The sequence below is a fragment of the Cibotium barometz genome, chromosome 24 (genome assembly GCF_041138505.1).
Source record: "Cibotium barometz isolate CiBa-2024 chromosome 24, ASM4113850v1, whole genome shotgun sequence".
Taxonomy (NCBI): domain Eukaryota; kingdom Viridiplantae; phylum Streptophyta; class Polypodiopsida; order Cyatheales; family Cibotiaceae; genus Cibotium; species Cibotium barometz.
Window position 1 is genome coordinate 13,763,097 of NC_141069.1, and position 72,089 is coordinate 13,835,185.

Genomic DNA, 72,089 nt, shown 5'->3' on the forward strand with positions numbered 1-72,089 from the left:
CTAAGTCATCCAAGGTTGGGAGAGCTTGGCCCCATCGAAGAAAGAACCATATGGGTTGGTCATATTGGATTTGAGGCAGCTGCATTAATTGAAGGTGAATCGACATCGTTAGTTTTGTGTAGAGCATGGCCCCATCGAAGAAAGTACCATATGGGTTGGCCATATTGGATTTGGTAGGTGCATTAATTCAAGGTGAATCGACATCGTTAGATTTGTGTAGAGCATGACCGCCGCTATTGATCATGCATGCATCTTGCTTGTGAAAAAATATATTCATAGTTAACATTTCTATAGATTTAAGAATTTAGAATTAGTTTGCATGAATTAAATATTATCTCTTGTATATACATTTCTTATCCTGAAGACTGTGTTGGGTAGCATAGGGCATCAAGTATCATCCCTTTCCCTGAAGAGGTAAGTCATCTGATAATGCATTTATTCTCATAAGTTTTTAATGAGGGGTTAAAAGTGTGACCATAGTTTCTCCCTTTATTTAAATGGTTTGAAATGTTTAGGGTGTACAAAATATAAACTTGAGTGAATTTTTTTAGTTGAACTTAATATAAATTTGAGTGTATTCTTAATTTTAAAATTATAAATGAATCTTCTATAGGCAATAATTTCATAAATTTATGTGTAAATATTTATTCTATATATCGTATTTATAAATATAATATTTTTTTACATACTCAAATGAAATGGATTTAAGAGTTTTTTATTACTTCAATTTAATGAAAGTGATACACATTTAAGAATATTGTTTAAATTCTGATATATTTTTTAATAACATAATGGATAGCAAGGATTGTGTTGTCAAGTGTTCTTTGGAAGTGGAGGATAAAGGTGTTCGTATAATTTCTTTGAAGTCTCAATGTGGTGGAATGAGGCATCATAGGAGGAATTCAATATATGCTTAGTTAACGCATGTGCTTTGAGGCATCCTTTTTAAATAAAACTTTTTAATGCTACAAGGATGAGAGACGCCAAACTACTTGAGAGAGAACTGACCTTAGGAGAATAATTGCATGCATTTCTCAATAAATATTTCTCATTTACCCTTAAGGCCTTGGCTCTATAATGTTTCTTTCTCATTTACAAGGGCTTAGCTCTCTATAATGTTTCTTTCTCAATTACAAGGGCCTAGCTCTCTATAATGCTTCTTTCTCATTTACAAGGGCCTAGCTCTATATAATGTTTCTTTCTTTCTCATTTACGAGGGCCGAGAGCTCTATAATGTGTTGATGGTATGGGAGTCATACTAGGAATTTTTGGGACATTGTATCAAGGTGTTAGCATTATCAAAACTTCTCTTTTATTACACATGCCAACCTACATACTCGCCATGTGCATGCCATGAGCAGGTCTGCTCTTCCGATTCAAACCAAACCTTCAGAGGTGCATCTACACAACTATGTCTCACAATAACCCAAACTCTCACTTATGTAGTGATAACTACACCATAAATAGGTAACTCGCCACCACCATTAAGCTTGTTTCATCAATCCCCCAAAAACCCTAGCCAGGTAGTTTCAACTTGTTCATCCCCAATCTTGAGCCCCCCCTAACCCTCTAGAATTAGTTAAGACAATTTGTGCAACATGTGTTCAAATTACATGGGAATTCCTTAATAACTTGTGAGTAATAGAGATGCCAAATTTACGGGTTCATGTTAGAGGACATTGTTTGAGCTTGTGGGGACCAAATTGACTCCTTTTATCGCCTATCACCCAAAAATGGATGGGCAAATAGATAGAGTTAATAAGTGAGTGGACATGTATTGAGACACTATTGCCATGATACTCAACATGCGTGGGATGATTGGTTGCCTTTTGGCACAATTTTCTTATAAAATAGTACAAATCATTTGAGAATTGGAGTGTCATCTTTTAAGGCCATCTATGGATAGCGAGTGTACTAATGGCGATCAATAAAGAAGACGTTACAAATCAAAATGACTTACAAGTTGATGCTACTGGCAACTACATTATGCATGATGTGTTCCAAGTCTCTCAATTGAAAGCATATGTTCCATTAGATGATCTCGATCGTTGATGTCTAAGAGATCTAAGTCATCCAAGTTTGGCCCCATTGAAGAAAGAATCATATGGGTTGGTCATATTGGACTTGAGGCAGCTGCATTAATTGAAAGTGAATAGACATCGTTGGCTTTGTGTAGAGCATGACCGTTGAAGGGAAAGGGATCATCGCTATTGATCATGCATGCATCTTGTTTGTGAAAAATATATTCATAGTTAACATTTCTATAGATTTATAAATTTAGAATTAGTTTGCATGAATTAAATATTGTCTCTTGTATGTATTGAAGATGGTGTTGGGTAGCATGGGGCATCAAGTATCATCCCTTTCCCTCAAGAGGTAAGTCATCTGATCATGCATTTATCCTTATAAGTTTTTAATGAGGGATTAAAAGTGTGACCATAGTTTTTTCCTTTATTTAAATGGTTTGAAATGTTTAGGGTGTACAAAATATAAACTTGAGTGAATTTTTTTTTAGTTGAACTTACTATAAATTTAAGTGTATTCTTATTTTAAAATTATAAATGAATCTTCTATAGGAAATAATTTCATAAATTTATGTGTAAATATTAATTCTATATATCGTATTTATAAATATAATGTTTTTTTACATACACAAATGAAATGGTTTTAAGAGTTTTTTATTATTTCAATTTAATGATAGTGATATACATTAAAGAATATTATTTAAATTATAATATTATTTTCGAATAACATAATGGATAGCAAGGATTGTGTTGCAAGTGTTCTTTGGAAGTGGAGGATAAAGATGTTCATATAATTTCTTTGAAGTCTCAATGTGGTGGAATGAGGCATCATAGGAGGAATTCAATATATGCTTAGTTAACGCATGTGCTTTGAGGTGTCCTTTTTAAATAAAAATTTCTTATGCTACAAGGATAAGAGATGCCAAACTTTCTTGAGAGAGAACTGACCTTAAGAGAATAATTGCATGTATTTCTCAATAAATATTTATCATTTATCCTTAAGGCCCTGGCTCTATAATGTTTCTTTCTCATTTACAAGGGCCTAGCTCTATATAATGTTTGTTTCTTTCTCATTTACGAGGGCCGAGCTCTATAATGTGTTGATGGATGGGAGTCGTACTAGGAATTTTTGGGACATTGTATCAAGTTGTTAATAAGGATTAATCAAAACTTCTCTTTTATTTGACATGCCAACCTACATACTCGCCATGTGCATGGCATGAGCAGGTCTGCTCTCCCGGTTCAAACCAAACCTTTAGTGGCACATCTACACAACTATGTCTCACAATAACCCAAAATCTCACTTATGTAGTGATAACTACACTGTGAAATCCCTGTTCCCACCGAGCAACGGATTCGGGGTACTAGCAGCGGAAGTAGCACTTCTCACGCGGGACAGGGGTCCCACACTTGGGGCCTCACCCACGGATATCCGGATAAGAGACTAATCCGTCGGTTGTTCCAAAATCGAACCCGGAAAGACTTCCTTTACCAGAAAGCACAGGCGATTCCACCAGGATAACTTTTTACTCTAACGTAGTCAAGATCATTTCTGATCAAACTGATCCAATTGCATCTATAAGATATTTGGTCGGATCAAGAAAGAAACTTGCACTTGGATCATTGGGATCAACGCTTTTTTCCCCATTCAAGAGGCACAGCCGTTGATTCCTATCCATAGAACAATTACTGTCCGGGATTTACTTTATCTATCATAATAACAAAAGTTGAGTCTCGATTTATGGATCCATCAGTCCAGCCTAACCCCATCCGATCCCATGGGTTAGCCAATTGCCCAACCACTGTAGTGATGGGATCCAATTTGGAATTTGGTTAGGTTTTGTCCCGGGTACCAAGGAAAAGAGTTCCAAGGCCCCCTAGCCGGAAGTTCATGCAAACATAAAACTAGCCACACCACTTACACACCCAATATGAAATTGCCTTTTTCTTAGCATCAGCTAACTTTAAAACAATCCTTTAATGAAACCATAGTACCACTGATCACAATCTTCCAATTTATCCGGTTGATTCATTCTCACAATAAACCAAACTCTCACTTATGTAGTGATAACTACACCATAAATAGCTAACTCGCCACCACCATTAATAAGCTTGTTTCATAAATCCCCCCAAAACCCTAGCTAGGTAATTTCAACTTGTTCATCCCCACAATCTTGAGCCCTCCCTCCTAACCCTCTAGGATTAGTTAATCTCATTCCTTCCATAAGACAATCTATGCAACATGTGTTCAAATTACATGGAATGCCTTAATAACTTGTGAGAGTGATAGAGATGCCAAATCTACGGGTTCATGTTAGAGGACACTGTTTGACCTTGTGGGGACCAAATTGACTCCTAGCATCGCCTCTATCACCCAAAAATGGATGGGCAAATAGAGAGAGTTAATAAGTGAGTGGACATGTATTGAGACACTATTGCCCATGACACTCAACATGCATGGGATGATTGGTTGCCTTTTGGCACAATTTTCTTATAAAATAGTACAAATCATTTGAGAATTGGAGTGTCATCTTTTAAGGCCATCTATGGATAGCGAAGAGTGTACCAATGGTGATCAACAAAGAAGAGGTTACAAATCGAAATGCAAAGAATGAGGCTCAAATGATGAAAACACTTCTCAGCGAATGATCGAGATCATCTAATGGAACATATGCTTTCAATTGAGAGACCTAGAACACATCATGCATACATGTAGTTGCCGGTAGCATCAACTTGTAAGTCACTTGCCCCACTCTTCTCGACCATAATATCTATGAGCCAATTTGGTGTTGGTATTACCCTTGATAGATGCATATCTTGATTCGGGAATGTATAAAAGCACCCAATCCCCTTCTTTGAGCTCCACAAATCTCTTGTGGTAATGCTTCATACTCCTTTAAGCAAGCTTGAAATTGTCCTTGGATTGTTGTAGAAGTGTTTTCATCATTTGAGCCTCATTCTTTGCGTTTCGATTTGTAACCTCTTCTTTGTTGATCGCCATTGGTACACTCGCTATCCATAGATGGCCTTAAAAGATGACACTCCAATTCTCAAATGATTTGTACTATTTTATAAGAAAATTGTGCCAAAAGGCAACCAATCATCCCATGCATGTTGAGTGTCATGGGCAATAGTGTCTCAATACATGTCCACTCACTTATTAACTCTCTCTATTTGCCTATCCATTTTTGGGTGATAGAGGCGATGCTAGGAGTCAATTTGGTCCCCACAAGGTCAAACAGTGTCCTCTAACATGAACCCGTAGATTTGGCATCTCTGTCACTCTCACAAGTTATTAAGGCATTCCATGTAATTTGAACACATGTTGCATAGATTGTCTTACGGAAGGAATGAGATTAACTAATCCTAGAGGGTTAGGGGGGAGGGCTCAAGATTGGGGATGAACAAGTTGAAATTACCTAGCTAGGGTTTTTGGGGGATTTATGAAACAAGCTTAATGGTGGTGGCGAGTTAGCTATTTATGGTGTAGTTATCACTACATAAGTGAGAGTTTGGGTTATTGTGAGACATAGTTGTGTAGATGCACCACTGAAGGTTTGGTTTGAACCGGGAGAGCAGACCTGCTCATGCCATGCACATGGCGAGCATATGCCCTGTTGTACCATCGTCCGTCCCTGTGTAGTGTACTTGCTGCAGTACAGCCACCCCTCTCACACCCCCTCATTTGTCTCTTTTTAGATAAGCCAAATTTTCCTCCATCCCCCTCTTGCTAGGAGGCAGTGTCCTTAACTCTTCTCCCCCCCGTGTGCATAGACTTACAGCAGCCCTCACCTTTTACAAAACGTGTTTGTCTTAAGGACATCTCACAATCCTCCCCATTTGCGTAGACTTTAATAAGAGATTTTTGCCTTAAGAAAGGGTTCATGCGCTATAGTCTTTTGCTCGTACGGTGAGCAAACGATCTCAGAATTAAGATCCGACTAAAGCGTTTCGACTGCAGCAGCAGCAACGAGCCCTACAAGTCGACGTCCAAGATGGCCCCATCCCAAAAACGTCAGAATATTACCTCGAGAGGAGCGCGTAACAACGAGATTAGGGAAGATGCTCCCGCCAACCCTCCCTTTTCAAGCTCCTCAAGGAAATGGTGGCCAGGTTAGCTTAGTTATATTTTAAAGAAGAGTTTTTTTAATATTAGCGCTAATAAACGTATATCTTTTCCTTTTAAAATAATGACATAAAATTGTATGAAGTTACGATTTGTGTGATGGTGTATTCAATAAAGTGCATTGAAATTGTTATTTTTAAAGAGTGCGAGTTTTTCTTGGCTTCAACGCTAACTCCGTTCCATGCTAATAAAGAAATGTTCATGTAATAGATAAATTTATGAGTTTTTATGGTATAAAAGTCAATGATTTATCCAAAACGGACACCGGATCACGCAAATTTTAGTCATTTTAGTTAAAAAGTGACGACCTTTAAACCTTAATAAATGCACGATCGGGCGTCCGATTGACGAACGATCTGAACCCCAACGACCAGGAGAACCTCCCAGGCAAAAAAAAAAATCGCCCCTCGGGGCGGTCCGGCACGCACATCGAGGCAGGCGTCTCAATTTTGGAAACCTCGTCCCAAAATTTGGACCATACACACTAGGACGCCCGTACGATGGCCGCACAAGAACCAAAGGACGGCCATCCACTGTGTGGTCCACACGTACCCCTATGTGGACACCCATGCTACCCCAGACCAGATAAGGTACATGCGTACCACTCCTTTCCCTGACACAACTGACACCGTACCTTTCCCCTAGACCCATGCAGGCCACTGATCCATAGCCTTTGCTGGTACACCGTCCTTTCGTCCTTGCTTTGCGTAGCGCCCGTACCCGTACCCCACAGCTATATAAACCCTCGGGGTGCTCCACAGGCAACACGCATTTCTGCGCAGCGTTGTCATGAACCATAGAGCTTGATTTCCACATGTACATAGGGGCCCATGGGCAAAAGGAGAAAGTGACTATAAATAGGGCTTGGGGTACTTTGGTAGGATCTTTTGACACTTTTACTAATTTTGGTCATCTTGTACCTTTGGGCTCCATCAATGGAGAATTGGCCTTCCATGGTCAAGTTCATGGCTAACATGAAAGCCATCCTCTTGGTGAGAGGTTAAACACACTTAGGCTATTTGTGCATCTTCTCTTGCTACATGCACTTATAGATTCTCTCTCTCTTGTATATTCATGTGATGAGCCATTTGATAACTAATCTTTGATTAATGGATACTAGATTCTTGCTTTGATGTGTTTGATTCAATATTTTACTCTAGATCTCCTTCTACAAGGATTCATAATGTGTTTCATGTATCCAACCTTAAGAGGTTTGTGGGCTCTCTTCCTCAAGAGATTGAAGAGTTACCACCAATGTGTTGAAATATACAAGTGAATAGGGTGTGTGTGGGAACAAGCTCTTGGATAGAGGCTGTAAAAGAGGAGATGTAATTGTGAAAGAACCTGTGAAAAGGTGAGAAGAATCTACTAGGAGAGAATAATGGGTAGCATGAGGGAATTTAGGAGTGTGGAGTTATTCTGGGAGATAATCAGGGAAAAGAGAAGAGGTGGAGAGAATCAGGCAAAAGGTGGAGATATTCCGGGAGTGAATCATGGAGAAATCAATGGGATTTGATGCTTGATGTAAACTCTATAAATTGAGGCATAGCCCTAATGAGAATTTGCTGGTTTTTGAGTATCCATGCCTACATTAATCTATTTGCTAATTATTCACTAATTACGTCTTAATTATTTTTTAATCACTTTGTTAATCATGTTGATTCTAGTGTTTGATCCACCATAGCTCATCATTTTGCTCAAATTTCAACATGGTATCAGAGCCATGCCTAGAATCAATTAGATTTATGAGCCCATTAGTTAATTAATTAGGATTAGTAGATAATTAGCAAAAAATCAATTCATTTCTGCCCTTCACCCCCAGCCAGTGGAGGATCTCTAGCACCTTGCACACAAAGAATTGGGGCATAAGCTTCTAACACAAGCTAGCTAACCCATAGGACCTCCAACCCATCGAATCAGAAGCGCAAACCGCCCACGGAAGCTCCCGATTTTCGCTGATTAAAAAGCTACGTTTTTCTGAGATGATTTGGTGATTTCTACTTGCACAGATCAAAGGTCTCTAATTCCTCTTAGCCCAATGGGTAATCAAGCATGCTCTACAAGCTGGTGAAGACAGAATTGAGTTTCATCAAGTCTACATTGAGATCCAAGCTCTTCATCCAAATCTGCAGGTGACTTTGGTAAAACAGAGATTAAGCTTTCAATATTTGGTCAAATCTTGTGTTTCTTGGCTTAATCCTCTACTAGACTCATTGCTATTGATGCCTTTGAAAGCATTTGAGCTCATTTGAAGTGGAAGGCACCAGATCTGGACTCCCCACATACTCTATTTTCTTCACACAAACCAGAGCATTAATTTGCTAATCAATGATTAATCAGTGCTAATCACTGTATTTTGGTGCAATTGAGGGTTCAAATTAACCATTAGGTATCTGATACAGATCCCTATAACTTCATATTGCAAATCGGAGTTGGTTTGATACTCCAACCATCCCGTACAAATTGGTTACCCTTGATTTAATGTAATTTCTGGTAAAATTGTGCTGATAAATTTGTGAAAATCATCATTTTGCATTCAACCCTTGGTTAATACCTGTAAATCTCACTCAAATTCAAGATTATTCACAGCCAGAGTTGCATTTGGAATGTGCATGAGAATGAACGCTATACGCATTATGTATTGGGCACATTGCATCAGTGTAAAAATGGGAACAGACACTGCCCTTGTCCAGAATAAGGCAAGAGGTAAGACCTCCCGCATAAATTTGGGTTTGCATTACATAATGATACAAGATAAACATAAAAAACCCAAAGGAACTGTCAGCAAAACATTGAAACATGTTGCTCACATGGAGCAAAATGACCTGACAGACGAGCTCATGGCCCCAGCCATGAAAGAAGAAGAATATCTCTTCCCAAGAAGAGGATCCACACCAAGAAGATCTGAAGCAAGACATGGACACAAGAAGAGAAGCTGCCCCGAGAAGACTGAAAGAAGAGACGGACGCGTGGAGAGATGCTGCCACGACAAGAGAAGATGAAGACAAGAGAAGATGTGAGGCTCCAAAGAGTGAGGAGCCATGTGAAAATCTCTGAGAAAGAGAGAGAGAGAGAGAGAGACCCCACAACCCAATGTAACCTGCCCCAATAAAGTAAAACCACCTCTGAGCCACCAATGATGTAGGCCACGTGGTAGATGTATGTGTGAGCACTTTAGTCAAGGTCGCGGGCACTTATAGTAGCCTTGGACACATAGAGAGAGAGAGTGTCAAGGACTATGGAGTTTAGGGACTTGAGGCACTGGTCGCGGACTGTCAAGTAAGAAAGAAACTTGATATAGGGTCCAGGTGTGCTGCGATAACTTGAGGGGAGGAGTAGACACTGGTCGTGGACTACCAAGTAAGGGGAGGCAAACTTGGTATAGGGTCTAGGTGTACTAGGAGTATTCACTTGAGGGGAGGTGTTGAAATATACAAGTGAATAGGGTGTGTGTGGGAACAAGCTCTTGGATAGACACTGGTCGCGGACTGTCAAGTAAGAAAGAAACTTGATACAGGGTCCAGGTGTGCTGAGATAACTTGAGGGGAGGAGTAGACACTGGTCGTGGACTACCAAGTAAGGGGAGACAAACTTGGTATAGGGTCTGGGTGTACTAGGAGTATTCACTTGAGGGGAGGTGTTGAAATATACAAGTGAATAGGGTGTGTGTGGGAACAAGCTCTTGGATAGAGGCTGTAAAAGAGGAGATGTAATTGTGAAAGAACCTGTGAAAAGGTGAGAAGAATCTACTGGGAGAGAATAATGGGTAGCATGAGGGAATTTAGGAGTGTGGAGTTATTCTGGGAGATAATCAAGGAAAAGAGAAGAGGTGGAGAGAATCAGGCAAAAGGTGGAGATATTCTGGGAGTGAATCATGGAGAAATCAATGGGATTTGATGCTTGATGTAAACTCTATAAATTGAGGCATAGCCCTAATGAGAATTTGCTGGTTTTTGAGTATCCATGCCTACATTAATCTATTTGCTAATTATTCACTAATTACGTCTTAATTATTTCTTAATCACTTTGTTAATCATGTTGATTCTAGTGTTTGATCCACCATAGCTCATCATTTTGCTCAAATTTCAACACAATGGATGAAGAAGGAGAGATTATCTATGAGCCAGAGAGGATTGTGGACAAGAGGACAAGGGTTTTGAGGAACCAGAACATTGATGAATTCCTTGTGAAATGGAAGTGCTTGCCCATAGATGAGGCTACTTGGAAATCAATGGAGTATGTTCAACAACATGGTTTACTTGATGGAAGTATTCCTTGATCAAGTGGCATGATTATTATGTGAAGAATGGGCATATCATGAGGTTTTATATGTGCTGTAATTTCTGGACAGCTTTGGTTGGATCTATTGTTTAGGGTTACCAATCTACTCCAACACACTTGGAAGATCATTTGGTTCGATGACAAATATGTGGGACCCTTTTGGGTGCGGCTATGCATCATTTGCAGCTCATTTTTATGGAGGTTTCATGAAGAAATTCAAGGGAAGTTTCATCGACAACATGGCTACCATAACAGTCCTACATGCTATTTTTGGAGAAGGAGTTTGCCGGCTTCACTACATTTGGTTTCCCTATTCCAAATGTATTCCAAGCGCATTTTTGAAGACCTCTCTACTTCCCATGGGTTTACATTGAGTTTACGATTCAATTGTAAATATCTTGTATGATTTTGAGGACAAAAGGGGTGGTTTGTCATGAACCATAGAGCTTGATTTCCACATGTACATAGGGGCCCATGGGCAAAAGGAGAAAGTGACTATAAATAGGGCTTGGGGTACTTTGGTAGGATCTTTTGACACTTTTACTAATTTTGGCTATCTTGTACCTTTGGGCTCCATCAATGGAGAATCGGCCTTCCATGGTCAAGTTCATGGCTAACATGAAAGCCATCCTCTTGGTGAGAGGTTAAACACACTTAGGCTATTTGTGCATCTTCTCTTGTTACATGCACTTATAGATTCTCTCTCTCTTGTATATTCATGTGATGAGCCATTTGATAACTAATCTCATGATTAATGGATACTAGATTCTTGCTTTGATGTGTTTGATTCAATATTTTACTCTAGATCCATTTCAAGCGTATGCCCTATTGTACTGCCGTCGTCCCTATGTAGTGTACTTGCTGCAGTAGAGCCGCCCCTTGTAGCCACCCCTCTCAAACCCCCTCATTTGCCTCTTTTCAGATAAGCCAATTTTTCCTCCATCCCCCTCTTGCTAGGAGGCAGTGTCCTTAACTCTTCTCCTCCCCCCCTCCCCCCTCCCCCCGTGTGAATAGACTTACAGCAGCCCTCAGCTCTTCTCCCCCTTTTACAAAACGTTTTTGTCTTAAGGACATCTCACAATTCCCCCCCCATTTGCGTAGACTTTAATAAGAGGTTTTTGCCTTAAGAAAGGGTTCATGCACTATAGTCTTTTGCTCGTACGGTGAGCAAACGATCTCAGAATTGAGATTCGATTGAAGCGTTTCGACCGCAGCAGCAGCGAGCCCTACAAGTTGACGTCCAAGATGGCCCCATCCCAAAAACGTCATAATATTGCCTCGAGAGGAGCGCGCACAACAAGATTAGGGAAGATGCTCTCGATGAGGCTCCAACCCTCCCTTTTCAAGCTCCTCAAGGAAATGGTGGCTAGGTTAGCTTGGTTATATTTTAAAGAAGAGTTTTTTTTAATTAGTGCTAATAAATGTGTATCTTTTTCTTTTAAAATAATGACATAAAATTGTATGAAGTTATGAATTGTGTGATGTTGTATTCAATAAATTGCATTGAAATTGTTATCTTTAAGGAGTGCGAGTTTTTCTTGGCTTCAACGCTAACTCCATTCCGTGCTAATAAAGAAATGTTCATGTAATAGATAAATTTATGAGTTTTTATGGTATAAAAGTCAATGATTTTATTATTTGTCATTTTTACTTAGAATCTTTAAATTCTGAGCCCAAATTTAGAATCTGCGTGTGATTTTACTCTAATATAGGATTTTACAGCATCCAAAACGGACACCGAATCAAGCTTATATGCAAATTTCAATCATTTTAGTTAAAAAGCGATGACCTTTAAACCTTAATAAATGCACGACCGGGCGTCCGATTGACGAACGGTCTGAACCCCGACGACCAGGAGAACCTTCGGGCAAAAAAAAAAAAAATTGTCCCCCGAGACGGTCCTGCAAGCACATCGAAGCATGCGTCCCAAATTTAGGGATCTCGCCCCAAAATTTGGACCGTACACACTTACTAGGGCACCCGTACGATGGCTGCACAAGAACCAAAGGATGGTCATCCACTCTGTGGTCCACACGTACCCCTACGTGGACACCCATGCTGTCCCAGACCAGATAAGGTACGTGCGTACCACTCCTTTCCTTGACAACTGACACTGTACCTTTCCCCTAGACCCATGCAGGCCACTAATCCATAGCCTTTGCTGGTACACCATCCTTTCGTCCTTGCTTTGCGCAGCGCCCGTACCCATACCCCACAGCTATATAAACCCTCGGGGTGCTCCACAGGCAACACGCATTTCTGCGCAGTGTATGCCCTGTTGTACCGCCGTCCGTCTCTGTGTAGTGTACTTGCTGCAGTACAGCCGCCCCTTGCAGCCACTCCTCTCACACCCCCTCATTTGCCTCTTTTCAGATAAGCCAAATTTTCCTCCATCCCCCTCTTGCTAAGAGGCAGTGTCCTTAACTCTTCTCCCCCCCGGTGTGAATAGACTTACAGCAGCCCTCAGTCCTTCTTCCCCTTTTACAAAATGTTTTTGTCTTAAGGACATCTCACAATCTCCCCCATTTGCGTAGACTTTAATAAGAGGTTTTTGCCTTAAGAAAGGGTTCATGCGCTATAGTCTTTTTCTCGTACGATGAGCAAACAATCTCAGAATTGAGATCCGACTAAAGCGTTTTGACCACAGCAGAGCGAGCCCTACAAGTTGACGTCCAAGATGGCCCCATCCCGAAAACGTCAGAATATTGTCTCGAGAGGAGCGCACAACAACGAGATTAGGGAAGATGCTCCCGATGCGGCTCCAGTCCTCCCTTTTCAAGCTCCTCAAGGAAATGGTGACCCGGTTTGTGAGATCCCTGTTCCCACCGAGCAACGGATTCGGGGTACTAGCAGCGGAAGTAGCACTTCTCGCGCGGGACAGGGGTCCCACACTCGGGGCCTCGCCCACGGATATCCGGACAAGAGACTAATCCGTCGGTTTGTCCAAAACCGAAACCGGAAAAACTTCCTTTACCCGGAAAGTACGGGCGATTCCACCAGGATAACTCTTTACTCTAACGTAGTCAAGATCATTACTGATCAAACTGATCTGACTGCACCTTTAACGGTACTTGGTCAAATCAAGGAAGAACTTGCACTTGGATCATTGGGATCAACGCTTTTTTCCCCATCAAGAGGCACAGCCGTTGATTCCTATCCATAGAACAATTTCTATCCGGGATTTACTTCATCTATCGTAATAATAGAAATTAAATCTCGATTTACGGATCCATCAGTCCAGCCTAACCCCATCCGATCCCATGGGTTAGCCAACCGCCCAACCACTGTAGTGATGGGATCCAATTTGGAATTTGGTTAGGTTTTGTCCCGGGTACCAAGGAAAAGAGTTCCAAGGCCCCCTAGCCGGAAGTTCATGCAAACATAAAACTAGTCATACCACTTACACACCCAATATGAAATTGCCTTTTTCTTAGCATCAACTAACTTTAAAACAATCCTTTAATAAAACCATTATGTCACTGATGACAATCCTCAAAGTCTCTGGTTGAATCCTTATTTCCAGTCATTCTTTCATCGGTATACTTATGGCATCATTGGCAACCAAAACGCTCACCACCTGTTCTCTCAGGGGCCTTTTCCATGGTTCCTAGCTCATAGTAACCGGCAATATATTCATATAATAGAATGGAGTCTCCGTGGAAGATCAGTAAGATCAACCCACAGATCCATATAAAAGAGCCATGGACTCATCTGTTGAGGACCAGCAAGGTCAATCAACCAGATCCATGCCCGGTTTCAGAAAACAACTCTTACTCCTGATTCCAATATCTTCCACGACGCACGTGTGGGTATCTTCGGCGACCCAGAGCCCGAGCACCGTATGGTCAGCACCCTCTAGGATCCTTCGCAGGTGACCTAGCGCTTCACTCATAGGCCGCTTCCTTGGTCCCTCATCCACCGTACCGTAGCTCACCATTTAAATCGAGCCGAGGCTGGTCAAGACCTCGATCGACCTTGCTACGTGAGACGTCCTCCATTGACTCTCCGTCAGCAGTTGCAACTTTATCAGTTCAGTCTTCATGACCTTAATCCTCAAGACGGTCAAAATGCTTCTCCAGCATTCTTGACATAAAACAGTCATTTACAAACAGTCACAAATACAGTTTCTATAACGAATTCTTGTCTTTCCATATTATCCACTCTCGGACCACATTACTTATTCCACATTCCATTCAGTGTGTACTCGTTCTCATCCATTCACTCATATAGACTACATTATCTCACATACATCTTCATATTCATTATTCTACATACATATCCATGTTCGTACGTCCACATCATACATCCAATTTCACATTCATACATACGCATCTACATGCATACATCCACATCTACATTCATACATCCATACCTCCATTTCCACATCCACACATCCACATTCATATTCATACATCCACATTCACATGCATACATCCATTTTCACATCCTCATTCATACATCCACATTCACATACATACATCCACATCCGTATCTACATCCATACATTCACATCCACCTCTTCATTCACAATCACATCCATACATCCACATCTACATACATACATCCACATCTGTATCTACATCCATACATTCACATCCACCTCTTCATTCACAATCACATCCATACATCCACATCTACATACATACATCCACATCTACATACATACATCCATACATCCACATCTACATTCACATTCATACATATACATCTACATGTATACATCCACATCACATTCATACAACCATATTACATCCATTCTCGTCCTAACACATCCCATATACATCTTAACACATCCTAACTCATCTTAACACATTTTATCACATCTCATACACATCTTATCACATCTTTTTACATCTCATACACCTCTTATCACATCCTATCACTTTCCATACGCATCTTATCAAATCTTATCACATCTCATACACATCTTATCACATCTTTTTACATCTCATACACCTCTTATCACATCCTATCACTTTCCATACGCATCTTATCAATTCTTATCACATCTCATACACCTCTTATCACATCCTATCACTTTCCATACGCATCTTATCAATTCTTATCACATCTCATACACCTCTTATCACATCCTATCACTTTCCATACGCATCTTATCAATTCTTATCACATCTCATACACCTCTTATCACATCTTATCACATTTCATATCTTTTTTTTTTAAAAGAGAATTCTTATATTTGATATAAGATTTCTCTACACATTTATTTATACATAAATTCCATTTAAGGAGACTAACACTTTCGAAATTAAAATCAATCTTTTATGCATCTTCTTATGCATAATTTCAATTTGGTAGAGAATTACACTTTTAGAATAAAAGAATTTCTCTTATGCATCTAAGTTAAGCATAAAATCTATTTATGAGGAAAATCACACTTTTAGTATAAAAAGAATATCTCTTATGCATACCTATATGCATGAAATCCAATATGATAAAAGTAACACTTTTGATATAAAATTTTTTCCTTTATGCATACTTCTATGCATGAAAATTAAAAATGATAAAAGTAACACTTTTGATATAAAAAATTTTCCTTTATGCATACTTCTATGCATGAAAATTAAAAATGATAAAAGTAACACTTTTGATATAAAAATTTTCTTTTATGCATGAAAATTAGAAATGATAAAAGTAACACTTTTGATATAAAAAATTTTTCTTTTATGCATACTTCTATGCATGAAAATTAAAAATGATAAAAGTAACACTTTTGATATAAAAAAATTTCTTTTATGTATACTTCTATGCATGAAAATAAAAAATGATAAAAGTAACACTTTTGATATAAAAATTTTCTTTTATGCATACTTCTATGCATGAAAATTAAAAATGATAAAAGTAGCACTTTTGATATAAAAATTTTTCCTTTATGCATACTTCTATGCATGAAAATTAAAAATGATAAAAGTAACACTTTTGATATAAAAATTTTTCCTTTATGCATACTTCTATGCATGAAAATTAAAAATGATAAAAGTAACACTTTTGATATAAAAAATTTTCCTTTATGCATACTTCTATGCATGAAAATTAAAAATGATAAAAATAACACTTTTGATATAAAAATTTATCCACTATGCATACTTCTATGCATGAAATAAAAATGGTAAAAATAACACTTTTGATATAAAAATTTATCCATTATGCATACTTCTATGCATGAAATAAAAATGGTAAAAATAACACTTTTGATATAAAAACTTATCCTTTATGCATGATATTAAAATTCAATTTCTCCATGATTGTAATGAAATTCTTTCAATTAATCTAGGATGATAATTCCTAGAATATGGTAGGAAGCACTCTTTTTATGCTTTGAATGAAATTATTTTATGCATAATTTTTATAAAAATTTTACCATAGCTCCGCTGCTATGACTGATAAATCTCAATTTTTCTAAGGGATAATGCTTATCATTAAGGAAATAATTAAAATGATCTCTAATTGGATTATTAATCCATAATGGATTGAATCATCAATATACATAAACTAAAAGCATAGAAAAAAGCCATTAATTTGACCTCAAGCATAGCTTAATCTTGGGTTAAGGAAAAGCTTTATGAAAAGCTTGATTTGGATTGAGAACGGGTCATGAGTATGACCATTTCTTGAGTGAGAGAGAGAATTTACATAAAAATCATTAGAATTTAAACATAAATGAAAATTAACTTCAATAGCATTTATTAAATTATGTAACTCTTCACTACTATTCAAACTTCAATAGTATTTAAAAAAAACCATACCAATTAAACTTCTCAAGCTTGAGAGGGGTTGAGAAGAGAGAAACATTGAGAAATTATAGAAAGATCAATATTCACTAATTACCTTACAACTTGATTGATTCTTTGTTCACGGTAGAGGCCCCCAACCAATCAATTGGTTAAGTATGTTGATGGAGCCACTAATGGGGATTGAAGAAAGAGGGAAGCTCCAAAAACTAGTGAATTATTAAATGAATTCACAGTTCTTGGCTTAGGTGGAGTAGAGTAACGATGCATAAACACTATCTATTTTTCAACAAGGGGGAGGCTTCTATTTATAGGAAAAATTGAGCTCCTAACCAAACAAACTGATTCTAGAATTTTCTAAATCAGTTTGGTCAATATTTGACCATTTTTAGGTCAGTTAAGCTAACTTTTTGGAACTAGACTTGAATGAGGAGAGAGGAGAGATAAAATATCTCAATTTTTATGAGTTTAAAACTCATTCAAGCATGTGAAATATGCACCTCCTTTAAAGAACTCCCCTTCCTTACATATGTGTCATAATGGAATCATTTTAATATTGCTCATAGTTTTTTACTAATAAACCTTGTACATTTTCAACTCTTCATCTTATGTGAAATATGCACCTCCTTTAAAGAATTCCCCTTCCTTACATATGTGTCATAATGGAATCATTTTAATATTGCTCATAGTTTTTTACTAATAAACCTTGTACATTTTCAACTCTTCATCTTATGTGAAATATGCACCTCCTTTAAAGAATTCCCCTTCCTTACATATGTGTCATAATGGCATCATTTTAATATTGCTCATAGTTTTTTACTAATAAACCTTGTACATTTTCAACTCTTCATCTTATGTGAGCATTTACTCATTTTTGGATACCCAAAATATCTCATATTTTTAATATTGCTCATAGTTTTTTACTAATAAACCTTGTACATTTTCAACTCTTCACCTTATGTGAGCATTTACTCATTTTTGGGTATCTTCTTTTTACAAATTTGGATTTATCTCTTCCCTACACATGGATTGATGCTATTGGCCCATAGGAACCTTAATTGGACCATAGTCTAAAGATTTCTGAAAATCTAGACCCTTAGACTAAGGTTCTTTATACCTATTTCCAATTAATTCCAATTGCACATTGGAAAATTCTTTTTGAATTTCTGTTTCAGGGGAACTCATCTGAATTATAAGAGATATTTTTCTATCCAAAAATATTCAAAATCTGAATATTCTCTCTCTAGAATAATTTTCCTCTCTCTAGGCTAAAATAGTTAGCAACAGGGTCTTTATATTTCTGAAGAGGGTTGATTACAGGGGAAGATACTAGACATCAAAAAGGGGTTAGGGGAGGAATCTTACATTCTACCCCACTTAAAAAACGCGAGATGTCCTCATCTCGCAACTTGTGATAATTTCGCAAGATTCACGAATATGAGACTTAGAGAAAAATTTTAATCAAGATTAACCACCAAGATAAGTCTTAAAGAGAGCAAGATTCAAAATACGAACAAGATTTAAACTTTATTCATTCTCGGAACTTATACAGTAAAGATAGAGGAACTCTTTACACTTCCATAAGCCCGTCCATCATATGGTCACAAAAGCAGTCCTCACAAGCTGCACAAGTATAAGGTAACTCATCTATGGGAATGATTCTGTGGGTTATTGCTGCGCCTATCTCAGTGGTATGAGGTGTTCTAACAAAAGGACCTCTGAGAGGCAAGCCAAAAACGGGGTAAAGGCATATCTTTTCATGAGGAAGAAAACATGCCAGTAAGAAGACCCGCTCAGAAAACCCAAGATGTCTTGATCTCATGACGCAGTAGTATCGAGGACCCAAACCCAAGGCTTCGATAACCATGGCCAAGCGGACATTGTTACGAAAGTGCTGCTGACCCCAGGGTGTTACCCTAGTTATGTCTTGATAGGTCCGCCATTTGGTCTGCGCTACAGAAGTTCCTAGGTGAGGAAAAAGTGAGCGCTCATACTGTTCTATAAAATCCTTCTTCACAGACTCACTTGCGTCTTCAAGGTGAGGAATCATTATGGATAAAACTAATTCTTGTTGCCAAGCCATGAAGGAGATTAAGAAAGAAAGGAGATCGATGGGAGTAAGATTACTGTGAACGACAAGTAAAAGTTACGACTTATATAAAGGAAGGAGCTAGCGTAACTTAGAAGCCAACGGTAACTTGCCACTGAAGTTTTACCGTCTTTCCATGATTTGGGTTTGGCATATTTTTCTATAGAAGGCATTTAGAACTTTGAGATGAGGAGATAAAAGAAGTTCGTAAGCTAAATCACCTACTTTCTTTGGTCCACAATATCTGGGAGATAACTTCTTATACTTCCCAAGAGATAAAGAACTTCTTTTGGGCCGTACTCGAATGAAGACCAAAACCTTGATATCCAAAATATCGATTCTCACTTCTGAACTCATTGTTCTGAATCTTAAAACAGGTGGGACTCTTGAGAAGTATTCAGGGAAAAGGTTCTTCCTTTTTTAAACAGAATCTTTTTTTTATTTTAGAGAGAGAATAATTATAAGATCAGAAAGGGAGATTCTTACTCCTGTATACCTCGAAGGCTGGGGGAGAATCTTACATTCTACCCCACTTGAAAAGTGCGAGATGTCCTCATCTCGCAAGGTAGAGGACAACTCTTTTTCTTAAGATCCAATTTATTCTGGGGTTCCTTATATTCTGGTCAACCCAACAGAATACGGGGATAATTATCCCTTATATAGAACTCATCATTAAATAACAATTCATTCAGATCATATCATTCATATCTTTAACACGATAATGGTCCATTAGTCTGAAAATTTTCCTTCTGAACATTCCTCCACAGGAATTTTAGTTAAGCAAGTTCTCAATTTGTCATCCCTTAACTTAATCTACTGTCTCAAGTGTTAACAGTAGCAATCTGACAGCACAATCCACTAATCTCATAGTGATTTGCTGAAATCATTATCATCATTCCAGTTATGAATATCATCACTGGGACTCGTCCCATTCACCCTCATTGTGGTTTCGCTCAGCTTATTACATTTCAACTAAATTTCGAAAATCGTCATTTTTCAATCAGAATCCAATTCAATTCATCAATTCTCAAACAGAATTAAAAATCATATCAACCACATTCAAAATCATCATCTGGATAGCATTAACGCTTATAATTTCAAGTCTTAGATTTACTCGTATATACTATCGGTAAAGAGCTGCAGTTATACCCTCGATATATACGGATAGTCATGATACTCGAAACTATAAGGTAAATACCATCATGTCTAGGTCTCAAGCAAGTCAAGGTTCCATACAATTGCGGTACTTCTAATTGAAGACCCAATTACTAATTTACGAATTTCAATTTGAATTAACAATTTGTATGAATTATATCAAACAATTACAACCTTTTTGTGCCTCTTGATAAACTTTTGACATAATTGGCTCCTCAGTTGATCTTATTGGAGATCTATGACTTAAGTCTAATAAATAGATTTTTCTTTATCCGATCGTCAGTAAAAAAAAACATTTGTATATTTATATACAAGTTGCAATAATTACATAGAGTGGCTCGGCTCCAAAATTCAAAATCTCCTCGAGAGACGCATAAGACGACGGTACTGGGCCATAGTCATGCCCTGTTACATAAGTTCTCTAACTGCGAAGGGAGTTATTATTTTCTCCTTAGGGATAAATCGACTAAGGAGTCTATAAATTCGACATGAAAGTCTGAAATTTCGAGGTGTCGAATGATATAGAATGACACCACGCACCATTTTCAGCTTTAACAAGATCATAGTCAATGAGAGATTCTGCCACAGCATTGTACGGCGGTTGCAATGGGTCTGGACATATTGCCCTGCAAACCACTTATGTTGTATTCTCTCCGCTGGGGTAGGAAAATATAAATCCGCGAAATGGCGTGCGAGTCTTTCTTGGTTTGTTTGAGTTGAAGCGGAAGAGATGAGATGCTCGAAGGCAAATGCAATCATATCTTGAGACTGGGTGAGGTCGGGAATACCAGATAAATGTGGAACTTCCATCTATAAAAACAATTTCTTTGATTAAAATTTCTTCATTAAAGAAGCTTACGGAATGAAAATACATTATGAAAATGCTGTTTCTGAATTCTTATTACCAATTTCAGATAAGAATTTAATTATCTTTATTAGCTTTCAAAACCTGCTCTGATACCAACTGTGAGATCCCTCTTCCCACCGAGCAACGGATTCGGGGTACTAGCAGCGGAAGTAGCACTTCTCGCGCGGGACAGGGGTCCCACACTCGGGGCCTCGCCCACGGATATCCGGACAAGAGACTAATCCGTCGGTTTGTCCAAAACCGAAACCGGAAAAACTTCCTTTACCCGGAAAGCACGGGCGATTCCACCAGGATAACTCTTTACTCTAACGTAGTCAAGATCATTACTGATCAAACTGATCTGACTGCACCTTTAACGGTACTTGGTCAAATCAAGGAAGAACTTGCACTTGGATCATTGGGATCAACGCTTTTTTCCCCATCAAGAGGCACAGCCGTTGATTCCTATCCATAGAACAATTTCTATCCGGGATTTACTTCATCTATCGTAATAATAGAAATTAAATCTCGATTTACGGATCCATCAGTCCAGCCTAACCCCATCCGATCCCATGGGTTAGCCAACCGCCCAACCACTGTAGTGATGGGATCCAATTTGGAATTTGGTTAGGTTTTGTCCCGGGTACCAAGGAAAAGAGTTCCAAGGCCCCCTAGCCGGAAGTTCATGCAAACATAAAACTAGTCATACCACTTACACACCCAATATGAAATTGCCTTTTTCTTAGCATCAACTAACTTTAAAACAATCCTTTAATAAAACCATTATGTCACTGATGACAATCCTCAAAGTCTCTGGTTGAATCCTTATTTCCAGTCATTCTTTCATCAGTATACTTATGGCATCATTGGCAACCAAAACGCTCACCACCTGTTCTCTCAGGGGCCTTTTCCATGGTTCCTAGCTCATAGTAACCGGAAATATATTCATATAATAGAATGGAGTCTCCGTGGAAGATCAGCAAGATCAACCCACAGATCCATATAAAAGAGCCATGGACTCATCTGTTGAGGACCAGCAAGGTCAATCAACCAGATCCATGCCCGGTTTCAGAAAACAACTCTTACTCCTGATTCCAATATCTTCCACGACGCACGTGTGGGTATCTTCGGCGACCCAGAGCCCGAGCACCGTATGGTCAGCACCCTCTAGGATCCTTCGCAGGTGACCTAGCGCTTCACTCATAGGCCGCTTCCTTGGTCCCTCATCCACCGTACCGGAAGCTCACCATTTAAATCGAGCCGAGGCTGGTCAAGACCTCGATCGACCTTGCTACGCGAGACGTCCTCCATTGACTCTCCGTCAGCAGTTGCAACTTTATCAGTTCAGTCTTCATGACCTTAATCCTCAAGACGGTCAAAATGCTTCTCCAGCATTCTTGACATAAAACAGTCATTTACAAACAGTCACAAATACAGTTTCTATAACGAATTCTTGTCTTTCCATATTATCCACTCTCGGACCACATTACTTATTCCACATTCCATTCAGTGTGTACTCGTTCTCATCCATTCACTCATATAGACTACATTATCTCACATACATCTTCATATTCATTATTCTACATACATATCCATGTTCGTACGTCCACATCATACATCCAATTTCACATTCATACATACGCATCTACATGCATACATCCACATCTACATTCATACATCCATACCTCCATTTCCACATCCACACATCCACATTCATATTCATACATCCACATTCACATGCATACATCCATTTTCACATCCTCATTCATACATCCACATTCACATACATACATCCACATCCGTATCTACATCCATACATTCACATCCACCTCTTCATTCACAATCACATCCATACATCCACATCTACATACATACATCCACATCTGTATCTACATCCATACATTCACATCCACCTCTTCATTCACAATCACATCCATACATCCACATCTACATACATACATCCACATCTACATACATACATCCATACATCCATATCTACATTCACATTCATACATATACATCTACATGTATACATCCACATCACATTCATACAACCATATTACATCCATTCTCGTCCTAACACATCCCATATACATCTTAACACATCCTAACTCATCTTAACACATTTTATCACATCTCATACGCATCTTATCACATCTTTTTACATCTCATACACCTCTTATCACATCCTATCACTTTCCATACGCATCTTATCAAATCTTATCACATCTCATACACATCTTATCACATCTTTTTACATCTCATACACCTCTTATCACATCCTATCACTTTCCATACGCATCTTATCAATTCTTATCACATCTCATACACCTCTTATCACATCCTATCACTTTCCATACGCATCTTATCAATTCTTATCACATCTCATACACCTCTTATCACATCCTATCACTTTCCATACGCATCTTATCAATTCTTATCACATCTCATACACCTCTTATCACATCTTATCACATTTCATATCTTTTTTTTTTTAAAAGAGAATTCTTATATTTGATATAAGATTTCTCTACACATTTATTTATACATAAATTCCATTTAAGGAGACTAACACTTTCGAAATTAAAATCAATCTTTTATGCATCTTCTTATGCATAATTTCAATTTGGTAGAGAATTACACTTTTAGAATAAAAGAATTTCTCTTATGCATCTAAGTTAAGCATAAAATCTATTTATGAGGAAAATCACACTTTTAGTATAAAAAGAATATCTTTTATGCATACCTATATGCATGAAATCCAATATGATAAAAGTAACACTTTTGATATAAAATTTTTTCCTTTATGCATGCATACTTCTATGCATGAAAATTAAAAATGATAAAAGTAACACTTTTGATATAAAAAATTTTCCTTTATGCATACTTCTATGCATGAAAATTAAAAATGATAAAAGTAACACTTTTGATATAAAAATTTTCTTTTATGCATACTTTTATGCATGAAAATTAAAAATGATAAAAGTAACACTTTTGATATAAAAAATTTTTCTTTTATGCATACTTCTATGCATGAAAATTAAAAATGATAAAAGTAACACTTTTGATATAAAAAATTTTCTTTTATGTATACTTCTATGCATGAAAATTAAAAATGATAAAAGTAACACTTTTGATATAAAAAATTTCTTTTATGCATACTTCTATGCATGAAAATTAAAAATGATAAAAGTAGCACTTTTGATATAAAAATTTTTCCTTTATGCATACTTCTATGCATGAAAATTAAAAATGATAAAAGTAACACTTTTGATATAAAAATTTTTCCTTTATGCATACTTCTATGCATGAAAATTAAAAATGATAAAAGTAACACTTTTGATATAAAAAATTTTCCTTTATGCATACTTCTATGCATGAAAATTAAAAATGATAAAAATAACACTTTTGATATAAAAATTTATCCACTATGCATACTTCTATGCATGAAATAAAAATGGTAAAAATAACACTTTTGATATAAAAATTTATCCATTATGCATACTTCTATGCATGAAATAAAAATGGTAAAAATAACACTTTTGATATAAAAACTTATCCTTTATGCATGATATTAAAATTCAATTTCTCCATGATTGTAATGAAATTCTTTCAATTAATCTAGGATGATAATTCCTAGAATATGGTAGGAAGTCCTCTTTTTATGCTTTGAATGAAATTATTTTATGCATAATTTTTATAAAAATTTTGCCATAGCTCCGCTGCTATGACTGATAAATCTCAATTTTTCTAAGGGATAATGCTTATCATTAAGAAAATAATTAAAATGATCTCTAATTGGATTATTAATCCATAATGGATTGAATCATCAATATACATAAACTAAAAGCATAGAAAAAAGCCATTAATTTGACCTCAAGCATAGCTTAATCTTGGGTTAAGGAAAAGCTTTATGAAAAGCTTGATTTGGATTGAGAACGGGTCATGAGTATGACCATTTCTTGAGTGAGAGAGAGAATTTACATAAAAATCATTAGAATTTAAACATAAATGAAAATTAACTTCAATAGCATTTATTAAATTATGTAACTCTTCATTACTATTCAAACTTCAATAGTATTTAAAAAAAACCATACCAATTAAACTTCTCAAGCTTGAGAGGGGTTGAGAAGAGAGAAACATTAAGAAATTATAGAAAGATCAATATTCACTAATTACCTTACAACTTGCTTGATTCTTTGTTCACGGTAGAGGCCCCCAACCAATCAATTGGTTAAGTATGTTGATGGAGCCACTAATGGGGATTGAAGAAAGAGGGAAGCTCCAAAAACTAGTGAATTATTAAATGAATTCACAGTTCTTGGCTTAGGTGGAGTAGAGTAACGATGCATAAACACTATCTATTTTTCAACAAGGGGGAGGCTTCTATTTATAGGAAAAATTGAGCTCCTAACCAAACAAACTGATTCTAGAATTTTCTAAATCAGTTTGGTCACTATTTGACCATTTTTAGGTCAGTTAAGCTAACTTTTTGGAACTAGACTTGAATGAGGAGAGAGGAGAGATGAAATATCTCAATTTTTATGAGTTTAAAACTCATTCAAGCATGTGAAATATGCACCTCCTTTAAAGAACTCCCCTTCCTTACATATGTGTCATAATGGAATCATTTTAATATTGCTCATAGTTTTTTACTAATAAACCTTGTACATTTTCAACTCTTCATCTTATGTGAAATATGCACCTCCTTTAAAGAATTCCCCTTCCTTACATATGTGTCATAATGGAATCATTTTAATATTGCTCATAGTTTTTTACTAATAAACCTTGTACATTTTCAACTCTTCATCTTATGTGAAATATGCACCTCCTTTAAAGAATTCCCCTTCCTTACATATGTGTCATAATGGCATCATTTTAATATTGCTCATAGTTTTTTACTAATAAACCTTGTACATTTTCAACTCTTCATCTTATGTGAGCATTTACTCATTTTTGGATACCCAAAATATCTCATATTTTTAATATTGCTCATAGTTTTTTACTAATAAACCTTGTACATTTTCAACTCTTCACCTTATGTGAGCATTTACTCATTTTTGGGTATCTTCTTTTTACAAATTTGGATTTATCTCTTCCCTACACATGGATTGATGCTATTGGCCCATAGGAACCTTAATTGGACCATAGTCTAAAGATTTCTGAAAATCTAGACCCTTAGACTAAGGTTCTTTATACCTATTTCCAATTAATTCCAATTGCACATTGGAAAATTCTTTTTGAATTTCTGTTTCAGGGGAACTCATCTGAATTATAAGAGATATTTTTCTATCCAAAAATATTCAAAATCTGAATATTCTCTCTCTAGAATAATTTTCCTCTCTCTAGGCTAAAATAGTTAGCAACAGGGTCTTTATATTTCTGAAGAGGGTTGATTACAGGGGAAGATACTAGACATCAAAAAGGGGTTGGGGGAGAAATCTTACACGGTTAGCTTGGTTATATTTTAAAGAAGAGTTTTTTTTATATTAGTGCTAATAAATGTGTATCTTTTCCTTTTAAAATAATGACATAAAATTGTATGAAGTTACGAATTGTGTGATATTGTATTCAATAAATTGCATTGAAATTGTTATCTTTAAAGAGTGCGAGTTTTTCTTGGCTTCAGCGCTAACTCCATTCCGTGCTTGTGTAGCTGGGTGGCGTCGTTAGCAAAGCCCGAGAAGGGCCCAAGGTATCCCTCATACCATTGGCAAAATAAGGTTTGCCGATTGAGGCGCGAGATTATGATGCTGCCTAGTTTTGAGGGCCCAGGCTAGTGCGGTGAATAAGCCCACCCTAGTGTGCAGACATCCCTCTGAGGGGTGGGAGGATCGAGCGATGGAGCCTGAGAGGGCGACAGGCCGGCTTGAGTCCTCGTCGCTAGCAGTCAACAATGAGGTGTATGGTCCCATAGGGTTTTGCCCAGCATGTAGAGGCTGGAAGGCCAAATTCTAGATCATCGGCAAAATAAAGGAAAAGAATAAGAGAGCCGGTTTGGCTTGTATGGATTTGATTCATGTATAAACTTTTTATATATAAATCTTGTCTTTGGCATGATTGTATTGTGTAAAAAGGCTGTCTTAACAAACCTTGTGAAAAGGGCTTTAATTAAGGAACATGTTTATTTATGTCAAACAATGTGGTAGGATTAATTAGAAAACAAATTGACGCGTGAGTGGGTGGAAAGTGGGAGGATGGAATGCCCCAATGGCACCATCCTACGGACGGCTGGACCCGATTAGTCGGGTAGCTTTCCAACATATTAAGTGAAAGCCCTACACTAGATAATTAGGTTCTTGGGCAACTCTATTCTAGAAGACTAGGTCAGCCGGCTGTGCCTTGCATGGATGAGGAAAAAAGCATTGCCTCTAGAAATCAAGTCTAGTAGTTGCCCAATTTATGATAAATTACCCTATGGGTGATTTGACTTTTAGAAGATCACGCTTCCCCTGCGGGATAGGACTAGGTCTTACCTATGAATCGTATCCTTGAATCTCTACATGGTCAAGGTGTCGATAAATAGGAAATTTTCTCCAAGTTAAGACTTAGTGGACTATCTTAAGTGTTTCTCCTATTTTAGAAGGGGGGAACCTTACATGAGGAAACTTTCAGCCCAGTTGCCAAGATGGCAATAGTGAGAGTTGTGATAGCAGTGGATGCGTCAAAGCAATGGTCTTTACATCAAATGGATGTAAAGAATGCATTCTTGCATGTGGATTTGCAGGAAGAAGTGTATATGTTGCAGCCACCTGGTTATGAGGATGTGAGTCACCTCGAGCATGTTTGCAGGTTGAAGAAAGCCTTGTATGGCTTAAAACAAGCACCAAGAGCATGGTCTGACAAGATTTCTTAATATCTTGTCACTATTGGATTTCATGTAGCCAATGCAGATTTCTCGTTGTATGTGAGACACGGTGATAGAGGGGTTGTGCTTGTTGTCATCTATGTAGATAACTTGATCATTACGGGTGACCATGATGCAGAGATCTTTGATGTAAAGATCTTGCTTAGACAGAAGTTTGAGATGAAGGATCTGGGGGAGCTCAGATATTTCTTGGGCATTGAGGTGATTAGGTCACCACATGTGGTATTGGATTACTGCAGAGACAGTATGGCTTGGACATGTTGTCCAAGTATGGTATGACAGGCTGTAAGCCTATCTCAGTGCTATTGGATCAGAGTGGCAAGTTGAGTGCACATTCAGGAGAGATTTTAAAGGATCCTACTATGTATAGGTGCATAGTAGGAAGCTTGATCTACATGACGATCACCAGGCCAGATTTGAGCTATACTATTGGATTGGTGAGTCAGTTTATGCAGGTTCCTCGGAAGCCGCACTTGAATGCATTGAGACGCATACTGAGGTATGTGAGGTCTACTTTGCATTGTGGACTGTTTTATGAAACTGGGACGACAGAGATATGTGTACATGGGTACACAGATGTTGACTGGGCTGGTAGTATCTTAGATAGAAGATCTACTAGTGGCTTCATGTTTTCCTTGGGGAGTGCTACTCTGTGACTTGGAGCAGCAAGAAGCAGCCTACAGTTGCTCTATCCAGTATAGAGGCCGAGTACAGAGGAGCTGCTATGGCAGCTCCTCACATGCTGCTATGGCAGCATGTGAGGTAGCTTGGTTGAGAAAGCTACTTGCAGATTTGGGTCTATCACTGGATAGACAAGTTGTCATTAAACCATTTCATTTGTGTATGTAAAAAAACATTATATTTATAAATATGATATATAGAATAAATATTTACACAGATTTATGAAATTATTACCTATAGAAGATTCATTTATAATTTTAAAATTAAGAATACACTCAAATTTATATTAAGTTCAACTAAAAAAAAGTCACTCAAGTTTATATTTTGTACACCCTAAACATTTCAAACCATTTAAATAAAGGGAGAAACTATGGTCACACTTTTAACCCCTCATTAAAAACTTATGAGGATAAATGCATTATGAAATGACTTACCTCTTCAGGGAAAGGGATGATACTTGATGCCCCATGCTACCCAACATAGTCTTCACAGGACAAGAAATGTATATACAAGAGACAATATTTAATTCATGCAAATTAATTCTAAATTTATAAATCTAAAGAAATGTTAACTATGAATATATTTTTTCACAAGCAAGATGCATGCATGATCAATAGCGGCGATTTTTTGCCCTTCAACGGTAATGCTCTACACTAAGCCAAAACGATGTCGATTCACCTTCAATTACTGCAGCTACCTCAATTGAGTCCAATATGACCGACCCATATGGTTCTTTCTTCGATGGGGCCAACCTCTCCCAAACTTGGATGACTTAGATCTTTTAGACATCAACGATCGAGATCATCTAATGGAACATATGCTTTCAATTGAGAGACTTGAAACACATCATGCATACATGTAGTTGCCGGTAGCATCAACTTGTAACTCACTTGCCCCACTCTTCTCTACACTTTGTATGGACCATAATATCTATGAGCCAATTTGGTGTTGGTATTACCCTTGAGAGATGCATATCTTGATTTGGGAATATATAAAAGCACCCAATCCCCTTCTTTGAGCTCCACAAAACTCCTATGGCATTGCATCATACTCCTTTAAGCAAGCTTTAAATTATCCTTGGATTGTTGTAGAAGTGTTTTCATCATTTGAGCCTCATTCTTTGCATTTTGATTTGTAACCTCTTCTTTATTGATCGCAATTGGTACACTCGCTATCCATAGATGGCCTTAAATAATGACACTCCAATTCTCAAATGATTTGCACCATTTTATAAAAAAGTTGTGCCAAAAGGCAACCAATCATCTCATACATGTTGAGTGTCATGGCAATAGTGTCTCAATACATGTCCACTCACTTATTACCTCTCCCTATTTTCCCATTAATTTTTGGGTGATAGGCGATGCTAGGAGTCAATTTGGTCCCCACAAGGTCAAACAGTGTCCTCTAACATGAACTCGTAAATTTGGCATCTCTATCACTCACAAGTTATTAAGGCATTCCATGTAATTTGAACACATGTTGCACAAATTATCTTACGGAAGGAATGAGATTAACTAATCCTAGAGGGTTGGGGGGGGCTCAAGATCGTGGATTAACACATTGATACCTGGCTAGGGTTTTTAGATTGATAAAACAAGCTTAATGGCTAGGGTTTTTAGATTGATAAAACAAGCTTAATGGTGAGTTAGCTATTTATGGTGTAGATATCACTACATAAGTGAGAGTTTGGATTGTGAGACATAGTTGATTAGATGCACCACTGAAGGCTTGGTTTGAATCGTGAGAGCAGACCTGCTCATGCCATGCACATGGCGAGTATGTAGGTTGGCATGTCGAATAAAAGAAAAGTTTTGATTAATCCTTGCTAACACCTTGATACAATGTCCCAAAAATTCCTAGTATGACTCACATCCATCAATACATTATAGAGCTCAGCCCTCATAAATGAGAAAGAAATAAACATTATATAGAGCTAGGCCATTGTAAATATGAAAGAAACATTATAGAGCCAGGCCTTCAGGATAAATGAGAAATATTTATTGAGAAATACATGCTATCCTCTTAAGGTCAGTTCTCTCTCAAGTAGTTTGGCGTCTCTTATCCTTGTAGCATTAAAAATTTTTATTTAAAAAGGACGCCTCGAAGCACATGTGTTAACTAAGCATATATTGAATTCCTCCTATGATGCCTCATTCCACCACATTGAGACTTCAAAGAAATTATACAAGCACCTTTATCCTCCACTTCCAAAGAACACTTGACAACACAATCCTTGCTATCCATTATGTTATTAAAAAATAATATTATAATTTAAACAATATTCTTTAATGTATATCACCTTCATTAAATTAAAATAATAAAAAACTCTTAAAACCATTTTATTGTGTATGTAAAAAAACATTATATTTATAAATATGATGTAATGAATAAATATTTACACATAAATTTATGAAATTATTGCCTATAGAAGATTCATTTATAATTTTAAAATTAAGAATACACTCAAATTTATATTAATTTCAACTAAAAAATTCACTCAAGTTTATATTTTGTACACCCTAAACATTTCAAACCATTTAAATAAAGGGAGAGACTATGGTCACACTTTTAACCCCTCATTAAAAACTTATGAGGATAAATGCATTATGAGATGACTTACCTCTTCAGGGAAAGGGATGATACTTGATGCCCCATGCTAGCCAACACAGTCTTCATAGGACAAGAAATCATTCATGCAAACTAATTCTAAGTTTATAAATCTATAGAAATGTTAACTATGAATATATTTTCTCACAAGCAAGATGCATGCATGATCAATAGCGCGGTGATCTTTTGCCCTTCAACGGTCATGCCCTACACAAAGCCAACGATGTCGATTCATCTTCAATTTATGCAGCTGCCTCAAGTCCAATATGACCAACCCATATGGTTCTTTCTTCGATGGGGCGGCCAAGCTCTCCCAAACTTGGATGACTTAGATCTCTTAGACATCAACGATCGAGATCATCTAATGGAACATATATTTTCAATTGAGAGACTTGGAACACATCATGCATACATGTAGTTGCTGATAGCATCAACTTATAAGTCACTTGCCCCACTCTTCTCTGCACTTTGTATGGACCGTAATATCTATGAGCCAATTTGGTGTTGGTATTACCCTTGAGAGAGACATATCTTGATTTGGGAATGTATAAAAGCACCCACCAATCCCCTTCTTTGAGCTCCACAAATCTCCTATGGTATTGCTTCATACTCGTTTAAGCAAGCTTTAAATTGTCCTTGGATTGTTGTAGAAGTGTTTTCATCATTTGAGCCTCATTCTTTGCATTTTGATTTGTAGCCTCTTCTTTATTGATCGCCATTGGTACACTCGCCATAGATGGCCTTAAAAGATGACACTCCAATTCTCAAATGATTTGTACTATTTTATACAAAAATTGTGCCAAAAGGCAACCAATCATCCCATGCATCTTGAGTGTCATGGCAATAGTGTCTCAATACATGTCCACTCACTTATTAACTCTCTCTATTTGCCCATCCATTTTTGGGTGATAGGCGATGCTAGGAGTCAATTTGGTCCCCACAAGGTCAAACATTGTCCTCTAACATGAACCCGTAAATTTGGCATCTCTATCACTCACAAGTTATTAAGGCATTCCATGTAATTTGAAGACATGTTGCACAAATTGTCTTATGGTGGAAGGAATGAGATTAACTAATCCTGGAGGGTTAGGGGGGGCTCAAGATTGGGGATTAACAAGTTGATACTTGGCTAGGGTTTTTGCATTGATAAAACAAGCTTAATGGGGCGAGTTAGCTATTTATGGTGTAGTTATCACTACATCAGTGAGAGTTTGGGTTATTGTGAGACATAATTGTGTAGATGCACCACTGAAGGTTTGGTTTGAATCGAGAGAGCAGACCTACTCATGCCATGCACATGGTGAGTATGTAGGTTGGCATGTTGAATAGAAGAGAAGTTTTGATTAGTCCTTGCTAACACGTTGATACAATGTCCCAAAAATTCCTTGTATGACTCCCATCCATCAACACATTATAGAGCTCGGCCCTCGTAAATGAGAAAGAAAGAAACATTATATAGAGCTAGGCCCTTGTAAATGAAAAAGAAACATTATATAGAGCTAGGCCCTTGTAAATGACCCAAACCTTCAATGGTGCATCTACACAACTATGTCTCACAATAACCCAAACTCTCACTTATCTAGTGATAATTAGACCATAAATAGATAACTCGTCCCAATGAGCTTGTTTTATCAATCCAAAAACCATAGCTAGGTATCAACTTGTTAATCCCCAATCTTGAGTCCCCCCTAACCCTCTAGGATTAGTTAATCACATTCCTTCCGTAAGACAATTCGTGCAACATGTGTTCAAATTACATGGAATGCCTTAATAACTTGTGAGTGATACCAAATTTACGGGTCAATGTTAGAGGACACTGTTTGACCTTGTGGGGACCAAATTGACTCCTAGCATCACCTATCACCCAAAAATGGATGGCAAATAGAGAGAGTTAATAAGTGATGGACATGTATTGAGACACTATTGCCATGACACTCAACATGCATGGGATGATTGGTTGCCTTTTGGCACAATTTTCTTATAAAATAGTACAAATCATTTGAGAATTGGAGTGTCATCTTTTAAGGCCATCTATGGATAGCGAGTGTACCAATGGCGATCAATAAAGAAGAGGCTACAAATCAAAATGCAAAGAATGAGGCTCAAATGATTAAAACACTTCTACAACAATCCAAGGACAATTTAAAGCTTGCTTAAAGGAGTTTGAAGGAATACCATTAGGAGTTTTGTGAAGCTCAAAGAAGGGGATTGGGTGCAATTATTCTCTTAAGGTCAGTTCTCTCTCAAGTAGTTTGGCGTCTCTTATCCTTGTAGCATTTAAATTTTTTTTAAAAAAGGACGCCTTAAAGCACATGCGTTAGCTAAGCATATATTGAATTCCTCCTATGATGCCTCATTCCACCACATTGAGACGTCAAAGAAATTATACAAACACCTTTATCCTCCACTTCCAAAGAACACTTGACAACACAATCCTTGCTATCCATTATGTTAATAAAAAATAATATTATAATTTAAACAATATTCTTTAATGAATATCACTTTCATTAATTTGAAATAATAAAAAACTCTTAAAACCATTTCATTTGTGTATGTAAAAAAACATTATATTTATAAATACGATATATAGAATAAATGTTTACTTATAAATTTATAAAATTATTGCCTATAGAAGATTCATTTATAATTTTAAAATTAAGAATACACTCAAATTTATATTAAGTTCAACTAAAAAAATTCACTCAAGTTTATATTTTGTACACCCTAAACATTTCAAACCATTTAAATAAAGGGAGAAACTATGGTCACACTTTTAACCCCTCATTAAAAACTTATGAGGATAAATGCATTATTGTTGAGATTCAAGCTCGATGTCAGTGTGAGTCAGCTATGCTATGTGCTGGCAGATTAGGTAGGAACATGTGTGAGACATAAATGACCGCGTGTCCAGCTGGTCATAGTGTGTGTGGACATTACATTAGGTTTACTTTGTAGTGTGGACATAACACTATGTTGTGTTCTCCTTTGTGTGTGTGAGAGAGATGGTGACTATGGCTTCTCTCCTTCTTTATGGTTGATGGTTATGGATTAGGGTTTGCTTCTCTTGTGTGTGTTACATCCTGCTTCTGTTTTTTTATCATGGTATCAGAGCCAAGAGCTCATTAGCTGAGTTGTGTGAGTGAGTGAGAGAAGAGAGAAGAAGAAGAAAAAGCTGTGAAGGAAGCCATTGGAGCTTGGAGCAAAGGAAAAGCTGTGGAGCACACACCGGCATCAGATCTGAGAGCTAAGGACCATTGGTGAGTGTAGCAAGACCCCCTCTGCGGATTGCAGGTACCAAAGAGCAAGTTAAGTGAAGATTGAAGGGCATAAAGCAAAGGAAAAATTCTGGTTTTTTTCTCTAAGCTTTCATGGAAAGCTTGAAGTGAATGTATACTCTTGGCAAATGTATACACAAAGGCACATGTATTTTGGCTTGGAAATGCATTAACAAAGTGGGGCACAAGCAACATACAGAATCTTGAAGCAGATTGATGCATACAGATTTGAGCAAAATCAAGTGAAAGTGAGTTTATGCAAAAATTTCTGGTTTTTCACAAAAACAGAAAACATACCCCCTGTGGAGGATCAATTGCAGGAGCTAGAGGCAAAATTGAGCTAAACCCTTCATACCCAAGGTAGATTAGGTCATTGCTAAGAGGCCTATCTATTCAATTGTGATTTCCCCTCTCTCTACAGCCCTCTGGAGCAGGCGGTGCATGAAGATGCAGAATTCTGGACAGTTTTCAAAGATTTCATCCTAATTCACTCATTTGGACACCAAATTGAATGCTTTAAAGCTTGGAGAGTTTAGCAAATACATTGCTAAGGCCTTGTGATGCTTGGTTGCAGCTCATTTCATGTATTTGGAGCTCATTGAAGTGATTTATCAGAGGTGTGCAGGTTTGCAGAAATTCTGTCCAGAAACAGAGCATTTTTAATCAAGGCATTAATCTTTGCCTATATCAAATTGGCCAAATTCCTCTGGTACAAGTAGAGTCCTATGAGTTGCTAAACTTTTGAATCAAAAAGTTTTGGATTTGGAGAAGATTTGAAGGAGATAGAGCAATTTTAGTGAGAGGTGGTACCTGACAGGTGCAGAAAAATTCAAACCAGAGGTTACAAAACTTGGTGGTTCTCATTCCCCTTGAAGAATTGGATCAAACCCTTCTAGGATATGTTGGAGCAATGTGTTGGGAAGCTAATGCAAGTTGAATCATTGCATTTGGACAAGATTTGAAGGATTTAGAGCATAATCTTGACTGGTTACTGGCGAGAATTTACTGGCGAGAAAAAACCAGAAAATTTTTTGTGAAGGAGTTTCATTTGATTTCAACTTTGATCGAGTGTACATTGTTGGTGAACCATTGTGGGATGTTAATGCACACAATTTGCAAGCATTTGATGTGATTTGAAGAGATTTGGAGCATTACAGGTACTTCGTACATTGTGATCGAAAGGGTACATCTACTCTATTTTTTTGTAACAATGGGAGATGGTCCGATACAGATTGTTGGAGAGAAGCTTGATCGCACTAATTTTCAAGTATGGAAGTTTCGAATGAAGAGTTTTTTGAAAGGCAAAGGGTTGTGGAGTCTTGTCTCGGAGGAAGACCCGGAGCCATACCTACCTCCTCAACCAAATAATGCTCAGTTACTGGCTCACAAGCAATGGGTAGAGCGGTCCTCGAAGGTGTTGCATTATTTTTCAATATGTGTAACAGATGCCTTGCTTATTCACATCCAAGATGCAGATACACCGAAAGAAGCATGGGGTATCTTGTGCAGAATGTATGAGACAGACACTGGTGCCAGGAAGATACAACTAAAGCAACAGATTCACAGTGTAACACGAAGGAATCGGAGTATACATGAGTATGTTCAGGAAATCAAGGGTTATGCTGATTCCTTGTCATCAATCCATGCCCCAATGGATGATGATGATTTGGTTGCACTCACGTTGCGTGGTTTAGGCAAAGAATACAAATCTTTTGACACTTCCATCTCAGTAAGGTTGGGAGGAATGCCAGACTTTAATGAGCTTGTGTCATTGCTCATTGTGGAAGAATTGAAGCTTGGCCTTGGTGGTATGAGTGTTACAGGTGGTGCATCCTCGTCAAGCAATGATGAACATGCAAGAAATCAAGCTTTTTACTCATCTAGAGGCTTTCGAGGCAGGGGGAGATTCGCATCACGTGGACGTGGTGGTAATGGTCGTGGATGGCAGGATAGACCTCCACAGCAGAATTTTCAGCCTTCATATGGTGCTCGAGGTGGTCGTGGTTATGCACCTCAACGAGGCAGAGGTAACCCCCGTGGACGAGGACGTTGGCAAGGCCAACAAAATTCTATGCAAGATGTGGAATGCCATTATTGTGGCAAATATGGTCATATGGCGAGAGATTGCTTTCGCAAACAGAATGATTTGAGAGGGGGAAGAGCACAACGTGGTGGTCATTATGGTGGAAACTATGCACAACATGGTGGCAACTATGCATCAAGTAGCAATGATGGAACTGCAAATCATTTGTTTGCCATGAAGCATGTTGTGGGTTCTATGACAACAAATGCTGAGAATGATGATACATGGTACATGGACTCAGGAGCATCAAACCATATGACATGTCATGGAGAATGGTTTGAGCACATGAAGCCAATGGATGTGAAGGGCTATGTGGAAACAGGTGATGATACCCAGCATGTCATTACACATGTTGGAAGTGTACCATTGGTCATGCATAATGGTCAGACAAAGTCTATGTCAGATGTGCTGTATGTGCCTTCGATCACTAAAAGCTTGGCCTCAGTTGGTCAAATGGTAGAACAGGGATTACAGGTTAGATTCAATGAGCATGGATGCTTCGTTGAAGACTTTAAACATGGATGTAGAGTGATTGCTAAAGGCAAGAAAGAAGGAAGACTGTTTAAGCTGGATGCTGGAATTCCTGAGCTAAAATCAGCCATGTTCTCAAAGAGCAGGAATGTGGTACAGGATATTGATATGTGGCACAAGAGGATTGGCCATGTAAATATACAGAGATTAAAGAACATGCAAACAAGAGGCATAGTCAATGGATTGCCTAGGTTCAAATATGATGGACATATGCATGTTTGTGAAGCCTGTCAGTTTGGGAAGCAGGCAAGATTGAGATTTCCTAGAGAAGGAAATATGAGTAACAGGCCACTTGAGATCGTACATAGTGATGTATGGGGTCCTGCACAAAACCCATCTATCAAAGGCAGTTTATACTATGTTACATTCATTGATGACTTTAGCAGGATGACATGGATATACTTTCTCAGGGAGAAGAGTGAAGTATTGGAAAAATTCATGGATTTCAAAGCTTTTGCAGAAAAGCAGTATGGCTGTTGGATTAAATGTCTGAGGACAGATGGAGGTGGTGAATACACCTCAAAGGCCTTTGAGAATTTCTTGAGGAAGCATGGAATAAGGAGACAATTGACATGCAGGTATACACCTCAGCAGAATGGTGTGGCTGAGAGGAAGAATAGAGTTATATGTGAAGTGGCAAGGGCAATGCTTAATGAAAAGAGCATGCCAGATTACTATTGGGCAGAAGCATGTGCTACTGCAGTTTATATATTGAACAAAACACCTACAGCAGCCATTCATGGAAGCACGCCAGAGATGCGGCTCACAGGTTATAGGCCAGACATTGGACATCTTAAAGTCTTTGGATGTGTAGCTTATGTTCATGTACCTGATGAAAGAAGACGGAAGTTGGATCCTAAAGCAGAGAAATGTGTCCTTGTTGGATATGCACAGGATCGCAAAGCTTACAAATGCTATAACCCTCAAACTAGACAAGTAGTCATCTCACGGGATGTTGTATTCGATGAGCTTGCTAGTTGGTATAAAGCCAAAGATGAGGGAGTCATTGACACACTTGAGGCGAATGTGCCTGTGAACTTGCCATCACAAGCAAGTTCTAGTTCTACTACTATGTCTGGGCCAGCAGAAGCTGAGAGTAGTAGCAGTGTACGTCCATGGTCAGGACATCTGAGACATGAGAGTGTGAGCACTGGGAGTAGTGCTATGGATAAAGGCAAGAAGAAAGTCGAAGGAATTGGGATCACAGGTTATGAGTCCTCTAGTTCTGAGAGTTTGGATGAGGAGCTCGGGATACCTGTTGTACGCACACCTGGTGTTAGGCAGGACAGATATGTGCCACCACATGCTCGAGTTACAGGTGTACAGAGTGACCCGCATGCATTGCGGAGATCCCAGAGGGTCAGATATCCTGTTGACAGGTTGACATACAGAGATTTTGCTATGCACTATGCATACATGACATCTATGGTGAAGCATGTGGAACCTACATGCTATACAGAGGCTGTTGGAGAGCATGTATGGGAAAAAGCAATGGATGTGGAAATGGACGCATTGGTCCATAATGATACATGGGACTTGGTTGCACTACCAAAGGATAAGAATGTTATTGGATGTAAATGGGTTTACAAAGTGAAGTGCAAATCTGATGGGTCTATTGAGAGACATAAGGCAAGATTGGTAGCAAAGGGTTATGCACAGACCCAAGGATTGGATTATGATGAGACGTTTAGCCCAGTGGCTAAGATGGGCACAGTGAGAGCAGTCATTGCTATGGCTGCAGCTAATGGCTGGGAAATGCATCAGATGGATGTTAAGAATGCATTTTTGAATGGAGATCTACAAGAGGAAGTATACATGGCACAGCCAGAAGGGTATGTACACCCTAGATATCCCACTCACGTATGCAGGTTGAAAAAGGCATTGTATGGTCTAAAGCAAGCACCTCGTGCTTGGAGTGATAAGATGAGCAGATATCTTATCTCACTTGGTTTTCAGACTTCTATAGCAGATTCTTCACTGTATGTGAAGAAGACACAGCATGGGATTGTTTTACTAGTCATCTATGTGGATGACTTGATTATTACAGGTGATCATAGTGCAGATGTGATGCTTGTCAAGAAAGCTTTAAGTGGGAAATTTGACATGAAAGATCTTGGTGAGTTGAGATACTTCCTTGGCATTGAAGTGGTGAAAGATCATGCAGGTACTTGGTTAGTACAACGCCAATATGCATTGGATATGTTGGCAAAGTATGGCATGACAGGGTGTAAGCCTATGAGTACACCATTGGAGCAAAATGTGAAGTTGCGGGCTGATTATGGCGAGGAATTGGATGATCCTTCCATGTACAGGAAGATGGTTGGTAGTCTCATATACATGACTATCACACGCCCGGATTTGAGTTATGCAGTGGGGCTAGTTAGCCAGTTTATGCAGAGCCCCAGGAAACCACATTTGGATGCAGTGAGACGCATCATGAGATATGTGAAAACCACAGCACATTATGGTTTATTCTATGAGAGTGGTAAAAGCTTGGACATACATGGCTACACAGATGCTGATTGGGCAGGTAGCGCATATGACAGGAGGTCTACTAGTGGATATGCTTTTACACTTGGCAGTGCTGTGGTGAGTTGGAGTAGCAAAAAGCAACCTACAGTTGCTTTATCCAGTACAGAGGCTGAGTACAGAGGTGCAGCCATTGCTACTTGTGAGGCTATATGGTTAAAGAGTCTCTTGACAGATTTATGTGAGCCTCTTGATGGCAAAGTTGTCATACATTGTGACAACATGAGCAGTATGCAGTTGGCAAAGAATCCAGTATTTCATGCGAGGACCAAACACATAGAGGTCCATTATCACTTTGTCAGAGAAAAGGTGCTGGATGGTACAGTTGATCTTCACTATGTGAAGACTGATGAGCAGGTGGCTGATATCTTCACGAAGCCACTTAGCAGGGAGAAGTTTGAGTACTTCCGGACTATGTTGGGAGTACATGGGATGAGCTTGAGGGGGAGTGTTGAGAGTGTTGATATCCCAAGCTCATCTACATCTTCATCGGCAGTACATCATGAGCTTGAGAGGGGCTGTTGAGATTCAAGCTCGATGTCAGTGTGAGTCAGCTATGCTATGTGCTGGCAGATTAGGTAGGAACATGTGTGAGACATAAATGACCGCGTGTCCAGCTGGTCATAGTGTGTGTGGACATTACATTAGGTTTACTTTGTAGTGTGGACATAACACTATGTTGTGTTCTCCTTTGTGTGTGTGAGAGAGATGGTGACTATGGCTTCTCTCCTTCTTTATGGTTGATGGTTATGGATTAGGGTTTGCTTCTCTTGTGTGTGTTACATCCTGCTTCTGTTTTTTTATCAATTATGAGATGACTTACCTCTTCAGGGAAAGGGAGGATACTTGATTCCCCATGCTACCCAACACAGTCTTCAAGACAAGAAATGTATATACAAGAGACAATATTTAATTCATGCAAACTAATTCTAAATTTATAAATCTATAGAAATGTTAACTATGAATATATTTTTTCACAAGCAAGATGCTTGCATGATCAATAGCAGTGATCTTTCGCCCTTCAACGGTCATGCTCTACACAAAGCCAATGATGTCAATTCACCTTCAATTAATGCAGTTGCCTTAAGTCCACCAATATGACCAACCCATATGATTCTTTCTTCGATGGGGCCAAGCTCTCCCAAACTTGGATGACTTAGATCTCTTAGACATCAACGATCGAGATCATCTAATGGAACATATGCTTTCAATTGGGAGACTTGGAACACATCATGCATACATGTAGTTGCCGGTAGCATCAACTTGTAAGTCACTTGCCCCACTCTTCTCTGCACTTTGTATGGACCATAATGTCTATGAACCAATTTGGTGTTGGTATTACCCTTAAGAGATGCATATCTTGATTTGGGAATGTATAAAAGCACCCAATCCCCTTCTTTGAGCTCCACAAATCTCCTATGGTATTGCTTTATACTCCTTTAAGCAAGCTTTAAATTGTCCTTGGATTGTTGTAGAAGTGTTTTCATCATTTGAGCCTCAGTCTTTGCATTTTGATTTGTAGCCTCTTCTTTATTGATCGCCATTGGTACACTCGCTATCCATAGATGGCCTTAAAAGATGACACTCCAATTCTCAAATGATTTGTACTTATTTTATAAGAAAATTGTGCCAAAAGGCAACCAATCATCCCATGCATGTAGTGTCTCAATACATGTCCACTCACTTATTAACTCTCTCTATTTGCCCATTCATTTTTGGGTGATAGGCGATGCTAGGAGTCAATTTGGTCCCCACAAGGTCAAACAGTGTCCTCTAACATGAACCCGTAAATTTGGCATCTCTATCACTCAGAAGTTTTTAAGGCATTCCATATAATTTGAACACATGTTGCACAAATTGTATAATGGAAGGAATGAGATTAACTAATCCTAGAGAGTTAGGGGAGGCTCAATATTGGGGATTAACAAGTTGATACCTGGCTAGGGTTCTTGGATTGATAAAACAAGCTTAATGGGGCAAGTTAGCTATTTGTGGTGTAGTTATCACTACATCAGTGAAAGTTTGGGTTATTGTGAGACATAGTTGTGTAGATGCACCGCTGAAGGTTTGGTTTGAACCGGGAGAGCAGACCTACTCATGCCATGCACATGGTGAGTATGTAGGTTGGCATGTTGAATAGAAGAGAAGTTTTGATTAATCCTTGCTAACACCTTGATAAAAGGTCCCAAAAATTCCTAGTATGACTCCCATCCATCAACACATTATAGAGCTCGGCCCTCGTAAATGAGAAAGAAAGAAACATTGTATAGAGCTAGGCCCTTGTAAATGAAAAAGAAACATTATAGAGACAGGTCCTTAAGGATAAATGAGAAATATTTATTGAGAAAGAAAGAAACATTGTATAGAGCTAGGCCCTTGTAAATGAAAAAGAAACATTATAGAGACAGGTCCTTAAGGATAAATGAGAAATATTTGTTGAGAAATACATGCAATTATTCTCTTAAGGTCAGTTCTCTCTCAAGTAGTTTGGCGTCTCTTATCCTTGTAGCATTAAAAATTTTTATTTAAAAAGGACGCCTCAGACCACATGCGTTAACTAAGCATATATTGAATTCCTCCTATGATGCCTCATTCCACCACATTGAGACTTCAAAGAAATTATATGAACACCTTTATCCTCCACTTCCAAAGAACACTTGACAACACAATACTTGCTATCCATTATGTTATTAAAAAATAATATTATAATTTAAACAATATTCTTTAATGTATATCACTTTCATTAATTAAAATAATAAAAATTTCTTAAAACCATTTCATTTGTGTTAAAAAAAATTATATTTATAAATACGATATAATGAATAATTATTTTTTACACAAATTTATGAAATTATTGCCTAAAGAAGATTCATTTATAATTTTAAAATTAAGAATACACTCAAATTTATATTAAGTTCAACTAAAAAAAATTCACTCAAGTTTATATTTTGTACACCCTAAACATTTCAAACCATTTAAATAAAGGGAGAAACTATGGTCACACTTTTAACCCCTCATTAAAAACTTATGAGGATAAATGCATTATGAGATGACTTACCTCTTCAGGGAAAGGGAGGATACTTGATGCCCCATGCTACCCAACACAGTCTTCTCACAACAAGAAATGTATATACAAGAGACAATATTTAATCCATGCAAACTAATTCTAAATTTATAAATCTATAGAAATGTTAACTATGAATATATTTTTTCACAAAGATGCATGCATGATCAATAGCAGTGATCTTTCGCCCTTCAACAGTCATGCTCTACACAAAGCCAACGATGTCGATTCACCTTCAATTTATGTAGCTGCCTCAAGTCCAATATGACCAACCCATATGGTTCTTTCTTCGATGGGGCAAGCTCTTTCAAACTTGGATGACTTAGATCTCTTAGACATTAACGATCTAGATCATCTAATGGAACATATGCTTTCAATTGAGAGACTTGGAACACATGTAGTTGCCAGTAGCATCAACTTGTAAGTCACTTGCCCTACTCTTCTCTGCACTTTGTATGGACCACCATAATATCTATGAGCCAATTTGGTGTTGGTATTACCCTTGAGAGATGCATATCTTGATTTGGGAATGTATAAAAGCACCCAATCCCCTTCTTTGAGCTCCACAAATCTCCTATGGCATTGCTTCATACTCCTTTAAGCAAGCTTTAAATTGTCCTTGGATTGTTGTAGAAGTGTTTTCATCATTTGAGCCTCATTCTTTGCATTTTGATTTGTAACCTCTTCTTTATTGATCGCCATTGGTACACTCGCTATTTATAGATGGCCTTAAAAGATGACACTCCAATTCTCAAATGATTTGTACTATTTTATAAGAAAATTGTGCCAAAAGGCAACCAATCGTCCCATGCATGTTGAGTGTCATGGCAATAGTGTCTTAATACATGTCCACTCACTTATTAACTCTCTCTATTTGTCCATCCATTTTTGGGTGATAGGCGATGCTAGGAGTCAATTTGGTCCCCACCACAAGGTCAAACAATGTACTCTAACATGAACCCGTAAATTTGGCATCTCTATCACTCACAAGTTATTAAGGCATTCCATGTAATTTGAACACATGTTGCACGAATTGTCTTCCGGAAGGAATGAGATTAACTAATCCTAGAGGGTTAGGGGGGGCTCAAGATTGGGGATTAACAACTTGATACCTAGCTAAGGTTTTTGGATTGATAAAACAAGCTTATTGGGGACGAGTTATCTATTTATGGTCTAATTATCACTAGATAAGTGAGAGTTTGGGTTATTGTGAGACATAGTTGTGTAGATGCACCATTGAAGGTTTGGTTTGAACCGAGAGAGCAGACCTGCTCATGCCATGCACATGGCGAGTATGTAGGTTGGCATGTCAAATAAAAGAGAAGTTTTGATTAATCCTTGCTAACACCTTGATACAATGTCCCAAAAATTCCTAGTATGACTCCCATCCATCAACACATTATAGAGCTCGGCCCTCGTAAATGAGAAAGAAACAAACATTATATAGAGCTAGGCCCTTGTAAATGAGAAAGAAACATTATAGAGCCAGGTCCTTAAGGATAAATGAGAAATATTTATTAAGAAATACATACAATTATTCTCTTAAGGTCAGTTCTCTCTCAAGTAGTTTGGCATCTCTTATCCTTGTAGCATTTAAATATTTTTTTTTAAAGGACGCCTTAAAGCACATGCGTTAGCTAAGCATATATTGAAATCCTCCTATGATGCCTCATTCCACCACATTGAGACGTCAAAGAAATTATACAAACACCTTTATCCTCCACTTCCAAAGAACACTTGACAACACAATCCTTGCTATCCATTATGTTAATAAAAAATAATATTATAATTTAAACAATATTCTTTAATGAATATCACTTTCATTAATTTGAAATAATAAAAAACTCTTAAAACCATTTCATTTGTGTATGTAAAAAAACATTATATTTATAAATACGATATATAGAATAAATGTTTACTTATAAATTTATAAAATTATTGCCTATAGAAGATTCATTTATAATTTTAAAATTAAGAATACACTCAAATTTATATTAAGTCCAACTAAAAAAATTCACTCAAGTTTATATTTTGTACACCCTAAACATTTCAAACCATTTAAATAAAGGGAGAAACTATGGTCACACTTTTAACCCCTCATTAAAAACTTATGAGGATAAATGCATTATGAGATGACTTACCTCTTCAGGGAAAGGGAGGATACTTGATGCCCCATGCTACCCAACACAGTCTTCAGGACAAGAAATGTATATACAAGAGACAATATTTAATTCATGTAAACTAATTCTAAATTTTTAAATCTATAGAAATGTTAACTATGAATATATTTTTTCACAAGCAAGATGCTTGCATGATCAATAGCAGTGATCTTTTGCCCTTCAACGGTCATGCTCTACACAAAGCCAATGATGTCAATTCACCTTCAATTAATGCAGCTGCCTTAAGTCCAATATGACCAACCCATATGGTTCTTTCTTCGATGGGGCCAAGCTCTCCCAAACTTGGATGACTTAGATCTCTTAGACATCAACGATCGAGATCATCTAATGGAACATATGCTTTCAATTGGGAGACTTGGAACACATCATGCATACATGTAGTTGCCAGTAGCATCAACTTGTAAGTCACTTGCCCCTCTTCTCTGCACTTTGTATAGACCATAATGTCTATGAACCAATTTGGTGTTGGTATTACCCTTAAGAGATGCATATCTTGATTTGGGAATGTATAAAAGCACCCAAACCCCTTCTTTGAGCTCCACAAATCTCCTATGGTATTGCTTTATACTCCTTTAAGCAAGCTTTAAATTGTCCTTGGATTGTTGTAGAAGTGTTTTCATCATTTGAGCCTCAGTCTTTGCATTTTGATTTGTAGCCTCTTCTTTATTGATCGCCATTGGTACACTCGCTATCCATAGATGGCCTTAAAAGATGACACTCCAATTCTCAAATTATTTGTACTATTTTATAAGAAAATTGTGCCAAAAGGCAACCAATCATCCCATGCATATAGTGTCTCAATACATGTCCACTCACTTATTAACTCTCTCTATTTGCCCATCCATTTTTGGGTGATAGGCGATGCTAGGAGTCAATTTGGTCCCCACAAGGTCAAACAGCGTCCTCTAACATGAACCCGTAAATTTGGCATCTCTATCTCTCTATCACTCAGAAGTTTTTAATGCATTCCATGTAATTTGAACACATGTTGCACAAATTGTAGAATGGAAGGAATGAGATTAACTAATCCTAGAGAGTTAGGGGGGGCTCAATATTGGGGATTAACAAGTTAATACCTGGCTAGGGTTCTTGGATTGATAAAACAAGCTTAATGGGGCAAGTTAGCTATTTGTGGTGTAGTTATCACTACATCAGTGAAAGTTTGGGTTATTGTGAGACATAGTTGTGTAGATGCACCGCTGAAGGTTTGGTTTGAACCGGGAGAGCAGACCTACTCATGCCATGCACATGGTGAGTATGTAGGTTGGCATGTTGAATAGAAGAGAAGTTTTGATTAATCCTTGCTAACACCTTGATACAATGTCCCAAAAATTCCTAGTATGACTCCCATCCATCAACACATTATAGAGCTCGGCCCTCGTAAATGAGAAAGAAAGAAACATTGTATAGAGCTAGGCCCTTGTAAATGAAAAAGAAACATTATAGAGACAGGTCCTTAAGGATAAATGAGAAATATTTATTGAGAAAGAAAGAAACATTGTATAGAGCTAGGCCCTTGTAAATGAAAAAGAAACATTATAGAGACAGGTCCTTACGGATAAGTGAGAAATATTTGTTGAGAAATACATGCAATTATTCTCTTAAGGTCAGTTCTCTCTCAAGTAGTTTGGCGTCTCTTATCCTTGTAGCATTAAAAATTTTTATTTAAAAAGGACGCCTCAGACCACATGCGTTAACTAAGCATATATTGAATTCCTCCTATGATGCCTCACTCCACCACATTGAGACTTCAAAGAAATTATATGAACACCTTTATCCTCCACTTCCAAAGAACACTTGACAACACAATACTTGCTATCCATTATGTTATTAAAAAATAATATTATAATTTAAACAATATTCTTTAATGTATATCACTTTCATTAATTGAAATAATAAAAATTTCTTAAAACCATTTCATTTATTAAGAAATACATGCAGTTATTCTCTTAAGGTCAGTTCTCTCTCAAGTAGTTTAGCGTCTCTTATCCTTGTAGCATTAAAAAATTTTATTTAAAAAGGACGCCACAAAGCACATGCGTTAGCTAAGCATATATTGAATTCCTCCTATGATGCCTCATTCCACCACATTGAGACTTCAAAGAAATTATACAAGCACCTTTATCCTCCACTTCCAAAGAACACTTGACAACATAATCCTTGCTATCCCCATTATGTTAATAAAAAATAATATTATAATTTAAACAATATTCTTTATTGAATATCACTTTCATTAAATTGAAATAATAAAAAAACTCTTAAAACCATTTCATTTGTGTATGTAAAAAAACATTATATTTATAAATACTATATATAGAATAAATGTTTACACATAAATTTATGAAATTATTGCCTATAGAAGATTCATTTATAATTTTAAAATTGAGAATACACTCAAATTTATATTAAGTTCAACTAAAAAAATTCACTCAAGTTTATATTTTGTACTCCCTAAACATTTCAAACCATTTAAATAAAGGGAGAAACTATGGTCACACTTTTAACCCCTCATTAAAAACTTATGAGAATAAATGCATTATGAGATGACTTACCTCTTCAGGGAAAGGGAGGATACTTGATGCCCCATGCTACCCAACACAGTCTTCAGGACAAGAAATGTATATACAAGAGACAATATTTCATTCATGCAAACTAATTCTAAATTTATAAATCTATAGAAATGTTAACTATGACTATATTTTTTCACCAAGCAAGATGCATGCATGATCAATAGCAGTGACCTTTTGCCCTTGAATGGTCATGCTCTACACAAAGCCAACGATGTCAATTCACATTCAATGAATGCAGTTGCTTAAGTCCAATATGACCAACCCATATGGTTTTTTCTTCGATGGGGCCAAGCTCTCCCAAACTTGGATGACTTAGATCTCTTAGACATCAACGATCGAGATCATCTAATGGAACATATGCTTTCAATTGAGAGACTTGGAACACATCATGCATACATGTAGTTGCTGATAGCATCAGCTTGTAAGTCACTTGCCCCACTCTTCTCTGCACTTTGTACGGACCATAATATCTATGAGCCAATTTGGTGTTAGTATTACCCTTGAGAGATGCATATATTGATTTGGGAATGTATAAAAGCACCCAATCCCCTTCTTTGAGCTCCACAAATCTCCTATGGTATTGCTTCATACTCCTTCAAGCAAGCTCTAAATTGTCCTTGGATTGTTGTAGAAGTGTTTTCATCATTTGAGCCTCATTCTTTGCATTTTGATTTGTAACCTCTTCTTTATTGATCGCCATTGGTACACTCTCTATCCATAGATGGCCTTAAAAGATGACACTCAAATTCTCAAATGATTTGTGCTATTTTATAAGAAAATTGTGCCAAAAGGCAACCAATCATCCCATACATGTTGAGTGTCATGGCAAAGTGTCTTAATACATGTCCACTCACTTATTAACTCTCTCTATTTGCCCATCCATTTTTGGGTGATAGGCAATGCTAGGAGTCAATTTGGTCCCCACAAGGTCAAACACTGTCCTCTAACATGAACCCGTAAATTTGGCATCTCTATCACTCACAAGTTTTTAAGGCATTCCATGTAATTTGAACACATGTGGCACAAATTGTCTTACGGAAGGAATGAGATTAACTAATCCTAGAGGGTTAGAGGGGGGCTCAAGATTGGGGATTAACAAGTTGATACCTGGCTAGGATTTTTTGGATTGATAAAATAAGCTTAATGGGACAAGTTAGCTATTTATGGTGTAGTTATCACTACATAAGTGAGAGTTTGGGTTAATGTAAGACATAGTTGTGTAGATGCACCACTAAAGGTTTGGTTTGAACCGGGAGAGTAGACCTACTCATGCCATGCACATGGTGAGTATGTAGGTTAGCATGTCGAATAAAAGAGAAGTTTTGATTAATCCTACTAACACCTTGATACAATGTCTTAAAAATTCCTAGTATGACTCCCATCCATCAACACATTATAGAGCTCGGCCCTCGAAATGAGAAAGAAAGAAACATTATATAGAGCTAGGCCCTTGTAAATGAGAAAGAAACATTATAGAGCTAGGGCCTTAAGGATAAATGAGAAACCTCAAAAGCACATGCGTTAATTAAGCATATATTAAATTCCTCATTTGATGCCTCATTCCACCACATTGAGACTTCAAAGAAATTATACGAACACCTTTATCCTCCACTTCTAAAGAACACTTGACAACACAATCCTTGCTATCCATTATGTTATTAAAAAATAATATTATAATTTAAACAATATTCTTTAATGTATATCACTTTCATTAAATTGAAATTAAAAAAAACTCTTAAAACCATTTCATTTGTGTATGTAAAAAAACATTATATTTATAAATACGATATATAGAATAAATATTTACACATAAATTTATAAACTTATTGCCTATAGAAGATTCATTTATAATTTTAAAATTAAGAATACACTCAAATTTATATTAAGAATACACTCAAATTTATATTAAGTTCAACTAAAAAAAAGTCACTCAAGTTTATATTTTGTACACCCTAAACATTTCAAACCATTTAAATAAAGGGAGAAACTATGGTCACACTTTTTAACCCCTCGTTAAAAACTTATGAGGATAAATGCATTATGAGATGACTTACCTCTTCAGGGAAAGGGATGATACTTGATGCCCCATGCTACCCAACACAGTCTTCACATGACAATATTTAATTCATGCAAACTAATTCTAAATTTATAAATCTATAGAAATGTTAACTATGGATATATTTTTTCACAAGCAAGATGCATGCATGTTCAATAGTGGTGATGTTTCGCCCTTCAACGGTCATGTTCTACACAAAGCCAACAATGTCAATTCATCTTCAATTAATGCAGCTGCCTCAAGTCCAATATGACCGACCCATATGGTTCTTTCTTCGTTGGGCCAAGCTCTACCAAACTTGGATGACTTAGATCTCTTAGACATCAACAATCGAGATCATCTAATGGAACATATGCTTTCAATTGAGAGACTTGGAACACATCATGCATACATGTAGTTGCCGGTAGCATCAGCTTGTAAGTCACTTGCCCCACTCTTCTCTGCACTTTGTATGGACCATAATATCTATGAGCTAATTTGGTGTTGGTATCACCCTTTTGAGATGCATATCTTGATTTGGGAATGTATAAAAGCACCCAATCCCCTTCTTTGAGCTCCACAAATCTCCTATGGTATTGCTTCATACTCCTTTAAGCAAGCTTTAAATTGTCCTTGGATTGTTGTAGAAGTGTTTTTATCATTTAAGCCTCATGCTTTGCATTTTGATTTGTAACCTCTTCTTTAATGATCCCCATTGGTACAATCGCTATCCATAGATGGCCTTAAAAGATACTCGAATTCTCAAATGATTTGTACTATTTTATAAGAAATTTGTGCCAAAAGGCAACCAATCATCCCATGCATGTTGAGTGTCATGGCAATAGTGTCTCAATACATGTCCACTCACTTATTAACTCTCTCTATTTGCCCATCCATTTTTGGGTGATAGGCGATGCTAGGAGTCAATTTGGTCCTCACAAGGTCAAACAGTGTCCTCTAACATGAACCCATAAATTTGGCATCTCTATCACTCACAAGTTATTAAGGCATTTTATATAATTTGAACACATGTTGCACAAATTGTCTTACGGAAGGAATGAGATTAACTAATCCTACTGGGTTAGGGGGGGCTCAAGATTGGGGATTAACAAGTTGATACCTAGCTAGGGTTTTTGGATTGATAAAATAAGCTTAATGGCGAGTTAGCTATTTATTGGTGAGTTAGCTATTTATGGTGTAGTTATCACTATTTATGGTTTTTGGATTGATAAAATAAGCTTAATGGTGAGTTAGCTATTTATGGTGTAGTTATCACTACATAAGTGAGAGTTTGGGTTATTGTGAGTCGATTTGGTCCCCACAAGGTCAAACAGTGTTCTTTCACATCAACCCATAAATTATGCATCTCTATCACTCACAAGTTACTAAGGTATTCCATGTAATGTTGCACAAATTGTCCTACGGAAGGAATGAGATTAACTAATCCTAGAGGGTTAGGGGGGGCTCAAGATTGGGGATCAACAAGTTGATACCTAGATAGGGTTTTTGGATTGATAAAACAAGCTTAATGGGGAGTTAGCTATTTATGGTGTAGTTATCACTAGATAAGTGAGAGTTTGGGTTATTGTGAGACATAGTTGTGTAGATGCACCACTGAAGGTTTGGTTTGAACCGGGAGAGCAGACCTGCTCATGCCATGCACATGGCGAGTATGTAGGTTGGCATGTCGAATAAAAGAGAAGTTTTGATTAATCCTTGCTAACACCTTGATACAATGTCCCAAAAATTCCTAGTATAACTCCCATCCATCAACACATTATAGAGCTCCTCGTAAATGAGAAAGAAACAAACATTATAAAGAGCTAGGCCCTTGTAAATGAGAAAGAAACATTATAGAGCCAGGTCCTTAAGGATAAATGAGAAATATTTATTAAGAAATACATGCAATTATTCTCTTAAGGTCAGTTCTCTCTCAAGTAGTTTGGCGTCACTTATCCTTGTAGCATTAAAAATTTTTATTTAAAAAGGACGCCTCAAAGCACATGTGTTAGCTAAGCATATATTGAATTCCTTCTATGATGCCTCATTCCACCACATTGAGACTTCAAAGAAATTATACGAACACCTTTATCCTCCACTTCCAAAGAACACTTTGACAACACAATCCTTGCTATCCATTATGTTATTAAAAATAATATTATAATTTAAACAATATTCTTTAATGTATATCACTTTCATTAAATTAAAATAATAAAAAACTCTTAAAACCATTTCATTTGTGTATGTAAGAAAACATTATATTTATAAATACAATATATAGAATAAATATTTATACATAAATTTATGAAATTATTTCCTTTAAAAGATTCATTTATAATTTTAAAATCAAGAATACACTCAAATTTATATTAAGTTCAACTAAAAAAATTCACTCAAGTTTATATTTTGTACACCCTAAACATTCAAACCATTTAAATAAAGGGAGAAACTATGGTCACACTTTTAATTCCTCATTCAGTTCTCTCTCCAAGTAGTTTGGCATCTCTTATCCTTGTAGCATTAAAAATTTTTATTTAAAAAGGATGCCTCAAAGCACATGTGTTAGCTAAGCATATATTGAATTCCACCACATTGAGACTTCAAAGAAATTATACAAACACCTTTATCCTCCACTTCCAAAGAACACTTGACAACACAATCCTTGCTATCCATTATGTTAATAGAAAATAATATTATAATTTAAACAATATTTTTTTAATGAATATCACTTTCATTAAATTGAAATAATAAAAAACTCTTAAAACCATTTCATTTGTGTATGTAAAAAAACATTATATTTATAAATACGATATAATGAATAAATGTTTACACTTAATTTTATGAAATTGTTGCCTATAGAAGATTCATTTATAATTTTAAAATTAAGAATACACTCAAATTTATATTAAGTCCAACTAAAAAAATTCACTCAAGTTTATATTTTGTACACCCTAAACATTTCAAACCATTTAAATAAAGGGAGAAATTAAGGTCACACTTTTAACCCCTCATTAAAAACTTATGAGGATAAATGCATTATGAGATGACTTACCTGTTCAAGGAAAGGGATGATACTATGGTCACACTTTTGACCCCTCATTAAAAATTTATGAGGATAAATGCATTATGAGATGACTTACCTCTTCAAGGAAAGGGATGATACTTGATGCCCCATGCTACCCAACACAATCTTCAGGACAAGAAATGTATATACAAGAGACAATGTTTAATTCATGCAAACTAATTCTAAATTTATAAATCTATAGATATGTTAACTATGAATATATTTTTTCACAAGCAAGATGCATGCATGATCAATAGCGGCGGCGATCTTTCGCCCTTCAACGGTCATGCTCTACACAAAGCCAACGATGTCGATTCACCTTCAATTGATAAAACTGCCTTTAGTCCAATATGACCAAGTTCTTCCATGGGGCCAAGCTCTCCCAAACTTGGTTAAGTTAGATCTCTTAGACATCAACGATCAAGATCATCTAATGGAACATATGCTTTCAATTGAGAGACTTGGAACACATCATGCATACATGTACTTGCCGGTAGCATCAACTTTTAAGTCACTTGCCCCACTCTTCTCTGCACTTTCTATGGACAATAATATCTATGAGCCAATTTGGTGTTGGTATTACCCTTGAGAGATGCATATCTTGATTCGGGAATGTATGAAAGCACCCAATCCCCTTCTTTGAGCTCCATAAATCTCCTATGGTATTGCTTCATACTCCTTTAAGCAAGCTTTAAATTGTCCTTGGATTGTTGTAGAAGTGTTTTCATCATTTGAGCCTCATGCTTTGCATTTTGATTTGTAACCTCTTCTATATTGATCACCATTGGTACACTCGCTATCCATAGATGACCTTAAAAGATGACACTTGAATTCTCAAATGATTTGTACTATTTTATAAGAAAATTATGCCAAAAGGCAACCAATCATCCCATGCATGTTGAGTGTCATGGTGGCAAGAGTGTCTTAATACATGTCCACTCACTTATTAACTCTCTCTATTTGCCCATCCATTTTTGGGTGATAGGCAATACTAGGAGTCAATTTGGTCCCCACAAGGTCAAACAGTGTCATCTAACATGAACCCATAAATTTGGCATCTACATCACTCACAAGTTATTAAGGCATTCCATATAATTTGAACACATGTTGCACAAATTGTCTTACGGAAGGAATGAGATTAAATAATCCTAGAGGGTTAGGGGGGGCTCAAGATTGGGGATTAACAAGTTGATACCTAGCTGGGTTTTTGAATTGATAAAACAAGCTTAATGGGTGAGTTAGCTATTTATGGTGTAGTTATCACTACATAAGTGAGAGTTTGGGTTATTGTGAATCAATTTGTTCCCCACAAGGTCAAATAGTGTCCTCTAACATGAACCCGTAAATTTGGCATCTCTATCACTCACAAGTTATTAAGGCATTCCATGTAATTTGAACACATGTTGCACAAATTGTCTTACAGAAGGAATGAGATTAACTAATCCTAGAGGGTTAGGGGGGGCTCAAGATTGGGGATTAACAAGTTGATACTTGGATAGGGTTTTTGGATTGATAAAACACGCTTAATGGGGAGTTAGCTATTTATGGTGTAATTATCACCGTGTAATTATCACTACATAAGTGAGAGTTTGGGTTATTGTGAGACATAGTTGTGTAGATGCACCACTGAAGGTTTGGTTTGAACCGGGAGAGCAGACCTGCTCATGCCATGCACATGGCGAGTATGTAGGTTGGCATGAGGAGACCTGCTCATGCCATGCACATGGCGAGTATGTAGGTTGGCATGTCGAATAAAAGAGAAGTTTTGATTAATCCTTACTAACACCTTGATACAATGTCCCAAAACTTCCTAGTATGACTCCCATCCATCAACACATTATAGAGCTCCTCGTCGTAAATGAGAAAGAAACAAACATTATATAGAGCTAGGCCCTTGTAAATGAGAAAGAAACATTATAGAGCTAGGGCCTTAAGGATAAATGAGAAATATTTATTGAGAAATACATGCAATTATTCTCTTAAGGTCAGTTCTCTCTCAAGTAGTTTGGCGTCTCTTATCCTTGTAGCATTAAAAACTTTTATTTAAAAAGGATGCCTTAAAGCACATGCGTATATTGAATTCCTCCTATGATGCCTCATTCCACCACATTGAGACTTCAAAGAAATTATACGAACACCTTTATCCTCCACTTCCAAAGAATACTTGACAACACAATCCTTGCTATCCATTATGTTATTAAAAAATAATATTATAATTTAAACAATATTCTTTAATGTATATCACTTTCATTAAATTGAAATAATAAAAAACTCTTAAAACCATTTCATTTGCGTATGTAAGAAAACATTATATTTATAAATACGATATATAGAATAAATATTTGATATATAGAATAAATATTTATACATAAATTTATGAAATTATTGCCTATAGAAGATTCAATTATAATTTTAAAATTAAGAATACACTCAAATTTATATTAAGTTCAACTAAAAAAATTCACTCAAGTTTATATTTTGTACACCCTAAACGTTGTTGAGTGTCATGGCAATAGTGTCTCAATACATGTCCACTCACTTATTAACTCTCTCTATTTGCCCTTCTTTTTTTGGGTGATAGGCAATGCTAGGAGTCAATTTGGTCCCCACAAGGTCAAACAGTGTCCTCTAACATGAACCCGTAAATTTGGCATCTCTATCACTCACAAGTTATTAAGGCATTCCATGTCATTTGAACACGTTGCACAAATTGTCTTACGGAAGGAATGGGATTAACTAATCCTAGAGGGTTAGGGGGGCTCAAGATTGGGGATTAACAAGTTGATACCTGGCTAGGGTTTTTGGATTGATAAAACAAGCTTAATGGGGCGAGTTTGTGAGGTCCCTGTTCCCACCAAGCAACGGATTCGGGGTACTAGCAGCGGAAGTAGCACTTCTCGCGCGGAACAGGGGTCCCACACTCGGGCCTCGCCCACGGATATCCGGACAAGAGACTAATCCGTCGGTTTGTCCAAAACCGAAACCGGAAAAACTTCCTTTACCCGGAAAGCACGGGCGATTCCACCAGGATAACTCTTTACTCTAACGTAGTCAAGATCATTACTGATCAAACTGATCTGACTGCACCTTTAACGGTACTTGGTCAAATCAAGGAAGAACTTGCACTTGGATCATTGGAATCAACGCTTTTTTCCCCATCAAGAGGCACAGCCGTTGATTCCTATCCATAGAACAATTTCTATCCGGGATTTACTTCATCTATCGTAATAATAGAAATTAAATCTCGATTTACGGATCCATCAGTCCAGCCTAACCCCATCCGATCCCATGGGTTAGCCAACCGCCCAACCACTGTAGTGATGGGATCCAATTTGGAATTTGGTTAGATTTTGTCCCGGGTACCAAGCAAAAGAGTTCCAAGGCCCCCTAGCCGGAAGTTCATGCAAACATAAAACTAGTCATACCACTTACACACCCAATATGAAATTGCCTTTTTCTTAGCATCAACTAGCTTTAAAACAATCCTTTAATAAAACCATTATGTCACTGATGACAATCCTCAAAGTCTCTGGTTGAATCCTTATTTCCAGTCATTCTTTCATCGGTATACTTATGGCATCATTGGCAACCAGAACGCTCACCACCTGTTCTCTCAGGGGCCTTTTCCATGGTTCCTAGCTCATAGTAACCGGCAATATATTCATATAATAGAATGGAATCTCCGTGGAAGATCAGCAAGATCAACCCACAGATCCATATAAAAGAGCCATGGACTCATCTGTTGAGGACCAGCAAGGTCAATCAACCAGATCCATGCCCGGTTTCAGAAAACAACTCTTACTCCTTATTCCAATATCTTCCACGACGCACGTGTGGGTATCTTCGGCGACCCAGAGCCCGAGCACCGTATGGTCAGCACCCTCTAGGATCCTTCGCAGGTGACCTAGCGCTTCACTCATAGGCCGCTTCCTTGGTCCCTCATCCACCGTACCGGAAGCTCACCATTTAAATCGAGCCGAGGCTGGTCAAGACCTCGATCGACCTTGCTATGCGAGACGTCCTCCATTGACTCTCCGTCAGCAGTTGCAACTTTATCAGTTCAGTCTTCATGACCTTAATCCTCAAGACGGTCAAAATGCTTCTCCAGCATTCTTGACATAAAACAGTCATTTACAAACAGTCACAAATACAGTTTCTATAACGAACTCTTGTCTTTCCATATTATCCACTCTCGGACCACATTACTTATTCCACATTCCATTCAGTGTGTACTCGTTCTCATCCATTCACTCATATAGACTACATTATCTCACATACATCTTCATATTCATTATTCTACATACATATCCATGTTCATACGTCCACATCATACATCCAATTTCACATTCATACATACGCATCTACATTCATACATCCATACCTCCATTTCCACATCCACACATCCACATTCATATTCATACATCCACATTCACATGCATACATCCATTTTCACATCCTCATTCATACATCCACATTCACATACATACATCCACATCCGTATCTACATCCATACATTCACATCCACCTCTTCATTCACAATCACATCCATACATCCACATCTACATACATACATCCACATCTGTATCTGCATCTATACATTCACATCCACCTCTTCATTCACAATCACATCCATACATCCACATCTACATATATACATCCATACATCCACATCTATATACATACGTCCATTTTTACATCCTCATTCATACATACACATCCACATACATACATACACATCCGTATCTACATCCATACATCCACATCCACATCAACATTCACATTCATACATATACATCTACATGTATACATACACATCCGTATCTACATCCATACATCCACATCCACATCAACATTCACATTCATACATATACATCTACATGTATACATCCACATCACATTCATACAACCATATTACATCCATTCTCGTCCTAACACATCCCATATACATCTTAACACATCCTAACTCATCTTAACACATTCTATCACATCTCATACACATCTTATCACATCTTTTTACATCTCATACACCTCTTATCACATCCTATCACTTTCCATACGCATCTTATCAAATCTTATCACATCTCATACACATCTTATCACATCTTTTTACATCTCATACACCTCTTATCACCTCTTATCACTTTCCATACGCATCTTATCAATTCTTATCACATCTCATACACCTCTTATCACATCCTATCACTTTCCATACGTATCTTATCAATTCTTATCACATCTCATACACCTCTTATCACATCCTATCACTTTCCATACGCATCTTATCAATTCTTATCACATCTCATACACCTCTTATCACCTCTTATCACATTTCATATCTTTTTTTTTTTAAAAGAGAATTCTTATATTTGATATAAGATTTCTCTACACATTTATTTATACATAAATTCCATTTAAGGAGACTAACACTTTCGAATTTAAAATCAATCTTTTATGCATCTTCTTATGCATAAATTCAATTTGGTAGGAAATTACACTTTTAGAATAAAAGAATTTCTCTTATGCATCTAAGTTAAGCATAAAATCCATTTATGAGGAAAATCACACTTTTAGTATAAAAAGAATATCTTTTATGCATACTTATATGCATGAAATCCAATATGATAAAAGTAACACTCTTACAATAAAATAATCAACTTTTATGCATACCTCTATGCATGAAATTCAATTATGATAAAAGTCACACTTTTATAATAAAATAATCAACTTTTATGCATACCTCTATGCATGAAATCCAATATGATAAAAGTAACACTTTTGATATAAAAATTTTCCTTTATGCATACTTCTATGCATGAAAATTAAAAATGATAAAAGTAACACTTTTGATATAAAAATTTTCCTTTATGCATACTTCTATGCATGAAAATTAAAAATGATAAAAGTAACACTTTTGATATAAAAATTTTCCTTTATGCATACTTCTATGCATGAAAATTAAAAATGATAAAAGTAACACTTTTGATATAAAAGTTTTCCTTTATGCATACTTCTATGCATGAAAATTAAAAATGATAAAAGTAACACTTTTGATATAAAAAATTTTCCTTTATGCATACTTCTATGCATGAAAATTAAAAATGATAAAAATAACACTTTTGATATAAAAAATTTTCCTTTATGCATACTTCTATGCATGAAAATTAAAAATGATAAAAATAACACTTTTGATATAAAAATTTATCCATTATGCATACTTCTATGCATGAAATAAAAATGGTAAAAATAACACTTTTGATATAAAAATTTATCCATTATGCATACTTCTATGCATGAAATAAAAATGGTAAAAATAACACTTTTGATATAAAAATTTATCCATTATACATACTTCTATGCATGAAATAAAAATGGTAAAAATAAAACTTTTGATATAAAAACTTATCCTTTATGCATGATATTAAAATTCAATTTCTCCATGATTGTAATGAAATTCTTTCAATTAATCTAGGATGATAATTCCTAGAATATGGTAGGAAGTCCTCTTTTTATGCTTTGAATGAGATTATTTTATGCATAATTTTTATAAAAATTTTGCCATAGCTCCGCTGCTATGACTGATAAATCTCAATTTTTCTAAGGGATAAAGCTTATCATTAAGGAAATAAAAATGATCTCTAATTGGCTCATTAATCCATAATGGATTGAATCATCAATATACATAAACTAAAAGCATAGAAAAAAGCCGTTAATTTGGCCTCAAGCATAGCTTAATCTTGGATTAAGGAAAAGCTTTATGAAAAGCTTGATTTGGATTGAGAATGGGTCATGAGTATGACCATTTCTTGAGTGAGAGAGAGAAATTACATAAAAACTATTAGAATTTAAACATAAATAGAAATTAACTTCAATAGCATTTATTAAATTATGTAACTTTTCACTACTAATCACCAATTAACTTCAATAGCATTTAAAAAACCATACCAATTAAGCTTCTCAAGCTTGAGAGGGGTTGAGAAGAGAGAACCATTGAGAAATTATAGAAAGATCAATATTCACTAATTACCTTACAACTTGCTTGATTCTTTGTTCACGGTAGAGGCCCCCAACCAATCAATTGGTTAAGTATGTTGATGGAGCCACTAATGGGGATTGAAGAAAGAGGGAAGCTCCAAAAACTAGTGAATTATTAAATGAATTCACAGTTCTTGGCTTAGGTGGAGTAGAGTAACGATGCATAAACACTATCTATTTTTCAACAAGGGGGAGGCTTCTATTTATAGGAAAAATTGAGCTCCTAACCAAACAAACTGATTCTAGAATTTTCTAAATCAGTTTGGTCAATATTTGACCATTTTTAGGTCAGTTAAGCTAACTTTTTGGAACTAGACTTGAATGAGGAGAGAGGAGAGAGGAGAGATGAAATATCTCAATTTTTATGAGTTTAAAACTCATTCAAGCATGTGAAATATGCACCTCCTTTAAAGAACTCCCCTTCCTTACATATGTGTCATAATGAAATCATTTTAATATTGCTCATAGTTTTTTTACTAATAAACCTTGTACATTTTCAACTCTTCATCTTATGTGAAATATGCACCTCCTTTAAAGAATTCCCCTTCCTTACATATGTGTCATAATGGAATCATTTTAATATTGCTCATAGTTTTTTTACTAATAAACCTTGTACATTTTCAACTCTTCATCTTATGTGAAATATGCACCTCCTTTAAAGAATTCCCCTTCCTTACATATGTGTCATAATGGAATCATTTTAATATTGCTCATAGTTTTTTACTAATAAACCTTGTACATTTTCAACTCTTCATCTTATGTGAAATATGCACCTCCTTTAAAGAATTCCCCTTCCTTACATATGTGTCATAATGGAATCATTTTAATATTGCTCATAGTTTTTTACTAATAAACCTTGTACATTTCAACTCTTCATCTTATGTGAGCATTTACTCATTTTTGGATACCCAAAATATCTCATATTTTTAATATTGCTCATAGTTTTTTACTAATAAACCTTGTACATTTTCAACTCTTCACCTTATGTGAGCATTTACTCATTTTTGGGTATCTTCTTTTTACAAATTTGGATTTATCTCTTCCCTACACATGGATTGATGCTATTGGCCCATAGGAACCTTAATTGGAAAATAGTCTAAAGATTTCTGAAAATCTAGACCCTTAGACTAAGGTTCTTTATACCTATTTCCAATTAATTCCAATTGCACATTGGAAAATTCTTTTTGAATTTCTGTTTCAGGGGAACTCATCTGAATTATAAGAGATATTTTTCTATCCAAAAATATTCAAAATCTGAATATTCTCTCTCTAGAATAATTTTTCTCTCTCTAGGCTAAAATAGTTAGCAACAGGGTCTTTATATTTCTGAAGAGGGTTGATTACAGGGAAAGATACTAGACATCAAAAAGGGGTTGGGGGAGGAATCTTACATTCTACCCCACTTAAAAAACGCGAGATGTCCTCATCTCGCAACTTGTGATAATTTCGCAAGATTCACGAATATGAGACTTAGAGAAAAATTTTAATCAAGATTAACCACCAAGATAAGTCTTAAAGAGAGCAAGATTCAAAATACGAACAAGATTTAAACTTTATTCATTCTCGGAACTTATACAGTAAAGATAGAGGAACTCTTTACACTTCCATAAGCCCGTCCATCATATGGTCACAAAAGCAGTCCTCACAAGCTGCGCAAGTATAAGGTAACTCATCTATGGGAATGATTCTGTGGGTTATTGCTGCGCCTATCTCAGTGGTATGAGGTGTTCTAACAAAAGGACCTCTGAGAGGCAAGCCAAAAACGGGGTAAAGACATATCTTCTCATGAGGAAGAAAACACGCCAGTAAGAAGACCCGCTCAGAAAACCCAGGATGCCTTGATCTCATGACGCAGTAGTATCGGGGACCCAAACCCAAAGCTTCAATAACCATGGCCAAGCGGACATTGTTACGAAAGTGCTGCTGACCCCAGGGTGTTACCCTAGTTATGTCTTGATAGGTCCGCCATTTTGTCTGCGCTACAGAAGTTCCCAAGTGAGGGAAAAGTGAGCGCTCATACTGCTCTATAAAATCTTTCTTCACAGACTCCCTTGCGTCTTGAAGGTGAGAAATCATCATGGATAAAACTAATTCTTGTTGCCAAGCCATGAAGGAGATTAAGAAAGAAAGAAGATCGATGGAAGTAAGATTACTGTGAACGACAAGTAAAAGTTACGACTTATATAAAGGAAGGAGCTAGCGTAACTTAGAAGCCAACGGTAACTTGCCACTGAAGTTTTACCGTCTTTCCATGATTTGGGTTTGGCACATTTTTCTATAGAAGGTATTCAGAACTTTGAGATGAGGAGATAAAAGAAGTTCGTAAGCTAAATCACCTACTTTCTTTGGTCCACAATATCTGGGAGATAACTTCTTATACTTCCCAAGAGATAAAGAACTTCTTTTGGGCCGTACTCGAGACCAAAACCTTGATATCCAAAACATCGATTCTCACTTTTGAACTCGTTGTTCTGAATCCTTAAAACAGGTGGGACTCTTGAGAAGTATTCAGGAAAAAGGTTCTTCCTTTTTTAGACAGAATCTTTCTTTTATTTTAGAGAGAGAATAATTATAAGATCAGAAAGGGAGATTCTTACTCCTGTATACCTCTAAGGTTGGGGGAGGAATCTTACATTCTACCCCACTTAAAAGGTGCCAGATGTCCTCATCTCGCAAGTAGAGGACAACTTTTTTGCTTAAGATCTAATTTATTCTGGGGTTCCTTATATTCCGGTCAACCCAACAGAATATGGGGATAAATATCCCTTATATAGAATTCATCATTAAATAACAATTCATTCAAATCATATCATTCATATCTTTAACACGATAATGGTCCATTAGACCGAAAATTTCCTTCTGAACATTCCTCGACGGAATTTAAGTTAAGCAAGTTCTCAATTTGTCATCCCTTAACTTGATCTACCATCTCAAGTATTAGCAGTAGCTATTTGACAACATAATCCACTAATCTCATAGTGATTTGCTGAATCATTTTCATCATTTATCATTACAGGGACTCGTCCCAATCATCCACATTGTGGTTTCGCTCAGCTTATTACATTTCAACCCATTTTCAAGGATCATCATTTTTCAATCGGAATCCAAATCAATTCATCAGTTCCCAAACAGAATTAAAAATCATATTCTGGATAGCATTAACGCTTATAATTTCAAGTCTTAGATTTACTCGTATATACTGTCGGTAAAGAGCTGCAGTTATACCCTCGGTATATACGGATAGTCATGATACTCGAAACTATAAGGTAAATACCATCATGTCTAGGTCTCAAGCAAGTCAGGGTTCCATACAATTGTGGTTATACTTCCAATTGAAGACCCAATTACTAATTTACGAATTCCAATTTGAATTAACAATTTGTATGAATTATATCAAACAATTACAACCTTTTTGTGCGTCTTGATAAACTTTTGACATAATTTGCTCCTCAGTTGATCTTATTGGAGATCTATGACTTAAGTCTGATAAATAGATTTTTCTTTATCAGCAGATCGTCCGCCGTAAACAATCATTTATACAACAGAAAATTTTTCTCCGGAAAACATTTTTTTATTTATATAAAAGTTGCATTATGTACATAGAGCAGTTCGGTTCCAGAACTCAAAATCTCCTCGGGAAACGCCTATGACGACGGTATTGGGCCATAGCCATGCCCTGATACAAACGTCCACTTACTGACAAGGGAGCTATTATATTCCATTTAGGAATAAAACAACTAAGAAGTCTGTAGACTTGGCATGCAAGCCTGAAATTTCGAGGCGTTGAATGATATAAAATGATGCCACGTACGATTTTCAGCTTTAACAAAATCATAGCCAATGAGAGGTTCTCCCACAGCATTGCACGGCGGTCGCAAGAGGCGTGGACATATTGCCCTGCAAACCACTTATGCTGAATTCTCTCCGCTGGGTTAGGAAAATATAAATCCTCGAAATGGCGTGCGAGTCTTCTTCGTCTTATTCGAGTTGAAGCGGAAGAGATGAGATGCTCGAAGGCAAATGCAATCATATCTTGAGACTGGGTGAGGTCGGGAATACCAGATAAATGGGGAACTTCCATCTATAAAAATAAATTTTTTTTTTGATTAAAATTTCTTCATTAAAGAAGCTTACAGAATGAAAATACATTATGAAAATGCTGTTTCTGAATTCTTTTTACAATTTCAAATAAGAATTTAATTTTCTTTATTAGCTTTCAATTTCGCTCTGATACCAACTGTGAGGTCCCTGTTCCCACCAAGCAACGGATTCGGGGTACTAGCAGCGGAAGTAGCACTTCTCGCGCGGAACAGGGGTCCCACACTCGGGGCCTCGCCCACGGATATCCGGACAAGAGACTAATCCGTCGGTTTGTCCAAAACCGAAACCGGAAAAACTTCCTTTACCCGGAAAGCACGGGCGATTCCACCAGGATAACTCTTTACTCTAACGTAGTCAAGATCATTACTGATCAAACTGATCTGACTGCACCTTTAACGGTACTTGGTCAAATCAAGGAAGAACTTGCACTTGGATCATTGGAATCAACGCTTTTTTCCCCATCAAGAGGCACAGCCGTTGATTCCTATCCATAGAACAATTTCTATCCGGGATTTACTTCATCTATCGTAATAATAGAAATTAAATCTCGATTTACGGATCCATCAGTCCAGCCTAACCCCATCCGATCCCATGGGTTAGCCAACCGCCCAACCACTGTAGTGATGGGATCCAATTTGGAATTTGGTTAGATTTTGTCCCGGGTACCAAGCAAAAGAGTTCCAAGGCCCCCTAGCCGGAAGTTCATGCAAACATAAAACTAGTCATACCACTTACACACCCAATATGAAATTGCCTTTTTCTTAGCATCAACTAGCTTTAAAACAATCCTTTAATAAAACCATTATGTCACTGATGACAATCCTCAAAGTCTCTGGTTGAATCCTTATTTCCAGTCATTCTTTCATCGGTATACTTATGGCATCATTGGCAACCAGAACGCTCACCACCTGTTCTCTCAGGGGCCTTTTCCATGGTTCCTAGCTCATAGTAACCGGCAATATATTCATATAATAGAATGGAATCTCCGTGGAAGATCAGCAAGATCAACCCACAGATCCATATAAAAGAGCCATGGACTCATCTGTTGAGGACCAGCAAGGTCAATCAACCAGATCCATGCCCGGTTTCAGAAAACAACTCTTACTCCTTATTCCAATATCTTCCACGACGCACGTGTGGGTATCTTCGGCGACCCAGAGCCCGAGCACCGTATGGTCAGCACCCTCTAGGATCCTTCGCAGGTGACCTAGCGCTTCACTCATAGGCCGCTTCCTTGGTCCCTCATCCACCGTACCGGAAGCTCACCATTTAAATCGAGCCGAGGCTGGTCAAGACCTCGATCGACCTTGCTATGCGAGACGTCCTCCATTGACTCTCCGTCAGCAGTTGCAACTTTATCAGTTCAGTCTTCATGACCTTAATCCTCAAGACGGTCAAAATGCTTCTCCAGCATTCTTGACATAAAACAGTCATTTACAAACAGTCACAAATACAGTTTCTATAACGAACTCTTGTCTTTCCATATTATCCACTCTCGGACCACATTACTTATTCCACATTCCATTCAGTGTGTACTCGTTCTCATCCATTCACTCATATAGACTACATTATCTCACATACATCTTCATATTCATTATTCTACATACATATCCATGTTCATACGTCCACATCATACATCCAATTTCACATTCATACATACGCATCTACATTCATACATCCATACCTCCATTTCCACATCCACACATCCACATTCATATTCATACATCCACATTCACATGCATACATCCATTTTCACATCCTCATTCATACATCCACATTCACATACATACATCCACATCCGTATCTACATCCATACATTCACATCCACCTCTTCATTCACAATCACATCCATACATCCACATCTACATACATACATCCACATCTGTATCTGCATCTATACATTCACATCCACCTCTTCATTCACAATCACATCCATACATCCACATCTACATATATACATCCATACATCCACATCTATATACATACGTCCATTTTTACATCCTCATTCATACATACACATCCACATACATACATACACATCCGTATCTACATCCATACATCCACATCCACATCAACATTCACATTCATACATATACATCTACATGTATACATACACATCCGTATCTACATCCATACATCCACATCCACATCAACATTCACATTCATACATATACATCTACATGTATACATCCACATCACATTCATACAACCATATTACATCCATTCTCGTCCTAACACATCCCATATACATCTTAACACATCCTAACTCATCTTAACACATTCTATCACATCTCATACACATCTTATCACATCTTTTTACATCTCATACACCTCTTATCACATCCTATCACTTTCCATACGCATCTTATCAAATCTTATCACATCTCATACACATCTTATCACATCTTTTTACATCTCATACACCTCTTATCACCTCTTATCACTTTCCATACGCATCTTATCAATTCTTATCACATCTCATACACCTCTTATCACATCCTATCACTTTCCATACGTATCTTATCAATTCTTATCACATCTCATACACCTCTTATCACATCCTATCACTTTCCATACGCATCTTATCAATTCTTATCACATCTCATACACCTCTTATCACCTCTTATCACATTTCATATCTTTTTTTTTTTAAAAGAGAATTCTTATATTTGATATAAGATTTCTCTACACATTTATTTATACATAAATTCCATTTAAGGAGACTAACACTTTCGAATTTAAAATCAATCTTTTATGCATCTTCTTATGCATAAATTCAATTTGGTAGGAAATTACACTTTTAGAATAAAAGAATTTCTCTTATGCATCTAAGTTAAGCATAAAATCCATTTATGAGAAAAATCACACTTTTAGTATAAAAAGAATATCTTTTATGCATACTTATATGCATGAAATCCAATATGATAAAAGTAACACTCTTACAATAAAATAATCAACTTTTATGCATACCTCTATGCATGAAATTCAATTATGATAAAAGTCACACTTTTATAATAAAATAATCAACTTTTATGCATACCTCTATGCATGAAATCCAATATGATAAAAGTAACACTTTTGATATAAAAATTTTCCTTTATGCATACTTCTATGCATGAAAATTAAAAATGATAAAAGTAACACTTTTGATATAAAAATTTTCCTTTATGCATACTTCTATGCATGAAAATTAAAAATGATAAAAGTAACACTTTTGATATAAAAATTTTCCTTTATGCATACTTCTATGCATGAAAATTAAAAATGATAAAAGTAACACTTTTGATATAAAAGTTTTCCTTTATGCATACTTCTATGCATGAAAATTAAAAATGATAAAAGTAACATTTTTGATATAAAAAATTTTCCTTTATGCATACTTCTATGCATGAAAATTAAAAATGATAAAAATAACACTTTTGATATAAAAAATTTTCCTTTATGCATACTTCTATGCATGAAAATTAAAAATGATAAAAATAACACTTTTGATATAAAAATTTATCCATTATGCATACTTCTATGCATGAAATAAAAATGGTAAAAATAACACTTTTGATATAAAAATTTATCCATTATGCATACTTCTATGCATGAAATAAAAATGGTAAAAATAACACTTTTGATATAAAAATTTATCCATTATACATACTTCTATGCATGAAATAAAAATGGTAAAAATAACACTTTTGATATAAAAACTTATCCTTTATGCATGATATTAAAATTCAATTTCTCCATGATTGTAATGAAATTCTTTCAATTAATCTAGGATGATAATTCCTAGAATATGGTAGGAAGTCCTCTTTTTATGCTTTGAATGAGATTATTTTATGCATAATTTTTATAAAAATTTTGCCATAGCTCCGCTGCTATGACTGATAAATCTCAATTTTTCTAAGGGATAAAGCTTATCATTAAGGAAATAAAAATGATCTCTAATTGGCTCATTAATCCATAATGGATTGAATCATCAATATACATAAACTAAAAGCATAGAAAAAAGCCGTTAATTTGGCCTCAAGCATAGCTTAATCTTGGATTAAGGAAAAGCTTTATGAAAAGCTTGATTTGGATTGAGAATGGGTCATGAGTATGACCATTTCTTGAGTGAGAGAGAGAAATTACATAAAAACTATTAGAATTTAAACATAAATGGAAATTAACTTCAATAGCATTTATTAAATTATGTAACTTTTCACTACTAATCACCAATTAACTTCAATAGCATTTAAAAAACCATACCAATTAAGCTTCTCAAGCTTGAGAGGGGTTGAGAAGAGAGAACCATTGAGAAATTATAGAAAGATCAATATTCACTAATTACCTTACAACTTGCTTGATTCTTTGTTCACGGTAGAGGCCCCCAACCAATCAATTGGTTAAGTATGTTGATGGAGCCACTAATGGGGATTGAAGAAAGAGGGAAGCTCCAAAAACTAGTGAATTATTAAATGAATTCACAGTTCTTGGCTTAGGTGGAGTAGAGTAACGATGCATAAACACTATCTATTTTTCAACAAGGAGGAGGCTTCTATTTATAGGAAAAATTGAGCTCCTAACCAAACAAACTGATTCTAGAATTTTCTAAATCAGTTTGGTCAATATTTGACCATTTTTAGATCAGTTAAGCTAACTTTTTGGAACTAGACTTGAATGAGGAGAGAGGAGAGATGAAATATCTCAATTTTTATGAGTTTAAAACTCATTCAAGCATGTGAAATATGCACCTCCTTTAAAGAACTCCCCTTCCTTACATATGTGTCATAATGGAATCATTTTAATATTGCTCATAGTTTTTTTACTAATAAACCTTGTACATTTTCAACTCTTCATCTTATGTGAAATATGCACCTCCTTTAAAGAATTCCCCTTCCTTACATATGTGTCATAATGGAATCATTTTAATATTGCTCATAGTTTTTTTACTAATAAACCTTGTACATTTTCAACTCTTCATCTTATGTGAAATATGCACCTCCTTTAAAGAATTCCCCTTCCTTACATATGTGTCATAATGGAATCATTTTAATATTGCTCATAGTTTTTTTACTAATAAACCTTGTACATTTTCAACTCTTCATCTTATGTGAAATATGCACCTCCTTTAAAGAATTCCCCTTCCTTACATATGTGTCATAATGGAATCATTTTAATATTGCTCATAGTTTTTTACTAATAAACCTTGTACATTTTCAACTCTTCATCTTATGTGAAATATGCACCTCCTTTAAAGAATTCCCCTTCCTTACATATGTGTCATAATGGAATCATTTTAATATTGCTCATAGTTTTTTACTAATAAACCTTGTACATTTCAACTCTTCATCTTATGTGAGCATTTACTCATTTTTGGATACCCAAAATATCTCATATTTTTAATATTGCTCATAGTTTTTTACTAATAAACCTTGTACATTTTCAACTCTTCACCTTATGTGAGCATTTACTCATTTTTGGGTATCTTCTTTTTACAAATTTGGATTTATCTCTTCCCTACACATGGATTGATGCTATTGGCCCATAGGAACCTTAATTGGACCATAGTCTAAAGATTTCTGAAAATCTAGACCCTTAGACTAAGGTTCTTTATACCTATTTCCAATTAATTCCAATTGCACATTGGAAAATTCTTTTTGAATTTCTGTTTCAGGGGAACTCATCTGAATTATAAGAGATATTTTTCTATCCAAAAATATTCAAAATCTGAATATTCTCTCTCTAGAATAATTTTTCTCTCTCTAGGCTAAAATAGTTAGCAACAGGGTCTTTATATTTCTGAAGAGGGTTGATTACAGGGAAAGATACTAGACATCAAAAAGGGGTGGGGGGAGGAATCTTACAGAGTTAGCAATTTATGGTGTAGTTATCACTACATAAATAAGAGTTTGGGTTATTGTGAGATATAGTTGTGTAGATGCACCACTGAAGGTTTGGTTTGAACTGGGAGAGTAGACCTGCTCATGCCATGCACATGGCGAGTATGTAGGTTGGCATGTCAAATAAAAGAGAAGTTTTGATTAATCCTTGATACACCTTGATACAATGTCCCAAAAATTCCTAGTATGACTCCCATCCATCAACACATAATAGAGCTCGGCCCTCGTAAATGAGAAAGAAACAAACATTATATAAAGCTAGGTCCTTGTTGTAAATGAGAAAGAAACATTATAGAGCCAGGGCCTTAAGGATAAATGAGAAATATTTATTGAGAAATACATGCAATTATTCTCTTTTGGTCAGTTCTCTCTCAAGTAGTTTGGCGTCTCTTATCTTTGTAGCATTAAACATTTTTATTTAAAAAGGACGCATCAAAGCACATGCGTTAACTAAGCATATATTGAATTTCTCCTATGATGCCTCATTCCACCACATTGAGACTTCAAAGAAATTATACGAACACCTTTATCCTCCACTTCCAAAGAACACTTGACAACACAATCCTTGCTATCCATTATGTTATTAAAAAATAATATTATAATTTAAACAATATTCTTTAATGTATATCACTTTCATTAAATTGAAATAATAAAAAAACTCAAAACCATTTCATTTGTGTATGTAAAGAACCATTTTATTTATAAATACGATATATAGAATAAATATTTACACATAAATTTATGAAATTATTGCCTATAGAAGATTCATTTATAATTTTAAAATTAAGAATACACTTAAATTTATATTAAGTTCCACTAAAAAATTTCACTCAAGTTTATATTTTGTACACCCTAAACATTTCAAACCATTTAAATAAAGGGAGAAACTATGGTCACACTTTTAACCCCTCATTAAAAGCTTATGAGGATAAATGCATTATGAGATGACTTACCTCTTCAGGGAAAGGGATGATACTTGATGCCCCATGCTACCCAACACAGTCTTCAGGACAAGAAATGTATATACAGACAATATTTAATTCATGCAAACTAACTCTAAATTTATAAATCTATAGAAATGTTAACTATGAATATATTTTTTCACAAGCAAGATGCATGCATGATCAATAGCAGCGGTCATGCTCTACACAAAGCCAACGATGTCGATTCACCTTCAATTAATGCGGCCTCAAATGCAATATAACGAACCCATATGGTTCTTTCTTCGATGGGGCCAAGCTCTCCCAAACTTGGATGACTTAGATCTCTTAGACATCAACGATGATCGAGATCATCTAATGGAACATATGCTTTCAATTGAGAGACTTGGAACACATCATGCATACATGTAGTTACCGGTAGCATCAACTTGTTAGTCACTTGCCCCACTCTTCTCTGCACTTTGTATGGACCATAATATCTATGAGCCAATTTGGTGTTGGTATTACCCTTGAGAGATGCATATCTTGATTTAGGAATGTATAAAAGCACCCAATCCCCTTCTTTGAGCTCCACAAATCTCCTATGGTATTGCTTCATACTCCTTTAAGCAAGCTTTAAATTGTCCTTGGATTGTTGTAGAAGTGTTTTCATCATTTGAGCCTCATTCTTTGCATTTTGATTTGTAACCTCTTCTTTATTGATCGCCATTGGTACACTCGCTATCCATAGATGGCCTTAAAAGATGACACTCCAATTCTCAAATGATTTGTACTATTTTATAAGAAAATTGTGCCAAAAGGCAACCAATCATCCCATGCATGTTGAGTGTCATGGCAATAGTGTCTCAATACATGTCCACTCACTTATTAACTCCCTCTATTTTCCCATCCATTTTTGGGTGATAGGCAATGCTAGGAGTCAATTTGGTCCTCACAAGGTCAAACAGTGTCCTCTAACATGAATGCGTAAATTTGGCATCTCTATCACTCATCACAAGTTATTAAGGTGTAAGGTCCCTCCTAAGCCATGTATGTATGTGTCTCTTTTAATATAGATTTCAATAAGGAAATAGAGTGTAATTAGATAAGAGTGAGACAACAAGGCTAGAAACATTAGGAAAGTGTTAGAATAAAAATATTAGCTCCAAAAATCCTAAAAGAAATAAGAATATAAGAATAGTTCTATTAAGAGATAAGTATCTCCAAACATAGAAATTTGAATTTAGGTGATAAGAGGTCATATTTAGAGTACTTTTACATATTTAGAGTCCATGCATACTAAAAATGTGGAAAAACAACGCGTTTCTAAAGATGGTGCGTTTGTGGCTATATAGAGACGTTTTTGCCTATTCTACCCGCGTTGGCTTGTAGACCA